Source organism: Eumetopias jubatus, unplaced genomic scaffold (assembly GCF_037043125.1).
Source record: "Eumetopias jubatus isolate StellerSeaLion01/CBP00866 unplaced genomic scaffold, mEumJub1_p1.0 scaffold_12, whole genome shotgun sequence".
In the NCBI taxonomy this organism is placed as follows: Eukaryota; Metazoa; Chordata; class Mammalia; order Carnivora; family Otariidae; genus Eumetopias; species Eumetopias jubatus.
In genome coordinates, this window is record NW_028274818.1 from 5068346 (window position 1) to 5129293 (window position 60948).

At 42.9% G+C, this 60948-nt stretch overlaps 1 protein-coding gene and 1 non-coding gene across 5 annotated transcripts; both read right to left on the bottom strand.

Moving 5' to 3' along the window:
- Positions 1-22874: 22874 nt before the first annotated feature.
- SLAMF6 (SLAM family member 6) lies at positions 22875-60716 on the bottom strand. 4 transcript variants are annotated; one of them, XM_028090876.2, is made up of 8 exons: positions 60578-60702; positions 32726-33058; positions 28318-28602; positions 27721-27849; positions 27441-27479; positions 26238-26275; positions 24573-24647; positions 22875-24197 (listed from the first exon to the last, which is right to left on the bottom strand). In XM_028090876.2, exons 1-8 carry the CDS (start codon positions 60672-60674, stop codon positions 24150-24152), a joined length of 1044 nt encoding a protein of 347 aa, XP_027946677.1. In that variant the 5' UTR covers positions 60675-60702; the 3' UTR covers positions 22875-24149. The 4 variants fall into 4 exon arrangements, with proteins under 4 accessions (XP_027946677.1, XP_027946676.1, XP_027946675.1 ...); XM_028090875.2 differs by having other exon boundaries at positions 26238-26317; positions 28318-28578; positions 60578-60686; XM_028090874.2 differs by having other exon boundaries at positions 26238-26317; positions 60578-60686.
- Positions 54855-54961, bottom strand: LOC114199217 (U6 spliceosomal RNA). The gene has a single exon (XR_003607241.1). It is a non-coding gene; the product is annotated as a U6 spliceosomal RNA (small nuclear RNA).
- Positions 60717-60948: the final 232 nt, after the last annotated feature.

Here is a 60948-nt window from a genome sequence, read left to right on the forward strand (position 1 = left end):
ATTTATTGAACATCCACTACTATGTTCCAGTCACTCTGTGATAGGGTCTTCATGCACACTGTTCATTTAGGATTGACTAAAAACATTCATCAACGGGTAAGCACAGTCAGCCACCAACCAGGACACTGGTGGTTAACAGTCAGTAGGCTGAGCCCATGAAGCCAGCCCAAGTGTGGGCCTTGAGGACACAGGCTTAGCAGCCCACACAGGCCACACAGCAAGCGAGGGGGCCGGGCCTGCTCCCAGAGCAGACCACAACAAAGTCCATGCTCTTTCCAGCTACTGCAGTGAATACTTCACAAGAAAGTAGCTACACAGTGTAGAACTATTATTATTTTCAGATGTAAGTACTCGATGTTATTTAGAAAAAGGTAAACAAGGCCCATAAGTTTCATTTTTACAGTTCCTCTTTCAAACGAACACTGTTTGGCTCCTTTGCCTTATCTATCTCTTTCTCGTGCCTCTTGTCGACCAAAAGTTGTTCAGTTATAAGCCTCAAAATCATATGCTCAGCCTCCTATTTCCTCTCCTCATGAGAGCACCCCCCCAATCAAGATGCATTTGAAGTACTGAGAGTAACACTCAAGAAAAAAGAAAGGAGGTGGGGCGGGGAGCAGGGATGGGGGCAGGGGATAGATCAGAAAGAGAGAGGGAGAGAGAAGGAAAGAAAGAGAGGAAGACAGAGAGAAGGCAGGATGAAAGAAAGAAAGATAAGAAAAGAAGAAAGGAAGAAAGGAAAGAAAAAAAGAAAGAAAAAGAAAGAAAGAGGAGACAAGGAGACAGGGAGAGATAGACAGAAGGCAAGGGCTCCCTCAGAGCTCATATCTACATATTCAATCAGATAGGCTCACAGCCACCGGAAAGTTTGCAAATTTAGATGTCATTTCTGGCCCCTAACCGCTTTGGACATCAAAGTGCCCCAGAATCCCCGTTCACCCAACACCAGGACTATGGTAATCATGACACCGAGGGGTGGTGAGAGTGGAAGGTTGAGCCTCACCGGTTACTTGTGGAAAAACCAAGGGCAAACAGGAAGAATTAAAACAGGAAATGACTCATAAACCATAGAAGGGGGCGCTCCCCTCCCTTTTATTATCCCTCTCACAGAAAGACGTGTTTCCATTTGCTTTGTTTTTAGGATTTTTCTCTCAACAACAACGCAGTCTCTCCTGACTCCCTCCTGGGAGGGAGATTCAGTTTTTCCAAAGTCACTTCCCTGCTGTATTCTTTCACTAATTTCTCGTAAGCCATCTTAATACTGAATACTTGTGTTCTGTACCTGCTACTGAAGAAACAGGATTAGTCAAAGATTTGTAAATGCACTGTTTAGAAAAACCCAGCAGCAGGTGCAAATTTTATGGATGGTAAAACTCATCTGAGGAAATGGAAATCTCTCCAGCTCTCCGGCTTCAAAGAGCTCCTCAGTAGGTCTGTTTTGTTCAGCTCTTGGCCCCAGAGCCTGCTCAGAAAAGGGAACTTGGGGGACACGGAGTTTAAATTGATCTGCAGGTAGAATAACAGGTGGGTTTCAGTTTCCTCATGGGGGGAGGGGAGGGGAGTGCCAGTAGGTTTAACAACTACCTCTCCAATAACAACAACAACAAATGAACACCCCCCCCCCCAAAACCCTGATTTGCAGCACTTGCCCGCATCTGTGGTGGCGTTTGCATAGAGATGTGCACTATTATAAAGTATTTCCACAATATGAGAGCAATAGATGTAAATCATCTCAGGGGCATAGAATGTAACGTGTAGTAAAATAATTAGGAAGTGATGTGTTTTAAGTACTTATTACCTTTTTAAAAATTAATGTATTTAAATGTAAACATATAATTCAGTTTTTAAATAATGGCTGTGCTTAACAACAGGTTTGCAAAATTTCTGAAATTTTAACAGTTGAATTATGTGAACCTGTATGAGCAGCTTCTGGCTTGTGGGCCCTGGGACTTTGAGAGGAGAGGAGAGAGGATGAGCGAGCTCCCAGGAGAGGCACATGCTGGAACCTAAGGAGGATGTCACCAGTGAGAACGTCTCTGTGTGTGGTTGGCTCAGGGACTCCAAAGACAGTGATTTGAAGGACTCCAGTTTAATTTGTTTCTTATTGTGTGCCATGCACTCTGGCCCTTTCCTTCAAATCTTTTTTTTTTTTTTAAGATTTTACTTATTTATTTATTCATTCATTCATTTAACAGAGAGAGAGAGAGAGAGGGAGGGAGAGGGAGAGCATGAGCACACAGGCAGAGGGAGAAGCAGGCTCCCCACCGAGCAGGGAGCCCAATGCTGGACTCAATCCCAGGACCCTGAGATCGTGACCTAAGCTGAAGGCAGTTGCTTAACCAACTGAGCCACCCAGGCGTCCCTCTTTAAGTGTTTTTAAAAATGATTAAAGAAGGGCGCCTGGGTGGCTCAGATGGTTAAGCGACCGCCTTCGGCTCAGGTCATGATCTCAGGGTCCTGGGAGCCTGCTTCTCCCTTTCCCATTCCCCCTGCTTGTGTTCCCTCTTTTGCTGTCTCTCTCTGTCAAATAAATAAAATCTTTTTTTTTTTTTTAAAGAAGATCCTGTAGGTGATACAAACTTTATCTAACACTTCATGAAGCAGACAGTCTCCATTCAGAGCACTGCAAAATGGGGCGGGAGGTAGGACACTTTTATAGGATGAAGAATGAAGAACAAGAAAGCAGACACAGAGCCCAGAGTTGGCTTGGGTGATGCGGCTTGGCTGACTGGATATACTGTGTTTCTGGTCAAGCAGAGCATTTACAGGGACGTGAATGTTGTCTGTTTCAGCTTGCTGCCATGGCACTATGGGCAGGGTGGCCCATCTTGAGCCTAGAAAGTTATTTCAACAAGTGAAGGTGTGATAGACGCACAGACTTGTGTTTGGTGGTACTTTGAGGGTCAGGGGTCACACTGGTGATGAAGTAGCCTGGAGCCTCAATTTCTTCATCTGTAAAGTGGAAATAATAATAGTTCCTAAACCATGGAGGAATTGTGAGGATTAAATGAGATAATTTGTGTACAATATGAGCTTGACCCCTGGTGCATAAGTGGTTTCCCCCTCCCCGTCTCTGACCACTCCTTGTCAGACTCCTTTATTATGTCTTCCTCTTCCAGAGGCAACAGTCTGCTTTACCTTTCCTCTGTTCAATCTAGATTAACTCTCCATGGCACCACATTTGGTCTCATGCCTTTAAATATTACCCACATGTTGGTGATTTCCAGGTATAAGTTGTCTACACCCACTGGCATTTTTAGACTGCTGACTTCTTCAGCTCCAAGTTTGGGATAAATGAAGCAAAAACAGAACCCAGAAAACTCAGCACTGAGTATTTCTTTGGGTCTTGACTTCTCTAGCCTCTCTGCCTTCTTCTGTCCACCTTCAGCATCTTCTTATATTTGTTTTATATATAAAGTCTAGGGTTTTACATTGTCCTCAGTGGGAAGAATAGAAAAGTATATCAACTTTATCTTGGTGGATGTGTTTATTGAGTTTTTTTAAATTTAAAAATTTTAAATTGTGGTAAAAACACCATATAAAATGTACCTTCTTCACCATTTTTAAGTATACAGTTCAGTGGTGTTAACTGTATCCACGTTGTGGTATACAGATCTCTAGACCTTTCTCATCTTGCAAAATTGGAACAACTTCCCATTTTTCCCTTGATGGGAAATTGAAAGCACACAAGGGGACAACTCATTAGGATTTAAAAAGTCAGCATATTTAAAAAAGGAAAATTTGAGCCCTCAAGCACTGAAAATAATAGGTTGGCATCATGTTCTAGAAAGTAAAATATTTATGCTTAAAATTATTGAAAACATAACAAAAAACAAGATTTTATAAAATTTAATTTCCAGAAATGAGGCATATAATTGCTGAAATTAAAAACGCAATAGATATTCAGCCTTAAAAAGGAAGGAAATTCTGTCACATGCTACAACATGGATGAGCTTTGAGGATATTTTGCTGAGTAAAGTAAGCCAGTCACAAAAGAATAAATATTGTATGATTCCACTTACAAGAAGTATCTGAAATCATTGAAATCAAGGAAACAGAAAGTAGAATGGTGGTTTCCAGGGGTAACTTATTATATAGCCATAGATAATTACACAGGTATCATAAGTATCTTACTAGTTTAAGGCCTTTAAGGTATAAATCTATCCTTGATAATCTTGATCTAGTACCTTAATCTTCTTGACTCAGATCTTTATTTTCACCACCTTCTTCTATACGCATAAACTAGACCTTGCCAATTATCTAGAACTGTTCCACCTGTCTGAAATACCGAACTTCTCTATCCTACTGTTTGACCACAAATTTTTATCCTTCCATATCTTGCATCATTTCTCAATACAAATTATAAGCCTCATCAATATCTCTAGTCCAATAACCCACTTATTTCCGCCCAGCTTATTTGTCCCCTTCCTGGCCTCACTTTGTTTTCCCACTATCATTGAACAATTGCTTCTCTGTATGCTGAACATCGGTTTTGTTTGGGAACTCTTCTTGCATTCCATGTGGTATTGGTGGGGCTGTTGGTCTTGTGGTCTAACCACCTCCACCATAGATGTGGGCCCCTGACTCAGGCCATCCAAGCAATCCTTGTTGGGGGTTGATATGTACACTGTAAGAGAAAGGGTCAGGGTCAGCCTATGGGGTCATGAGCTCTAAAGAATATGTAAAAATGGAGCTGCTGGATACTTGGAGAGATTTGGGAATGAATAAAGCCAAGCAAAGGCAAGCAGAGCTGAGAGATAAAGAGGGATAATTTTTCTCATGATATTATTTGAACTATGGATCCTGCTGGACCTGAAGCCAATTTTATCTCTTGGCTGTTCTAGCCATATGAGTCAATAAATCCTTTCCCACTTATTTTCCCTTAAATTACTTTATAACGCCCCCCCCCCGCCCCAAGTTTGGCTTTATTTTGCAGTACAGAAATGATTTGGAGACATTCTGAGACAGACGTCATTGAAGCAGAGGCTCTGTCAAATCAAAACTGCAATGTAGCTGGGTCTGTTTTGTATCCCACCCCTGGGATACAAAAGAAGCTTCTACATTTACCTAATTATTTTTGTTTTTCACAACCAAAAACATCGTGACTAACATATTTACATAACCTGGACCTCTGTTTCAGATATGAACACATTTGGTTGCAAACCACCAGAAAACACAAAAACCATGTCCTGCATAAATAAGGGCTTATTTATTTCACATAATAAGAAGCCTGAGGCAAGGCAGTCCAGAGCTGATAACAACAGCACTGAACACAGTCAGGAATGCATGTTCTTTCTCCCTTTCTGCTCTGACGTCCTTACTGTGCTGACTTTATCCACCTACTTGTGGCCTCAAGGTCACCAAGTGGCTGCTGCTTCACCAGGCCTCACGACTGTGCTGTAGACACTAGAAAGGAGAAACAGAAGGGCATCATTGTAGACTTATGCTTATGTCTCATGGATGCATGGCTTCCCCTAGCTACAGGGGAGCTGGGGAATTAAGTGTTTAGCTTCTACTGTCTCTCTATTAGAGGCAGATAAAGGAAAGACAGGTTGGAAATAGACAAACCCAAGCTAATTCCAGGATCCTACCACTACACGTGACCTCTTTCCCTGCTCTGTAAGCCACCAACCATCTGCGAGTTCTACAAGCCATTCTGTACTTGAGTGTTGAAGGTTAGTGGATAAAAATCACATAATTGCAGAGAATGGAGCCTCTACAAATTAATGGCATTTAATATCCTGTAGGCATTCAGAGCTGTTTGTTTTTTTTTTAAAAGATTTTATTTATTTATTTTGAGAGAGAGTACACAAGCAGGGGGAGGGGCAGAGGCAGAGGGAGAAGCAGGTTCCCCTTTGAGCAGGGAGACCAATGCGGGGCTCAATCCTGGGATCATGACCTGAACCGAAGGCAGGCGCCCAACTGACTGAGCCACCCAGGTATCCCAGAGCCATTTGATAGTTCTTTCTCATTTTAGTTTTATGAGCTTTCTCTCCTATTCCCTTTAATTATTATTGCAAATCTTTAACCTGAAATACCTTCTCTATGCCCCATTCTCATTTTCCCTTCGCTGTCAACAAACTGCAGTCTCTTGCTTGCTGAGAAAATAGAGGCCATAAAATATGAAGTCCCTCAATTTCCTGTAACCAATCCTTTCCTCCTTCTTTTGTTCCTTTTGGCTTTAAAATCGGAATCTGTGGTTGTGGTTTTAACCTTGCCCACATCCATTATGCTACAATATGTTGATTGATGTGATGTTCATTGTATCTCAACACTTGGCATCATTTGGTAGTGGGTCCACCATAAATATTTGTTGGATGCTATTGAATCCTCTTTGCAGGACTTTGCTATATCAGTGACCCTCTACTGGATCTTTCACTTCTCCCTTTTACCTCCTTTTAGTCTATAAACAAACTCAAGCTTTTTTCCCCCAAAGGAACAAAACCTTCCTTCTCATGTACCTGCATTTACCCCCTAGCTACCATCTAATTGCTTTCTCTACTAAACCAAGCTTCTCAAAATAATAATCTCTCTAATTTCAGTCTCTGAAATATTTTCCAGATACTTCTCAACCCCTTGCTCAGTAGCTTCAACCCATCATGTCAAGGAAAATGTCCTTGCTGAGGTTTCTGATGACTTCCTGCTCACCACACTTACATATTAAGTTTTCTGCAGAATTTATTTATGTGCTTCCTATTTCCTGTGTCACTCCCTTTCTTTGAATTTTGTGACACTAGGATTTTCTGTTTTTTCCTAACTCTCTGTTGATTCTTTTTTTGTTCTTCTACTGGGATTCTCTTCCACCATGGTATTATTCAGGACTCTGTAGATGACCATCTTCTCTTTTTACTATAGACACACTCCTTGGGGTGACCTTATCAATACCCTGGCTTCAACTCTCACCCAGATGCAAATGGTTCCCAAATCTTTTTCTCCGGAAAATGACATCTGAGCAAAACCAGAAGGAGGTGAGAAAGTGAGCCATGTAAGTATCTGGAAGAAAATAATTCCAGAGAGTGAAAATAGCCAAGTGTCAAGGCCTGGGGCAGGAATGTTTGGCATGTTTCAAGAACGGTCAGAAAGCCAATGTGGCTGGAGCTGAGAGTGAGGGGAAAATTTAGTAGGAATTGAGGTCAGAGAAGTAATGGAAGAGAGGAGGATCAAGTCATGTCAGGCCTTTTGGGCTATTTTAATGACCCTAACTTGTACTGTGAGTGAACTGAAAAGCTGTTGGAGAGGTTTGAGCAGAGGAGTGATGCATTCTGACTGAAGTTTTAAAAGGGTCACTCGGTGTTGAGAGTAGATTGAAGAGAGCAAGACAGGAAGCAGGCCTGTCTGGTTGGGGGAGGCTATGGCAGTAATTTAGATGATAGATGATGGTGATCTGGATCAGGGAAGTCGCAGTGAAGTAGCTGTTATGGATCTCTTTTAAAGAGAGAACTGATAACATATGATGACAGATGGGATGTGGGGTCTGAGAAACAAGGACTCGGAGATTTTTGTCCTGAGAAACCGGAAGTATGCAGTTGCAGTTTACTGAGCTGGGGAGGACTGTGGGAAAAGCAGGCTGGGGGAAAGATTAGGAGATCGGGTTTGTACCAATTAAACATGAGATTGTGACTAAAAGACATTCAAATGTAGAAGTCTTGAGGCATCTGGATAAAGGATGGAGTTTAGTTGTCAAAGGGACTGGAGATAAGCCTTTGGCAGTCATTATCCTGTGGGTAGAATTTAAACTTATGAGGATAGATGCAGTCATCAACAGAATGAGAGTACCCAGAAAAGAGAAGAGTTCTAAGAGCTGAGCCTTGGGGTAATCTAATGTTAATAGGCAGAAAAGATGAGCATGAACCAGTGAGGGAGACAGAGGAGTGTCCAGGAGATAGGAAGAAAATCAGGAGAGTGTGGTGTCCTGGTAGATGACTGAAGAAATGTTTCAAGAAGGAAGAAAGGATTGACCAAATCAAATAATATTGATAGCTCATGTAATTTGAGGGCTGAGTATTTCAATGGGTCAAGAGGGTGGGAAGAGAAAAGTAGGAATTTTTCTGTGAACAGAAGGAGAAATAGAGCAGTAGCCAGGGAAAGAAGTAGGATCAAGAGAGTTTTGTTTTGTTTATTAGATGGGAGAAATATTATGTCTGCAACCTGACTGTAATCTGATGGGAAAGATCTAGTAGAGAGGGAATTTGTTAAAGCAGATTTAAAAGGGAAGAAGTGCTGGAGCAATGTGCTTGAGCAGGCGAGAGGAGATAGGTTCCAGTGCTTAAGTAGAGGAACTGTCCCTTGCTTGACACAGTTAATTAAATTCATCCATAGTAACAGGAAGATGAAGAAAGATACAGAGAGGAAGAGAAGACAGAGTACGATACAAACGAAGGTGGGTAGCTAGATGTTATAATGGAAGCATGTGGAAACACTCTTCAGATAACTTCTGTTTTTTCAGTAAGGAAGCTGAGAATGAAGACAGTTGAAGAAGTATTGGAAGGTGGTGCGCCCTATGATTTCTCTGCCCTCACCTCCTAGTTGTTTAAGAGAGTGAGAGAATGAACAAGAGAAATAAAGTACAATTGCTTGGTAGCATTGAAGTTAGGGATCATCAATTTAAGTGAGACTAATCTTGGCATAGTTCTATCCTTTTTTTCCAGCCAGTTGTACAAATTCAGGCATGAGCGAGCCCAGGTTGGAATTAGCAGTATTCACTTTTTTGTTGTTGTTGTTTTTGGCCAGGTAATATGACTCAAAATGGAACAAGGGAGTTGAGGGTATTTGGGAGGGAGTGGTGAAAATGACTTACTACGGACATTAAATTGAGTAAGGAGGAAAGTGATGCCACAAGGGGCAGGAGGGACAGTGAAAGGTAGTTGGATCAACGGACTCTTGGTTGGGGCATGGAGGAGAAGGGATTGTCGGAGGTGGGTAAAAAGAAGGAGTAAAATGGAAAGATAGAAGGTGAGATTAAAGAGGACGCTTGAAACTAAGATTACAGAAAGACTGTGGGTTTTGGTACTAGGGTATGACTACAGGAGATGTCTAATCAGCAGAACCGAGAGAAACGAATCAGGTTATGGGACAGGAATCACAAGAGGAGCCAAGCCAAGGAGCAGTAATGAGGAGCCAGAAAGACAGAGGAGAAAACCAGGATGGAGCAACTGAAAGGCTAATCGAGTGAAAGGAGTGGAAGACAAGGTCATTGGAGGAGAGGAGGTCAGGGATCTGAAAGGCAAGGTTAATGGAAAGACCATGTGCATGGGTAGAAGTTCAAAAGGAGTAGTGTTGAAGAGTACAAGTCAACCAGGAGCTAACTCAAGGAGTTGGGGGACAGTGACCCGAGGATAGCATGTGACTCTAATAGGAAGAGTGGTGGTGTTACAGTCTTATGAGATTCAAAGTTAAATTTCTCAGTGTGTGGTCATGCATGATCTCCTGCTTAGCAAACTTTTTACCTAAGTTTTCTGCCGAATTTGTCATCACTTCCACTTTCTTGAACCTCTTTTGTGTGAAACTTTTTTATCTTGAACTGCTGTGATTCTGAGATATGCTCTGTCAATTCCTTTTGTTGTTATCTCTTGGATTTTTCCTTCTCAGGGATGACTTCTCAGTTACCCAGGGCCCCCTACATGTCCTTTTCTCTTCTTACTGCGCAGGTACTCCCTGGATGATCCCACCAATCTCATGGCTTCAGCTGCCGCCCAAATGCTTGTGCTTTCCAGATCTGTAGCTCCAGCCCCAAATGGGCTCTCCTGCTCTAGTCTTCTATTTCTGACTGTTCAATGAATAGAATTTGGATGTCCTTCAGGCAGCTTAAATTCATTCAAGGCTGCATTAATTATCTTCTCCAAACTTCTTTCTCTTCATTTTTGAATTTCAGTCAATCACTGATATATTTGACTCATCATAGTCATATGTCTCTTCCTCATCTCCCATATATAGTCAAGTCACTGATTCCTGTGAATTCTATTTCTGAGCTCTGAGTTCTAGCTATATCTGAACTGTCAACACTGATTAAGTCTGACAATTTGCCTCCTTCAAACCTATATCTGTGCAACAAAAAGTTGGTGAAGAAAAACAGAAAGGCACTGCCCAACTTCATAGAAGTCTAGGACATATAGTTTATTAGATGCTCTGTTTCTATAGCACAGAAAGGCACATAGAAGGAAGATGGGATGGATGTTGAATGCCAACCCACTACTCTGACAAGTCATCCTGAGATTCAGGACAGGGCATGTTCTAGGTGGAGAACTGATCTGTGTGTGTGTGTGTGTGTGTGTGTCCATACCAGCTAAGAAGTTTCGGTTGCAGGTTATTATTTGTAAATTTAAAAAAAATCACTACCTCATAGGAGCCTTCCTTAATCACCCTATCTGGGTAAGCTTCTCCTTGTTATTCTATAATTTTTCCTTCATCAGTTTACTAAAAATTCAGAGTATCTATTTCATCTCACACACTATTCTGAGTGCCAAGAATACAGTGAAGAAAAAGGACAAAATCCATACCATCACTGAACTTAGACTCTAGTGGGGGAGCCAGGCAAGAATCCTGTATAGAAATAAATAATGTATTTTCTAATAGTGATCTGTGCTATGTGAAAACAAAGGGTAACAGGACAAAATGAGTGGGGGTGGGGAGGCTGAGAGCAATTTTAGGCAGGAAAATCAGAGAAATCCTCTTTGATATGAATGGTGAGAAGAAGCTGGCCACACAAGGAGCTGGGGATAGAGATGTGCACAGACAGTAGCAAGTATAAAGGCCCTGAGGTCCTACAGCCTGGTGGGTTCTATGACATTGCCAGTACCTCCGAAAGACTCATTTATAGCACTTACCACAGAGGTAATCATGTATTTATTTGTGTTTACCCATCTAGATCTATTGTATATTTATTTAGTGTCTGTTATCCCCATGATTCCCGAGGACCGAGGCGCTGTCTATCTTGTTAAAGGTTAACACCTAGTACCTAGCACTCAGGGAGGAGTTAAATGTTTACCGAATTAATGACTAACTAAGTAACAACTGCTTAATAAATGCAATTATTTGTAGGATTAACTGTTGAAGAGGTGCATTTTGTTTTCTAAATACAAACCTGTAACTCTGACTATGTCTTTTCAAATTGCACGTTCTGCCCTCTGTCATAAGCAGGCTCCTGTCCGGCACGCTTCCTCTCTTGAAAATCTCTATTGTAAGAAGTTAAAAACTTAAGTTACTTTCCCCTTTGTCTTAAATTGCTGTGAACGCACCCTATGATTTGGATTGTTATCAGATCTCAAGAGGGGCTTTGGTAGGGAGTTTCTCCTTTCTTTGAGTCGCTAGGAGTATTAATGATTTGTAGTCTATGGAAATGAATAAAGGGAGAGAGAAAAGCAGAAGTTAAGGTGACTATGGGACATCCAGGAAGTGTCCAGTTAGCAAAATCATGGAAAACAAATCTATTTATGAGACAAGCATCCTAAGAGAAGCCAAGCCAAGGAGAGGTAAGAAGGAGCCAGAAAGACAAGGGAGAGGGCTAGGATGGCACAATGTACTGAGACCTAAAAAGGGAAACTTTCGGGATGGAGAAGACTCTGTAACGTCAAGTGCCCCAGAAGGCACCAGCATATTGATGTTTTTAAGAGGGAAACTCCAGAAGAGTGGTGCGGCTAGGTATGAAGAGGTGAAAGCTGGGGACATAAGCCATTCATTTTAGTGGTCTGGCAGTCAGAGGTCAATGACAATGCCCCCTTCCTTTGTTTCCACAGAACGTGTCTTTAGGTAACCTCTGGGAAGAGGAAAATCAGGAGTTCAGATTTCCTCTGTCTCTAGTTGAGAAGTCACTTCTCAGCTCATTCTCATCACTGTGAAATTTAGCATGAAATGTACGCCTTGAGACTCTGGAGCAGGGTTACCTTCTCTCTGTTCGGCATCCATCTGTGGCGATCTTTCTCCTCTCAACATATACATTGGAACCTGACGGAGGCTCAGTGGTTCTTAACTAAAATCTTTAGAGAAACATTCTAAAGCCACACAGGGTCCAACTATTGGTTTGGGGGTGGATGGGAGTAGGGGAGAGAGGTCAGGCATTGTTACTTTGCCTGACTTGCTAATTTGCTTCTTGGACCAGTATGGAGTGGGGCAAAGCTTCATGGCTTAAACTAGAGGTTGGAAGTTTAAACATTTATAGATATCAGGCAGATCAAATAAGCTGGTGAGGTGGGCAGGCCAGGCCAGGGATGAAGTGTAGAGTGTGAGCCCCATTTAGAATAGGACAATGTCCCTCAGCACCAGATATTGTTGCCCTGTAGAAATGTGCTCCCAGTATGGTCAGGGATCTGGAAAACATTTTTTTTTAAAGATTTTATTTATCTATTTGACAGAGAGAGACACAGCGAGAGAGGGAACACAAGCAGGGGGAGTGGGAGAGGGAGAAGCAGGCTCCCCGCCGAGCAGGGAGCCCGATATGGGGCTCGATCCCAGGACCCCGGGATCATGACCTGAGCTGAAGGCAGACGCTTAACGACTGAGCCACCCAGGAGCCCCTGGAAAACATTTTTTAAAAAAATTTTTTATTGTTATGTTAATCACCATATATTACATAATTTGTTTTGGTGTAGTGTTCCATGATTCATTGTTTGTTCATAACACCCAGTGCTCTATGCAGAATGTGCCCTCTTTAATACCCATCGCCAGGCTAACCCATCCCCCTACCCTCCTCCCCTCGAGAAACCTCAGTTTGTTTTTCAGAGTCCATCATCTCTCCTGGTTCGTCTCCCCCTCTGACTTATTCCCCTTCATTCTTCCTCTCCTGCTATCTTCTTCTTTTTCTTTTTTCTTAAAATATGTTGCGTTATTTGTTTCAGATCTGTGATTCAACAGTCTTACACAATTCACAGCGCTCACCGTAGCACATACCCTCCCCAATGTCTATCACCCAGCCACCCCATCCCTCCCACCCCCGACCACTCCAGCAACCCTCAGTTTGTTCCTGAGATTAAGAATTCCTCATATCAGTGAGGTCATATGATACATGTCTTGCTCTGATTGACTTATTTCACTCAGCATAACACCCTCCAGTTCTATCCATGTCGTTGCAAATGGCAAGATCTCATTCCTTTTGATGGCTGCATACTATTCCATTGTGTATATATACCACCTCTTCTTTATCCATTCATCTGTCGATGGACATCTTGGCTCTTTCCACAGTTTGGCTATTGTGGACATTGCTGCTATAAACATTGGGGTGCACGTACCCCTTCGGGTCCCTACATTTGTATCTATGGGGTAACTACCCAGTAGTGCAATTGCTGGATTGAATGGTAGCTCTAATTTCAACTGTTTGAGGAACCTCCATACTGTTTTCCAGAGGGGTTGCACCAGCTTGCATTCCCACCAACAGTGTAGGAGGGTTCCCCTTTCTCCACATGCCCGCCAACATCTGTCGTTTCCTGACTTGCTAATTCTAGCCATTCTGACGGGTGTGAGGTGGTATCTCATTGAGGTTTTGATTTGGATTTCCCTGATGCCGAGCGATGTTGAACACTTTTTCATGTGCCTGTTGGCCTTTTGGATGTCTTCTTTGGAAAAATGTCTGTTCATGTCTTCTGCCCATTTCTTGATTGGATTATTTGTTCTTTGGGTGTTGAGTTTGATAAGTTCTTTATAGATTTTGGATACTAGCCCTTTATCTGATATGTCATTTGCAAATATTTTCTCCCATTCTGTCGGTTGTCTTTTGGTTTTGTGGACTGTTTCTTTTGCTGTGCAAAAGCTTTTTATCTTGATGAAATCCCAATAGTTCATTTTTGCCCCGGCTTCCCTTGACTTTGGCGATGTTTCTAGGAAGAAGTTGCTGTGGCTGAGGTCGAAGAGGTTGCTGCCTGTGTTCTCCTTTAGTATATTGATGGACTCCTGTCTCACGTTTAGGTCTTTCAACCATTTGGAGTCTATTTTTGTGTGTGGTGTAAGGAAATGGTCCAGTTTCATTCTTCTGCATGTGGCTGTCCAATTTTCCCAACACCATTTGTTGAAGAGACTGTCTTTTTTCCACTGGACATTCTTTCCTGCTTTGTCAAAGATGAGTTGACCATAGAGTTGAGGGTCCATTTCTGGGCTCTCGATTCTGTTCCATTGATCTATGTGTCTGTTTTTGTGCCAGTACCATACTGTCTTGATGATGACAGCTTTGTAATAGAGCTGGAAGTCCGGAATTGTGATGCCGCCAGCTTTGCTTTTCTTTTTCAAGATTCCTCTGGCTATTCGGGGTCTCTTCTGGTTCCATACAAATTTTGGGATTATTTGTTCCATTTCTTTGAAAAAAGTGAATGGTATTTTGATGGGGATTGCATTGAATGTGTAGATTGCTCTAGGTAGCATTGACATCTTCACAATGTTGGTTCTCCCAATCCATGAGCATGGAACGTTTTTCCATTTCTTTGTGTCTTCTTCAATTTCTTTCCTGAGTATTTTATAGTTTTCTGAGTACAGATCCTTTGCCTCTTTGGTTAAATTTATTTCTAGGTATCTTATGGTTTGGGGAACAATTGTGAATGGGATCGACTCCTTGATTTGTCTCTCTTCTGTCTTGTTGTTGGTGTATAGGAATGCCACTGATTTCTGTGCATTGATTTTATATCCTGACAGTTTCCTGAATTCCTGTATGAGTTCTAGCAGTTTTGGGTGGAGTCTTTTGGGTTTTCCACATAAAGTATCATATCATCTGCAAAGAGTGAGAGTTTGACTTCCTCTTTTCCGATTTGGATGCCTTTGATTTCTTTTTGTTGTCTGATTGCTGTGGCTAGGACTTCTAATACTATGTTGAATAGCAGTGGTGAGAGTGGACATCCCTGCCGCGTTCCTGACCTTAGGGGAAAAGCTCTCAGCTTTTCCCCATTGAGAATGATATTCGCTGTAGGTTTTTCATAGATGGCTTTTATGATAATGAGGTATGTACCCTCTATCCCGATACTCTGAAGAGTTTTGATCAAGAAAAGATGCTGTAGTTTGTCAAATGCTTTTTCTGCATCTATTGAGAGGATCATATGATTCTTGTTCTTTCTTTTGTTAATGTATTGTATCACGTTGATTGATTTGTGGTTGTTGAACCAGCCTTGCAGCCCAGGGATAAATCCCACTTGGTTGTGGTGAAAAATCCTTTTAATGTACTGTTGGATCTTATTGGCTAGTATTTTGGTGAGAATTTTTGCATCCGTGTTCATCAAGGATATTGGTCTGTAATTCTCCTTTTTGATGGGATCTTTGTCTGGTTTTGGGATCAAGGTAATGGTGGCCTCATAAAATGAATTTGGAAGTTTTCCTTCCATTTCTATTTTTTGGAACAGTTTCAGGAGAATAGGTATTAATTCTTCTTTAAATGTCTGATAGAATTCCCCTGGGAAGCCATCTGGCCCTGGGCTTTTGTTTGTTGGGAGATTTTTGATGACTGCTTCAATTTCCTTAGTGGTTATAGGTCTGTTCAGGTTTTCTATTTCTTCCTGGTTCAGTTTTGGTAGTTGATACATCTCTAGGAATGCACCCATTTCTTCCAGGTGATCTAATTTGCTGGCATAGAGTTGCTCATAATATGTTCTTATAATTGTTTGTATTTCTTTGGTCTTGGTTGTGATCTCTCCTCTTTCATTCATGATTTTGTTGATTTGGGTCATTTCTCTTTTCTTTTGGATAAGTCTGGCCAGGGGTTTATCAATCTTGTTAATTCTTTCAAAGAACCAGCTCCTAGTTTCGTGGATCTGTTCTACTGTTCTTTTGGTTTCTATTTCATTGATTTCTGCTCTGATCTTTATTATTTCTCTTCTCCTGCTGGGTTTAGGCTTTATTTGCTGTTCTTTCTCCAGCTCCTTTAGGTGTAGGGTTAAATTGTGTATTTGAGACCTTTCTTGTTTCTTGAGAAAGGCTTGTATTGCTATATACTTTCCTCTCAGGACTGCCTTTGCTGTATCCCAAAGATTTTGGACAGTTGTGTTTTCATTTTCATTGGTTTCCATGAATTTTTTTAATTCTTCTTTAATTTCCTTGACCCATTCATTCTTTAGTAGGATGCTCTTTAGCCTCCATGTATTTGAGTTCCTTCCGACTTTCCTCTTGTGATTGAGTTCTAGTTTCAAGGCATTGTGGTCTGAAAATATGCAGGGAATGATCCCAAACTTTTGGTACCGGTTGAGACCTGATTTGTGACCTAGGATGTGATCAATTCTGGAGAATGTTCCATGGGCACTAGAGAAGAATGTGTATTCCGTTGCTTTGGGATGGAATGTTCTGAATATGTCTGTGAAGTCCATTTGGCCCTGGAAAACATTTTTAAAGAAAAGCGAGAAGTGAGGATCTCGAGGTAAATTGTCTCAATTTTTCATGCTACTATATAAAAAATTGAGGTGAAGGGGAGTGGGAGATATAGGCCTCCAGTTACGGAATGAATAAGTCACGGGGATGAAAGGCACAGCATAAGAATATAGTTCATGGGCGCCTGGGTGGCTCAGTTGGTTAAGCGACTGCCTTCGCCTCAGGTCATGATCCTGGAGTCCCGGGATCGAGTCCTGCATCGGGCTCCCTGCTCAGCGGGGAGTCCGCTTCTCCCTCTGACCCTCCCCCCTCTCATGTACTCTCTCTCTCTCTCTTTCACTCTCTCTCTCAAATAAATAAAATAAAATAAAAAAAAGAATATAGTTCATGGTATTGTAGTAGCATTGTCTAGGATAGCTACACTTGTGGTGAGCATAGGGTAATGATAACAACAAAATTAAAGCACTGGGGGAACCAAGTATCTGTAGATAGGATCCTGGTCTCCAGCTGCCCGTTTGTGATTTCTGGTTTAGGACATGAGAAAGTATGCCAACGGAATACTTGCTTCATTCCTCACTTCATTACTGACTCCTCACCCCCACAACACGTCCATCATGATTCCCAAACCCCTTTGCTCAGCCATTGACTGACTGTGATTGTGCTGGCTCTGAGGGAGGCAACAGGTGGGCAGAGGCCTATGGATGGGAATGGGGAAGAGTGGGGAAGCTTCACCTTCAGTTCAGTCTCTCAAGTCTACAAGCATGCCATCAGTGTTCTCTTGAAGTCCCTGAAGATCAACACATTACCTCACCAAGAAGATCAGTCTCCTCTCAAAGACTACCCCATGTAGTCTACATGTGCAAAAGAATGTTCCCGCCATTAAGTAGACTGGAGTCACCCAGGGAGTTTAGAAAGATTGCTGCCTGAGTCCCAGCCTAGAATAATTAGATCAGTATCTCTGGACGTTGGGTCCTACATTGGTGGGTTTACGTGCTCCTCATGTGGTTCAAATGAGCAGTTAGGGGTTGAGAACCACTGGATAGGTAATTACTGAAAATATGTGAAGGGTGAGAGACTTTGGATTAGCTGGGGGTGTAAAAGCATCAGTGAAGGGAGCAAAGGTCCAAAGAGAAATTGCGTGGGTTTGTGGTGTGCTGCATGGTTCACTGGCTTTTTCCCATGGATGTTGCTGGTTGGGGCATAGGCAATCCTTTGGATTGGATGCTGGCTCAGCAATATAGAAAGCTAAGGAAAAGAGCACAGAGAGTGTTAATAGTGACTTTATTGATCTGTGGACAGGGAATGAAAGCTATTCAGATCGGGACTAAGGGTCTGGGTGACTTAAAATGAGTGAAGGAGGGAGGAAACCCCAGTGAGCATAGGGGGAACATAAGGAAGAGAGGTAATTTCGAATTTCAGATTTCAGAGGCCATTGTAATGAAACAGTTTGGGGTTTGCCATCCTGGTGTGATTCCACTGTAGAGCTGTCCCTCCTTATACAAGGAACCGCCTCTGGTGTTCCCAGCATTCACCTACACTGGTTGTATTCTAACAATCTTAATGTCATTCATTCTGTACCCCGGTCCTTCCTCTAGTCTTTAAATTCCCTCCTCCAGCCCCATCTACCAAATTACTTCCGAACTATTGTTTGCTCATTTATTCAACAAGTATTTATTGAATGTCTACTTCGATAGACTAGGTACTGTGTGAGGTTCTGGGGAACAGTCACTATTCTCTTGGAACTCAGAATGCAATGAGATATATTAGATATATCAAACATAAAATTACATAAATGCTTATTAAATTACAATTTGTATAAGTGGTTGGCGAACTAGAGGGAATAGTGAGGGTGAATTGATGTCAGAGAAGGCTTCTCTGGAGAAATGATATAGAAGCTGAGTCCCGAAGGATGACTAGGAACTGGCTAGCTTGTGTGGGTGTGTTTGTGCGTGCACACGCATGTGTAGAACATATCACAGAGGGAATTGAATATACAAAGGCATAGAGGCAGAGTTTGCATTCTTCTAGGAGGGAAATGAAAACGAGGCTGGGATGCTGTGGAAGGAGTGGAGATAAAAGTAGGTGTCTTGCAGGTCATGCCAAAGGTTTGGGACTGCCAATGGGTGTGACTGGGGGGCTGCTTAAAAGGGGAGAGGACTTCTCTTTCATGATATTCCCAGGACAGCCAATCACAGTCTTCTTCCCTCAATCAAAGTGGTTTAATAGTGATGCAGTTTCCTCCATTCTACAATGAAAACATTGAAGAACAAGCTTACTTTCTGGACAAAGAAAGGTCTTTGTTTTCGCTTTGTAAGAATTTTGTAGGCATTGAATGTTTTTTTCCCTGGTTGCAAAATGCATTTTCTCTCTTGGGAATGGGGCATCCAGGTCTTAATGTGTTTACCTTCATAACAATAGATTACTTACAGTTGGCTAATTCCTTTTGTTTCCCACCAGAAAGGAAAGAAAAAATGATTAATTATTTGGTGAGCGTTGGGTGGTCTTCAGGCCTGTAAAGGAGGTTTCCCATTAACAATGCGGCCATTTACTGATATGGAAAAGAGTAGTAGAAGAAGAGCCTTGGAGAAAGAAATCCAAAGGTTTGGTTTTTTTTTTTCTTTTTGACATCCTAAATTTGATATGTGTGTTAGATATCTAAGTGGAGATGCCAAGTAGGCAGTTAGTGATGTAAGCCAGCAGGCCAGAGCTAAAGATATAAATTTGGGAACCATTAGCATATAAATCATATTAAGACAATGGAAATGGTTGACATCATGTAAGAACATGTAGATGGAGAAGTGAAAGGGGCCCAGGTTTGAAGCTTAGCTCCAGTCTTTACTGGTCCTGCAGAGGAGAAAGAGGCTCAGAAGGAAACTGAGAAGCAACTGGTAAAGAAGGAGGAAAATGCGGGAGTATGTGGTATCACAGAAGCCAACAGAAGAGAGTGTGACACTGAGAATAAATATGGAGGACGTTTAAAAGGTTTAAGGAAATATAAAAATCAAGAACTCTATATTTTATTACCTGATCTATAGTGAAGTGTCAGCTTAGTTTTTCTTATAAGCTTTTTTTCTCACTCACTTCTTAGATATTCATGGACACATTTCTCATTCCCATTTTAGTAGTGATCTACTCCAGGGCTGTCCAGTCTCAGGGTGGATTCTTGTAGATTTCCTGCTCTAGATAGATTATCATCCCTTCCATGACATGATCTTTAATTCTCTGGCTGGTTTTTGGCATCCTAGATGTTGAAAACATTTCTCTACATGCCCTGATTTCACAGATTTTTCCTTCTCACAGATTTTTCCTTCTCCTTTTTTGAAGGAAGTCTTCTTTTTGTTAATTGATCCCCTTGGTTTGGAAGGCATTCTTTTACCTACCCAAAGAGATTTCTTTGGGTAGGTAAAAGCTTGACGCCATCTTGCATGGCATGGCAGTAACCTTCTTCTCTTTTCTTGATGCCTCCACGACTTTGTTCCTAGAAGTCTTTCCTTCTTCCTGATCAAATTTTCTCAGTCCTGTCTTATTCCACTGACTGATAATGTGATTGATAGCCAGTATGTGAGGTTAATTTAACTTTGATGAATTTTGTTTGGCTCATCTATTGTTTGCAGCCACTATTTCGTCTATTTCCCATTCAAGCTCGCCCACCCCTTCACACTGAAACTTGAGTCTTAAGAGCTGGTCTCTATCACATAGTTTCCAGCACATAGGCTCCCCCCAACAGTCCTGGCCTGTTTGAAATTTTGCATTTTACTTTAAAAATAGATTTAAGATTTAAGAAGAATTTTATTGGTTTAAAATCACAAAACAATACACTATTACTGTAGCTATTTAAATAATTCAGAAATATATAAAGGAAATCGTGGGATACAAAAGTTGGAGTATCTCACAAAGGAGACAGGTAAAAAAGTTTGTCAAAGATGATAGCAAAAGGGCTCCCAAGACAATGGCTGTGCATCGGGCAAAGAAAATAACCAGCTCAGGATGGAGTAGGAGGTCAGATCCTCCAGTAAGGATGTCTCTAGAAGAACATAAAGCTGATAAATTATTTAACAGATTTAACTAGGTGGAAAATTATATTGAAAATCGCTTTTTTTATTTGAGAGAGAGAGCGTGCACGAGCAGGGGGGCAAAGAAGGAGGGGCAGAGGGGAGGGGTGGAGGAGGAGGGGCAGAGGGGGAGAGAGAAGCAGACTCCCCACTGAGCAGGGAGCCTGATGCGGGGCTCATCCCAGGACCCTGGGATCATGACCCAAGCTGAAGGCAGACGCTTAACTGACTGAGTCACCCAGGAGCCTCCTTGTTATATGCATTTTAAAGCACTATTTGACTCTGAACTATTTGTAGATAAAGCTGATAAAAATCAATCAAAAGTGGGGCGCCTGGGTGGCTCAGTTGGTTAAGCGACTGCCTTCGGCTCAGGTCATGATCTTGGAGTCCCGAGATCGAGCCCCACATCAGGCTCCCTGCTCGGCGGGGAGTCTGCTTCTCCCTCTGACCCCCCCCTTCTCGTGCTCTCTCTCTCTCTCTCAAATAAATAAATAAAATCTTAAAAAAAAAAGAATGTTAAACTCAAGAAAAATGTTTAAAAAAATTAATCAAAAGCAAAAAAAATATAGCACAACTACATGTTCTAACATTGGAAAGTTGTTTAAGAGATATTCTTTTTTTAAAGATTTTTAAAAATTTTAGGGTGCCTGGGTTGCTCAGTCAGTTAAGTGACTGACTCAAGTCATGATTTCTTGGAGTCTAGGAACTGAGCCTTTCGTCAGGCTCTGTGCTTAGCGGGGAATCTGCTGGAAATTATCTCCCTGTCTCTCTCCCTCTGCTCTTCCCCTACTCACACACACTTTCTCTCTCTAAAATAAATGAATAAAATCTTAAAAAAAAAGATTTAAGAAAAATTTTAAGTAATCTCCACACTCGGTGTGGGGTTGGAACCCACAACTCTGAGATCAAGAGTTGCAGGCTTCACTGACTGAGCCAGCCACAAGCCCCTTAAGAGATATTCTTCAGCAAAAAAAAAAAAAAAAAAAATTCTAAACAATATTTCATTCTGGTAAAAAAGTTGTTCTTTAATAGGGAACCATTTGTGGTAGTTATCTTGGGGATTGTAGGGGATTTTTGTTTGTGGAATGTTTGAATTATTTATAATGAGCATGTATTTATTTTTGTGATCAGAAAAGACACATTGAAAAAAGATGTATTAGAGTCACATCAGCTAGATGGTGGAATAAGAGAGCCAAGCCCTTGTCCTCCCGCACGAATACCAACTTAACAGCTATTCGTGGACAAATATACTTTTATGAGAGTTCCGGGGTCTCTTTGAGAGGTCTTAGCACCCCAGAGGAGCGCAAAATCAGAGAATAGCCACATTGCTAAGGGTGAGAACAATTTGACTTGACTTACATCACCTACTACTCCCCAGGCTGGCACAGCTCAGGGCTTAGCAGGACCCCCTCAGTCTGTCGCTCCTCCCACAGGAGACACAGAAAGTGAAATGAGTGTCCTGCTTTCCCAGTCCCCCCGAGAGACTTGCTTCTGTTCCCCAGAATGCTTAGGGAACTTGCCTTTCTGCCTCACCGAGGGGCAGCTAAGGACAAAGAAAAGGGGCTGGGGCTCACAGCAACTGACACGTGGATCTCCAAAACCGGCCCATGGACCCTGCCAATCAGCTGGCCCACTGGTGGACCCCAGCAGCTGGCCTGTGTCCGCCCCTGCAGATGGTGCTCCATTGCCCCGCACTCACGCATGGCCCTACAAACAGCACAGGAACCCAGAAGCTGGCTTGGCTCTGCAGGATTGGGAGAAAGCATACAACTCCTGGACTGCTCCTTCAGCAGGAAAGGAGAATAATGAAGCTTACACCCATTATCCTGGCATGTCTGCGTACTGCTCTGGGGAAGTTGGACTGGTGACTCAGCACTTAGGCTGGCTCTGCAGAGTAGGGAGAAAGGGCGTACCATTTCAGTCATGCATGAGGAGTAAGTCCCAGAGATGCACTGTGCATCATAGTGCCTATAAGTAACAATATTGTATTGTATACCTAAAAATTTGCTGATAGGATAGGTCTTAAGTGCTCTTATCACACAAAAACCTAAAAATTAAAAAAAAAAAAGAGAGAGGTTAGAGGAAACTTCTTGTGGTGCCAGATATGTTTATAGTACTGGTTGTGGTCATGGTTTCACAAATGTATACTTATCTCCAAACTCATTAGGTTGTGTGCATTAAGTACAGACAGTTTTTTGTATGTCGATCATACCTCAATAAAGTGTTGAAAAACAATTTGTTTAAAGATCTCAAACTCACACAAAAAAATCAGAGAATTCTTCCCTGGGGATAAAAGAATGAAATTTTAAAATCTGAGCAGAGATAAAAGGTAGGAAGTGATGTGGAACCAGGTGACAGAGGAGGCATCCTTCCTCCTTTCTTGTGCTGAGCGTTTGTGAGAAGATTCTGTCGGTTCAGGAGGAATGCAATTTCATCACAGCAACATTTCATAACAGCAACAGCGCCACGGCAATGCTCACACTTATCGAGCTCTCTCATGTGTTACGCCCCACACAAAGGGCTGCAGGCACATTGTCTTTAATTCTCACAAAACTCCACTACATATTCATTTATTTATTAAAAAGTATTTGTTGAACATTTTCTATGTGCTAGATGCTCCGGATACAGAGATAAAATCGTCGTGGTCCCTGTTCCTGGAGAGTGTACAGTAGAATAGGAGAAACAGACATTAAATACAAATAAATATTTAATGGCACAATGTAAATGACATGGAAGGTGTGACAGAATAACAGGGGGATCCACTTCAGTTACAGTGGTCTGAAGGTCTTTCTTGGAGAATGACATATATGCACTGGGACCTGTAGAGTAGGGAGGAACCAGGCAAGCAGAGAAGGGTCTTGAGGCAGATGTGAGTAAACTCTCTCCTCTGATGGAGGGGCCGAAAGAGAATCAGAGAAGCCAAATCAGAGAGGGGGTGGGAGGGAGACATGGTGGCTGAGGCTGCAGATGGGCCAGGCCATCCAGAACCACAGAGACTCAGTTTCTTTCTGGAGTGCCTGGGATGTCTTGCAGGGTCAGTTTTAAGCAGACAAATGAAGGGTCTGGTTTATATTAAAAATATTACTCTGGCTGTCTTGTAGAGAATGGATTGGAGGGAGATAAGAACAAAAATTGGAGAAATCTGTTTGGAGCTTACTGTCATATTCCAGGTTGGACAAGATGATGGGTTAATATAAGGTGGAGGTTAAAGTTTTGGAGAGAAGTGGGTCAGTCTAAGATATGTATTTGGAGGTAGAGTCCAAAGGGCCTGGTGATGGAACAGCTGAAGTCAAGGCTAACTCTGGTTCCTGGTTTGAGTAACAGGCTGATCCCCATTTTTCAGTCTAGGAGACCAGACCTCAAGAGGTTCCAGAACATGTCCCAGGAGGTATGTCTAGGAAGTGATGTGTGAGGATTTGGGACAAGGCCCAGTCAATTCCAGAGACAACATACATAATAAATACACTGTACTCTCTCCCAGTGAATCACAATCCTGCTCCTTTCTAAAAGGAGAGGAGTGGCTGTCTTCTGAATTATAACTCTCTGTCAAGCACAACTCCATCAGCTGCCAAAGAGAAAGTCAATGTCCAGGCTTGTTCATGGAAGCATGTTTTGGCCTGGAGCAGATTAGAAAATGTTATTTGGATCACACGCTGGAAATTATGTTGTCCTTAGATGTCTGACGTACTTGAGCAGGTTCTAGTCCAAAGAACTAGAAGTGATAATCCTAAATATTCAAATTCTGTTGCCAGGCAGAAAACAAGCTGTGTTCTGTCCCATGAGATCAGGAGAAGCTGTGTCATTCCTGAGTTCCTTTTGAGACCTCTCAGCAATTTAGATGACGTTGTCAAGGGCAGTTGTCCTGGAAGAAACAGGTTTACTCTAATGCAAAAAAGAGGAAAATGAAGTAGGTTAGTCAGGACCAGAGCCTCAGGCTACCTCTCATGGCTATAGAGAAGGTCTGGAGAGCACTAACTGGCAGATAAGGATATTGATAGCTAAGGCAAAGTTAAATTTTAAAAATTGAATTTAAAAAAATCTCATTAAATTCAAGTACGTTGAAAACTTAGTTATGGGTGGTGATCCTAAAATACAAGATAACTTCTTGGATATGTTTTGGTGATGTCCTGAGGCTTTCTATATCCTGCTGGTATTTGTGCATCTATAGAATGGCCCCTTTACTTGTACTTTATTTGTAAGTTTACAAGTCTGGGGAGAGAGGTAAGATGTGAGAACAGGGGACGGTCATGGGCTTACCTCTTTGTACTGATGAACTGTGGAATAAATGGTGGAGAAATCACTGCTTTTCACAGGTGTTGGGATATTTGTTTGCTGTAAAAAAAAATCATATACATTTGGCTCACGCAGACGAAGAGATATTCATGCGTTAGATATATTCTGGGGGAAGACAATGCCATATAGAAAGATGATGTCAAAGTTCTTCAGGAGGAAAAGGCTAGAGACTGTGTAGCAAGAGGAGCTGGAGACCAAACACCACGAGCTCTCCAACCTGAGAAGTTTAGTGACAATTCCTGAGGCCCACACAGAAGCACAACACCCCCACAAACCAGTAGCTCAAGACCCAGAAAGGGACAGAGGGGCAACCTTGTTGGCAGGTGGTGTGAAGTAAAGGAAGCATTGTTTCCTGCATCTGACTCTACTCTCCTTCCTCCATGTTAAGAACTGACTTCTATACTAGAAGTGTACAGAAGTACTGGATCTTTTGTCTTAGATCTTTACTAGCTACGACTGGACCTATTGCCTGCTTCAAGTTTGTCCCTTGACTCGAATTGCCTCGTTCTCATGCCATTGGATTCTCCTCATGCCTGGGGAACTGCTAAGTAGGAGGAACACCCAGTCTCAAGAATGGTTCTGCTTGGAATACAAAGTACAGCAATAACAGCAGAAGTCCCCTGTGCTCATAAGTTTTGACATTTAAAACTAATTAAGGAATATTTAGGGTATTTATCAAAACCTCTGGAACTCTCCAAAGTATAATTTTTGCTAAAGAAGAAGTTAGCAAATTTGCTGGAGATTAATTTATTTGTTTGTTGAGGGTGATTCATCTTGTCTTCAAGAGGGAACTGGAAAGGCAATAGAAACATTTGAACAAGTAAGAATACCCTTTCCTGTTACCTCTCTTCATGGAGCCTATCTTGTAAGTAACTGTGAGGGGCTGTGTGAAGGGACATTCACTTGGGGAATCTAAGATTTCTAGCTGCATCATTGCTTCCATGAGTTGGTAAATACTGAGTTATCTTGGCTTACTTTTCAGAAGATGTATGGTATTATTTAGAAATGTTCACTTGCAGGTGCTTTACTTTGGGGGTGGTGGGAAATTGCTGATGTGTGGCAGAGGAGTTCCTGGTGGCTGACCAAGGCCATCTGTTATGTTGCAGGGGGGAGGGGAGGGTTGAAGCCTGTTCATGCCTTTACTGTCTTCTACTGTTGCAAATCCTTGCCCCACTTCCCCTCTTGAGAGACTGCTTCTGAGTTCCCCTATTTCCACTACATCCAGGGTGAGAAATCCCCTGCTACAGAATTGTCTGCTCTGGAAACTCTCAGACTTACATGAGAGTCTGTTCCATTCAGCAAGTATTTACTGCGCATTGTGCTCAGGGAAGAGGGAAGAAGACGTAATTTTCACTTCAGGTAGCTTGTAATTAAGCTGGAAAGGGACAAGACTTACTGATGCATCACGCAGTTAGAGGACCATGTAAAGCAGGGTATGCGCAAACACACCATGGGGCTTGAGCCCTGGGGCTAGTTATGTCCCACATACCACATCCTAGCTCCTGCCACTGCCTCTCCTCTCCTCAAAGGTGTGTGTCATTGGATTAGTCAGATGATTGTGGTGACAAGTTTGTGAATAAAGACTATAAAAATCATGCCAATGATGGAGTAAAAGCTGAAAGGACTCACCCTGTTTGGATGAGTGACACAAGCATACACGGTGTTCCCTGGAGAGATGGAGACATAATCTAAGTTCCTTATGGTCTCTGCTGTTAACACAGGAAGGCACAGTCAGTGTCCTGCTCTCCTGGGACCTTGGCCTACACCAGGGCACTTTTTGGCTCCAAAGAGGCAGTTGTTCAAGGCAATGCCATTCGCTAGTGTTCATTCATTTTTGACAGTCTTTGAAGTTCTGGGTTGAACGAGAACCTTCTCAGCCATGTGCTCTATCTCTGACCTCATCACTGGGGGGATGTGGTCTAGAGGTATCCTAAAGCTTCAGAGTCTCCCTCTGGATTTACATTGGGCCAGGGAGCTCCCGAGACCAAATAGCACTGCCTGCACAAGGGCTAGAGAACCTTGTTGGCAAGCGTAATGGAGCCAAATTATGTCACATATATAATACTATTAAACTTCTCAGATTATATTATAAATGATTATACTATGGATGATTATACTCTAGATTATTATACTCTAGATTATTATATTATATTATATTATATTATATTATATTATATTATATTATATTATATTATAGATGAGGAACTGGAGGCTCAGAAATTTCAATTAACTTGGCACAAAGTCAAACAGGAAGTGATGGAACAGGGACTTGGATGCCTGCCTTCTGACTCTGAACCTCAGGTTCATCTTCTACACACGATGTCGTTTATTTCTCACCCATGAAATGAGACTCACAGCCAATCTGAAGCCAGAGCCTGTGTTCCTGTCTCTAGATCATACTTTCTTTTTGGACTGGGTCTACTCAATATTCAAATCTTGGCTGAAAGAGTGATGGGGTCAGGCAGTTTGTCTTTGGACCTTTGATGCTCTAACCCTGTCCCTGCCCTGGAGTTGCTGGTTGATAATAGACAGGCCATGAACCTTTTGCTGGTACTTGGTTTCTCATCAGCAGGGTGGGGAATGACCCTAATCCCACTCCAAGAAACTGGGTGAGTGACTGGTTTGCATGCTTGTAAGGGACCCGTTAGGTCCCAGAGGGGACAGACATGAATAGTTACAGGTCATCTCCTTTTGCACCATCTGGTCCATCTGAGTAATGACATTCTGACTCCCTCCTCTCTCATCATCCAGCCCTCTGACCAGCCCTTTTCCTCCTCCATTAGGTTCTCCCCATCTGTTTTATGATTGGGAGCTAAGAGTCTGCAAGCTCACCAGGACTCTGGGTTTGTGGAGTAGAGAAATGAAAGATGCCTGAAAAATAAAATCAGGGAAATTGAAATTTGTGAGTGTAGTGAGAGAGGCTTCCACACCCTACCCCACACCCACAGGTGTCTCTCTAGAGGGTACGGGGGGCGGTGCTGAAGGGGAAGGGCAGTCAGGCCTGGAGGCTTGGTCATGCATTTTCCAGTAGGACCCACCCTCCTTGGGAAGTTAGCAGGTGTGTGGTCACACCCCAAGGGTTGTCCCCGTGGACCATCCTCCTTCCCTTTACCTGTCCTCCACAAACAATCTTTTTTCCTCCAAACAAGTAACCCCACAGTGATGACTATACATATCAAAGTAACCACAACCACAATTATAATCCATTTGGTATCAGGGTGATTTTTCATATTCAAAACACCTGAAAAAAGAAAAAAAGAAGTTGCACTTGAAGCAGGGAGTGTTTTCCTCAGAGCCTCCACTGAGCCTCTTCTAGGCCACCTTTGGGGCCTGGCTGGACCCTGGCTCTGGGTAGATTTTCTGAGAGTGGGAGTCCATGTGGCAGACAGGACAGGAGCATGGTAGAGCCAGAATGGGGAGCAGTTCTGACTCCCCAAGGACTTTGCTCCTGGGCTCTGAGTGGGCTGGAGGAAGGGTTGGGGGAGGGAGGGAGGGAGAGAAGGAGAGAGGGAGGGAGGGAAGGAGGGAGGGAGGAGAGGCCTCTGGAGGTCATGAGAGGCACAGAGCTGCAGGAGTGCCTGTCCTCTCCTAGAAGGGTTTGGCTGCCTCCCACTGGGCCACTGTTCTGGGGAATCACTTTGGGCAGGAGGGACACCCCACACCCCACAGCTGCTCAAGGCTCTCAGAGGGACCTGAGACAGACTGTTACCTTCGCAGAGACTCTGGGTAGAGACAGAGAAGGATATATTGCTGACAGTATTCTCAGCTATGCAGGTGAACTTCTGTTCACTGGAATTCCTGGGGTCCCAGGAAATAGTGAGGTTTGCTTCATTTATAGACGTGTTTCCTACAACCTGCCACCTTAAGAAGGTGTCATTTGAATTCTCTACAGAGCAGGTCAGGTGGATCTCACAGGTCCCAATCTCAGACAGCCACGTGTGATTGGCAATTTGTAAGTTCCTCAGTCGTCCTGCATGCACAGAAAAGACCTGAACTAAGAACAAACGCCTTGGTTCAGCACTCTGTGAAAAATACCATTCCCGCCACAAAGTGTTTCTGTATTCCACCCAACACTCTACTGTGTGTTATGGTATGTGTCGTCTGTAACTAGGTCGGCTCCTATTGCCTAACTGATGGCACCAAGGTCTGGGATGACCAAATGATGAAGGGCATCAGCATAGGACAGAGTAGCCAGAGGGAGAAGTGGTAGGGACACACCAGGGTAGCCACCACCTAGTTAGATGATTCTGGGCTGCTCGATTTACTTTCTGGACCCCAGTTTGTTCCTGGTGTCCTTTCTAGCCTTGTACACTGGCCTCGTGTAAAGACGTTTGGGAATTCAGCTGAGGGTCAACTCTACCTTAGCCAGGGCAGAAACCAGTAGACCAGACTCAAGAACCTTGTTTTCTCAACCATCAGAATCCCCTAGCTGGAATAGAAGATAAAAGCTTAACATCCTTGTGGAACTGTATTTCTCACAAATCTGCAGGAATCCTGGGCCTCATTGTATCAGATGCTGGTTCCCATGATGACAAAGAGACTCTGATATGGAATGCCAGCAAGTCAGAAAGGGAAATGTTGAGAACCGAAAAACCAAGGAAAGGAGTGAAACTGAACAAGCAAGCCAAGAAGTACAATACATTCAGGCATGTAAGAGAACATCTGCTGTAGAAATTTCTGAGAGCAGAGACCGGAAAATATTGGCTATTAAGATGTCAGTAGCTGTGAATCAACAGGGACATGGGAGTTGTACAGAAAAGGCCACTGACCTGGACTTGACCTGAGGGTAACGGTGACCCAATGGAGAACAGAATGACTCCCACTGTCTGGTGGAAAGAGATTGAAGAATGCTCTAAGCTTCGTTAATGGACTAGCAGGTGGGACATATGTTGACAGAAAGGCGATTTCGTGTAATGGCGAGTGTTGGATTTGGAGTTAGGAAGACCTGGGTTAGACTCATGGCTTTGTCACTTACTGGTTACATGACCACGGATACGTTTTTAATCTCTCCAAGGCTCAGTTTCATTATGTGTAAACCTGGGCAATAATACCAACTTCTTAGGGAATTATGAGGATTAACTGAGACAGTGCCTAGCGCAGCAATGGCAAATATTTGGCATGAATGCCACATTCCGTCAACCTGTGTCCATGGCTGACCTCAAAAATCTATCTTGTTACCCTTTTCCACTTAATGAGTATAAAACTGCCTACGTGACATTTCCACTTGGAAATAATGTGTATCTCAAACTCAGCATGTTCAAAAGGATCCCTGTTTTTCTCTTTCAAACCTGCTCAGTCCATAGCCTTCAGCACCCTCGTTGATAATCGCCTTTCCAGACACTCAGGGCAAAAGCCCTGGAGATGACTTACCTCTTCATCTTATACCATATCAGGATATCCTGGTGACTTTACCTCCAAAATATATTCAGGGTCCAACCCCTTCTCCTTACCTCTACTGCTACCACCCTGGGGCAAAGCAGCAGCATCTCTTGCTTGGATTGTCACAGTGGCCTAATTGGTAACTGGCTTCTACTGCTGTCCCCTAGAGCCTATTCTTAACAGAGCAGTCAAAGGGATATATTAAGCAAGTAAGTCAAATCATATTACTGCTCTACAAAACCCTCTGATGGTTCTCAGTCTCACAGAGTAGAAGCCGAAGTCCTCATGATGGCTCTCAGAGCCTTACCAGACGTGGCCCCTATTTCTTTACTAACCTTGTTTCCTATTACTCTCCCCTCACTCTGCTCCTTGGTGTTGGACCTCCTTGGTGCTCTTTGAGCATGCTGGGCACAGGGAATGCCTATGCTGGATGGCTCTTCTTTCAAATATCTGCATGGCTCACTCCCTCACCTCCAAGAGGTCTTGGCTCAAATGTTATTTACTCAATGAGGCCTATTATGACCACCCCATTTAGAACTCACCCCTGTTCCCTGGCACTCTTCATGCCAAAAGGCCCTGAGAAGGGATTGGCATTGAACCTGGGGAGTATGATTATTGCAGAAGAAGTCATGCTTGGTCTTCTGAAGAATGGCAGAAGAACATTGTCTCAACAAGTATGATGGAGCCTGATATGGGGTCTATTCTCAGACTTTTGACTGGATGTCTCTCTTCTCTCCAGCGTCCTGGCTCTGCCTTGATGATCCTGGTCACACTGAGTGATCCTGCCTGTAGTGGGTTGAATGATGACACCCCCCCACCCCGCGGCCAAAAGATATCCCCAGGTCCTAATTCCCAGAATCTTATTTGGAAAAGGGTCTTTGCCCATGTAATTAAGTGAGATGAGGAGATGATTCTGGATTATCTGGGTGGGCCCTAAATCCAATGACAAGGGTCCTTATAAGAGGAAAGCAGATCTTTGAGACAGAAGAGGAGATCACACAGGGAAAGAAGAAGGCAGAGACTGGCGTGATGCTGTCATAGACCAACAAACACCAAGGAATGCCAACAGCACCCAGAAGCTGGAAGAGGCAAAAAACAGATTGCCCTCTAGGGCCTCCAGAGGGAATGCAGCCCTGCCCACACCTTGCTTTTGGACATTTGGCCTCTGGAATTGTGAGAGAATAAAATTTCTGTTGTTTTAAGCCACCAAATTTGTGGTGTTTTGTTTTGGAGGCCTCAAGACACTAATGAACTGCCCCAGGGCGATTTTGCCCCTTTGGTTGGAATTCCTGTTGCAGACTTTTCTAGACAATCTTTCTTTCCCTTCATATTTACCTGTTCTGTGTCCTATTCTTTTAGGGACATGACTTTGACTAATCTAACATGGTAAATCTGCCAAATATTCAGGGGATTCTAAAGGTTCACTGTAACCTATTTGTGGTGACATTTTATTTTAACTAAAGTGCTTTTTTTGGATTCCAAGTCTTAACTCAAAGGACTCTGGGTTAATTTTAGATACCATGGATTCTGGAGTAGATAAGAATTATAGAATCTTGGTGGCCTTTAAAGTTGCCAATTTAATGCTTGAATCTCCTGTACAACATTCCCATGAAAGAATTATCTTAAAGCCATTCATGGCATCTCTGAACATCACTGATTGCTAGAAGGATTTTTTTTTCTAATAAAAAGCTGTCTCATGGTTTCCATAATTTTATGTTGAGGACATGAGCCATCTGGGAAAAGTATTGTTAGAAATTAAATAACCTTGGGCGCCTGGGTGGCTCAGATGGTTAAACGTCTGCCTTCGGCTCAGGTCATGATCCCAGGGTCCTGGGGTCGAGTCCCGCATCGGGGTCCCTGCTCCTTGGGAGCCTGCTTCTCCCTCTGCCTCTCTCTCTCTCTCTCTCTGTCTGTCTCTCATGAATAAATAAATAAAATCTTTAAAAAAAGATGTTAAAAAAAAGAAATTAAATAACCTTGAGTGGCTCAGTTGGTTAAGCATCTGCCTTCAGCTCAGGTCATGATCCCAGGGTCCTGGGATCAAGCCCCACGTCAGGCTCCTTGCTCAGTGGGGAGCCTGCTTCTCCCTCTCCCTTTGCCTCTCACCCGTGCTTGTGCTCTCTCTCTCTCTGACAAATAAATAAAATCTTTATGAAAAAGAAGTTAAATAACCTTGATAGAAAAGATCTTTCTTATTATCAGCTCATCCTTACAGAGCACCTTCTAGGTAGAGTTCTGTCCTGTACACTGATCACTCCATGGGGTCAGACTGGCCTTTGTGTAAAGGGAGGTCTCATGTCAGGTACATGTCACTCTCCCACTTACTGTCTCCATGACCGTAGGCAGGTTGCTGGGACTGACTCGAGGCCTTGGGGGTAAGGGTGGTACCTGCCTCATGGAGTTGTTGTGAAGAATATACTACAGATAGAGGTAATGCACAAGGAAATAGAGTCATAGCGACTTCACTTCTGTTCCCTCCAGTACATTTCAGGTCGAGAGGGAATATTTTAGTGTGTGAGTGAGAGTGATGTGACTTGAGGCCAGGAGTCACAAGACTTACATTCTATTCTCCACTCTGCCACTAACTGGCCGAGCCATTGACTTGCTTTTCTGCCAGACCTCAGTCTGACTGCAAATGCCATGTTCTTAACCACTAGGCTACACTTGCTGTCACATAGGATTTGACATCTGTAACACCTTTCAGTCCATACACAATTAAACACCACGCTTTGACTCACTGAAGACCTGCAGAGTGTAATAGGAAAACTCTGTAGAGGTTTGTGTGGTTATCTGGGCACAGTAAAGTCCTGCGTCTGCCGTTGCCAGGTTGCTGAGTTGTAAGGAGTAGTTCTCCATCAGTTGCAGTCGATCTTTCCGTTTTGGATCAGTCACCGAGATCCGCAAATCTGGAGCAGCTTTTGGCAATATGAAGTTGATAGATTTTCCATTGTGAAGCCAGGTGATGGACTGAACGTCCTGATGTACAGGAAGCTTCAGGGAAAGAGTTACCGACTCCCCCAGAACCCCATTCACCGTCAGTGGGTTTGAGCTGTCTTGTGACGCTGTGTTCCCTGTAAGCACAGAAGGGAAACGGCTATAACCATCCCCCTCTGCCCACTCCCTGCTTCCCACGCCCATTCCCCTAATTCTGCCCGTCTATTAGAGCCTTCTGATACCGAAGCCCAGAGACAGGAGGAAGAGAGACAGGGGTTAGGAGATGTGTTGAAATGGACAATCACAGAGGTTCCACACCAAACAAAATGTCTGGTGTTCTTGGGTAATGGGTCATTGGCCCAGATGGTTCTGGGCCAGTCCACCCTCCTACACTGGCCGGTCACTCCTGGGTCAGGGCCACAATATCTGACTCCAGCTTCTGAGTTCTCTGGGCATAAGGTAGAGGGGAACAGGGAACTGCATCCACTCCCTGGCATAGGACCCCAAAATGACCAAGTCTTTGCTGATGAAGTGTAGTGAAAGCTCAACATTTACTGATTTACCTACTACACCCAACATAGTAGTTTTGTGTGGCTTAGAGAACTGATAATAAGAATTTACAGCTCTTCTTATCCATTATTTCCTTTGATGCTGTTACAATTCTAGGAGGCAGCTAGGATGAATATTACTATCTCCATTTATAGATAAAGGAACTGAAGCATAGAAGTTTAATTCATTTTCCCAGGGTTGTCCAGCTAAAGAATACAAGTCAGGAATCAAACCCAGCTCTTCTGACTTCAGCTACTTTGTGCTCTTTTTATGATAGCAGAAGGTATCTTTTCTATTCTCAAAAAGATTATAGTCTATTTGAGGAGATAAAACTGATAAATATAAAGGTAATAAATATAAAGAGCACCTGGGTGGTTCAGTTGGTTAAGCATCTGACTGTTGATTTTGGCTCAGGTCATGATCTCAGGGTCATGGGATCGAATCCCACATCAGGCTCTGCGCTCAGCAGGCAGTCTGCCTGAGGATTTTCTCCCTCTGCCTCTGCCTCTGCTCCTCCCCCTGCTCACACACACTCTCTCTATATATCTAAAATAAATAAATAAGCCTTTTTAAAAAAAGTATAAATATAATTTCAAAGGGACGGATAATGGCCATATTCTCATGAGCCTATCTCAGAGCCATTAATGTTTGAGCAAAAAAGGTGAAATTGTCACAATGATTCTTAAAAAAGATGCTTCCTTATCATCCATAGCAAATACTTAGCACTTACCATACCATTTTGTAGTCCTATTAACTCATTTGTCTAACTGACCATGGCTTAATTACCTTTTTATCTCAACATTGTGCCCGACATGAAGTAGGATCTGGAAATGTTTGAGTGAATCAGTGAAGAAGTAATTGCAGCCATGATCCCAACCCTCTCCAGATCTCTTACTTCTCAGGAGAGGATCTGAGCAGGGAGAAAATATCTCTTGAGATCCTGACACTCAGCTAGCTCCTGGGTGAGCTCATGTTTGCTCTCTCCTTCCTGGACTGTGGAAGCTGGGCACAGACACACTGCAAGCAATAACCCTCTGTACCACATCTTTCCCATCAGTAGTTTAATGTGCCCTTATTTGTCATCTTAATCCTTCTACCCTCTAGGAACCACATGGGTGAATATCACAAGCAAAATCTTGAGCAAAGATTTATTTTGCTTTTATTTTTATAACTGATTCCATTTATTGAAAGTTTAAAAATAGGCAAAACAAATCTGCTGCTAGAAGTCACCACAGTGGTCACCTTTGAGAAGGAGGGAGAGAGCAGGTAGGAGGGAGCATAAATGGGGAATTCTGGGGTGCTGCTAATGTCTTGACCTGTGTCTGGATACACAGATTTAGGCATTTTATGATAATTCATTGAGTTCACACTTAGGATTTGTACAGTTTTCTTGCTGTGTGTTATATTTCCTTTCTTTTTTAAAATTTAAATTCAATTAATTAACGTATAGTGTATTATTAGTTTCAGAGGTAGAGTTTAGTGATTCATCAGTTGCGTATAACACCCAATGCTCATTACATCAAGTGCCCTCCTTAATGCCCATCATCCAGTTAGCCCATTCCCCACCCACCTCCCCTCCAGAAACCCTCAGTTTGTTTCCTAGAGTTAAGAGTCTTACGGTTTGTCTCCTTCTCTGATTTTGTCTTATTTTACTTTTCCCTCCCTTCCCTTATGATGATCTGTTTTGTTTCTTAAATTCCACATATGAATGAAATCATTTGATAATTGTTTTTCTCTGAGTACTTATTTCCCTTAGCACAAAACCCTCTAGCTCCATCCACGTCGTTGCAAATGGTAAGATTTCATTTTTTGATGGCTGAGTAATATTCCATCGTGTATATATACCATATCTTCTTTATCCATTCGTCTGTCAATGGACATCTTGCAGAAGAATGAAACTGGGCCATTTTCTTACACCATACACAAAAATAAACTCAAAATGGATAAAAGACCTAAATGTGAGACAAGAATCCATCAAAATCCTAGAGGAGAATACAGGCAGCAACCTCTTCAACCTCAGCTACAGCAATTTCTTGCTAGACATGTCTTCAAAGGCAAGGGTAACAAAAGCAAAAATGACATATTAGGACTTCATCAAGATAAAAAGCTTTTGCACACCAAAGGAAACAGTTGACAAAACCAAAAGACAACCCAAAGAATGGGAGAAGATATTTGCAAGAGTCTTATCAGATAAAGGGCTAGTATCCAAAATCTGTAAAGAACTTATCAAACTCAACAGCCAAAAAACAAATAATCTAGTCAAGAAATGGGCAGAAGACATGAACAGACATTTCCCCAAAGAAGACATCCAAATGGCCAACAGACCCATGAAAAGATGCTCAACATCATTTGCCATCAGGGATATACAAATCAAAATCACAATGAGATACCACCTCACACCAGTCAGAATGGCTAAAATTAACAAGTCAGGACAGAACGGATGTGGGCGGGGATGCGGAGAAAGGGGAACCCTCCTACACTGTTGGTGGGAATGCAAGCTGGTGCAGCCACTCTGGAAAACAATATGGAGGTTCCTCAAAAAGTTAAAAATAAAACTACCCTATGACCCAGCAATCGTACTCGTAGGTATTTATCCAAAGGATACAAACATAGTGATTCGAAGAGGCACCTGCATCCTAATGTTTACAGCAACAATGTCCACAATACCCAAAATTTGGAAAGAGTCACTGTGTGTTATATTTCAGTTAAAAATGTTAGAGCAACAACAAAAACCAAGCCAAACCAAAACAGTTACAATGGCCTATAGGGACCAAAATGATTTGCTCATTTTTATCTCTCTGACCTAATTTCCTATTACTCTCTCCAGACTGGTTTGCTTTGCTCAAACCATGCTGGCCTGGGCTATTTCTTGAATAGACTAGGGCTTGTATACTTGCAGTTCCCTCTGTCTGGAAGCATTTCTCCCAGGTGTGCACGTGGCTCACTTTTTCATCTCCAAAAAGTATTTAATGCACACATTCCCTCTCAGAGAGGATCACTCTTCCCTCATCACCAACACTCATCCTTCTACGTTCAGCTGCCCTTTTTTGAAATTTAAATTCAATTTAGTTCCCATATACTGTATTATTAGTTTCAGGGGTAGAATTTCGTGATTCATCAGTTGCATATAACACCCAGTGCTCATTACATCGGGTGCCCTCCTTAATGTCCATCACCCAGTTAACCCATCCCCCACCCACCTCCCCTCCAGCAACTTTCAGTTTGTTTCCTAGAGTTATGAGTCTCTTATGGTTTGTCTCCCTCTCTGATTTTGTCTTCTTTTATTTTACCCTCCCTTCCCCTATGATCATCTGTTTCCATATTTTGGCTATTGTGGAGAGATGGAGCCGAGGTGCGGGCTCTCAGCTTGGGGTGGCCATAAACTGTGATCCGCGGCCCAGTCGAGCCACTGCGCCTCCAGCAGGGACCCAACAAGCGGCAGAGCCGGGGAGACTCCCCTTCCTCTCCCGGGAGGAGCGGCGCGGGAGCGCACCGCAGGGATCTGCTGGGTTTGGAGACTCCACACGGGGTCGGGTGCCAGAGATAGAAAAGCTCGGTCATAGGCCGGGTGAGCACGGAGTGCGGCCGGAGACCGGGGAGATGGGAGTGATTGACTGCTTTTCTCTGGGGGTGCACCGAGGAGCGGGGCCCCGAGTTCTCGGCTCCTCCAGGTGGAGATTGGGAGGCCACCATTTTCACCCTGGTCCTCCAAGGCTGTACCAGAGCTTGCAAGGAACAAAAGCTCCTGAGAGCAAACCCGAGCAGCTTGCTTAGCCCAGAAGGACAAGGGTGGGGCAATTCCGCCTCCGGCAAAGACATGTGGGAACCACGGCAACAGGCCCCTCCCCCAGAAGATCAGCACGAACAACCAGCCAAGACCAAGTTTACCGATCAAGGAGAACAGGAGAACTCCAGCGCTAGGGGAATACTGCACATAGAATTCATGGCTTTTTTACCATGATTCATTAGTTTTTCAAAGTTAATTTTTTTAACTGTTTTTTTTTTGAATTTTTCTTTTTCCCTTTTTCAACCAACATCTTATCAATCCCTTTATTAAAAAAACATTTTTTATTTTTCATCTTTAGGGTCATATTCTATCCCTTCATAGTAGTTACCCTTATTTTTGGCATATATATATAAGTTCTTCTCTCTTTAAAATTTTGATATACAGTTTCTTCTAACAGATCAAAATATACCCGAAATCACTAGTGTATGGCTTTGTTCTAGTCTCCTGCCTGATCACAGTCTCTCCCATTTTTTTCTTTCTTCTCCCATTTTTTTAAATCTTCTTCTTTCTTCTTTCAAACAACTTCTTATCTTATCAATTCCGTTTATAAAACCTTTTATAATTTTCATCTTTACAGTCATCTTCCATCCCTTCATTGTATCAACCCTTATTTTGTACATATATAAGTCTTTCTTCCTTTAAAATTTTAGGAGGCACTTTCTTCTAACAGACCAAAATACACCCAAAATCTAGTGTGTGGCACTGATCTATGCACTAGCCTGATCATATTTGATCATATTCTGTTTTTTTCCTTTGGTTTGTTCTGTTTTTGTTTGTTTTTATCTTTTTCTTTTTCTTTTTTTTCTCTTTCTTTTTTCTTTCTTTCCCTTTCTTTTCCCCTGGCTTCAGGTCTTTTCTGATTTGTATAGAGTGTATTTGCTGGGGACATTGTTCACCTGTTAGCATTTTGTTCTCTCATTCATCTATTCTCCCCTGGACAAAATGACAAGACGAAAAAAATCACCTCAGCAAAAAGAACAAGAGATAGTACCGTCAGCCAGGGACCTACTCAATACGGACATTAGTACGATGTCGGACCTAGAGTTCAGAATCATGACCTTAAAGATACTAGCTGGGCTTGAAAAAAGCATGGAAGTTATTAGAGAAACGCTTTCTGGAGAAATAAAAGAACTAAAATCTAACCAAGTCGAAATCAAAAAGGCTATTAATGAGGTGCAATCAAAAATGGGGGCACTAACTGCTAGGATAAATGAGGCAGAAGAGAGAATCAGCGATACAGAAGACCAAATGATGGAAAATAAAGAGGCTGAGAAAAAGAGAGAGAAACAACTACAGGATCACGAGGGCAGAACTCGAGAGATAAGCGATATTATAAGACGAAACAACATTAGAATAATTGGGATCCCAGAAGAAGAAGAAAGAGAGAGAGGGGCAGAAGGTATATTGGAGCAAATAATAGCAGAGAACTTCCCTAATGTGAGGAAGGAAACAGGCATCAAAATCCAGGAGGCACAGAGAACGCCTCTCAAAATCAATAAAAATAGGTCAACACCCCGACATCTAATAGTACAACTTATGAGTCTCAGAGACAAAGAGAAAATCCTGAAAGCAGCTCGGGAGAAGAGATATGTAACCTACAATGGTAGAAATATTAGATTGGCAACAGACCTATCCACAGAGACCTGGCAGGCCAGAAAGGACTGGCATGATATCTTCAGAGCACTAAATGAGAAAAATATGCAGCCAAGAATATTATATCCAGCTAAGCTCTCATTGAAAATTGAAGGAGATAAAAAGCTTCCAGGACAAACAAAAACTAAAGGAATTTGCAAACACAAAACCAGCCCTCCAAGAAATATTGAAAGGGGTCCTCTAAGCAAAGAGAGAGCCTAAAAGCAGCATAGACCAGAAAGGAACAGAGACAATATACAGTCACAGTCACCTTACAGGCAATACAGTGGCACTAAATTCATACCTTTCAATAGTTACCCTGAATGTAAATGGGCTAAATGCCCCAATCAAAAGACAAAGGCTATCAGATTGGATTAAAAAACAAGACCCATCAATATGCTGTCTGCTAGAGACTCATTTTAGACCCAAAGACACCCCCACGTTGAAAGTGAGGGTGTGGAAAACAATTTACCATGCTAATGGACACCAAAAGAAAGCTGGGGTGGCAATCCTTATATCAGACAAATTAGATTTTAAAACAAAGACTGTAATAAGAGATGAGGAAGGACACTATATCCTACTTAAAGGGTCTATCCAACAAGAAGATCTAACGATTGTAAATATCTATGCCCCAAACATGGGAGCAGCCAATTATATAAGGCAATTAATAACAAAAGCGAAGAAACACATTGACAACAATACAATAATAGTGGGGGACTTTAACACCCCCCTGACTGAAATGGACAGATCATCTAAGCAAAAGATCAACAAGGAAATAAAGACTTTAAATGACACACTGGACCAAATGGACTTCACAGACATATTCAGAACATTCCATCCCAAAGCAACGGAATACACATTCTTCTCTAGTGCCCATGGAACATTCTCCAGAACTGATCACATCCTAGGTCACAAATTAGGTCTCAACTGATACCAAAAGATTGGGATTATTCCCTGCATGTTTTCAGACCACAATGCTTTGAAACTAGAACTCAATCACAAGAGGAAAGTCGGAAAGAACTCAAATACATGGAGGTTAAAGAGCATCCTACTAAAGAATGAATGGGTCAACCAGGAAATTAAAGAAGAATTTAAAAAATTCATGGAAACCAATGAAAATGAAAACACAACTGTTCAAAATCTTTGGGATACAGCAAAGGCAGTCCTGAGAGGAAAGTATATAGCAATACAAGCCTTTCTCAAGAAACAAGAAAGGTCTCAAATACACAACCTAACCCTACACCTAAAGGAGCTGGAGAAAGAACAGCAAATAAAGCCTAAACCCAGCAGGAGAAGAGAAATAATAAAGATCAGAGCAGAAATCAATGAAATAGAAACCAGAGGAACAGTAGAACAGATCCACGAAACTAGGAGCTGGTTCTCAGAAAGAATTAACAAGATTGATAAACCCCTGGCCAGACTTATCCAGAAGAAAAGAGAAATGACCCAAATCAACAAAATCATGAATGAAAGAGGAGAGATCACAACCAACACCAAATAAATACAAACAATTATAAGAACATATTATGAGCAACTCTATGCCAGCAAATTAGATAACCTGGAAGAAATGGATGCATTCCTAGAGATGTATCAACTACCAAAACTGAACCAGGAAGAAATAGAAAACCTGAATAGGCCTATAACCACTAAGGAAATTGAAGCAGTCATTAAAAATCTCCCAAAAAACAAAAGCCCAGGGCCAGATGGCTTCCCAGGGAAATTCTACCAAACATTTAAAGAAGAATTAATACCTATTCTCCTGAAACTGTTCCAAAAAATAGAAATGGAAGGAAAACTTCCAAACTCATTTTATGAGGCCACAATTACCTTGATCCCAAAACCAGACAAAGACCCCATCAAAAAGAAGAATTACAGACCAATATCCTTGATGAACATGGATGCAAAAATTCTCACCAAAATACTAGCCAATAGGATCCAACAGTACATTAAAGGGATTATTCACCATGACCAAGTGGAATTTATCCCTGGGCTGAAGGCTGGTTGAACATCCGCAAATCAATCAACGTGATACAATACATTAACAAAAGAAAGAACAAGAATCATATGATCCTCTCAATAGATGCAGAAAAAGCATTTGACGAAGTACAGCATCCTTTCTTGATCAAAACTCTTCAGAGTATAGGGATAGAGGGTACATACCTCAATATCATAAAAGCCATCTATGAAAAACCTACAGCGAATATCATTCTCAATGGGGAAAAGCTGAGAGCTTTCCCCCTAAGGTCAGGAACGCGGCAGGGATGTCCACTATCACCACTGCTATTCGACATAGTATTAGAGGTCCTAGCCACAGCAATCAGACAACAAAAAGAAATCAAAAGCATCCAAATTGCAAAGTGGAAATCAAACTCTCACTCTTTGCAGATGATATGATACTGTATGTGGAAAACCCAAAAGACTCCACCCAAAACTGCTAGAACTCATACAGGAATTCAGGAAACTGTCAGGATATAAAATCAATGCACAGAAATCAGTGGCATTCCTATACACCAACAACAAGACAGAAGAGAGACAAATCAAAGAGTCGATCCCATTCACAATTGCACCCAAAACCATAAGATACCTAGGAATAAATTTAACCAAAGAGGCAAGGGATCTGTACTCAGAAAACTATAAAATACTCATGAAAGAAATTGAGGAAGACACAAAGAAATGGAAAAACGTTCTATGCTCATGGATTGGGAGAACCAACATTGTGAAGATGTCAATATTACCTAGAGCAATCTACACATTCAATGCAATCCCCATCAAAATAACATCCACTTTTTTTCAAAGAAATGGAACAAATAATCCCAAAATTTGTATGGAACCAGAAGAGACCCCGAATAGCCAGAAGAATCTTGAAAAAGAAAAGCAAAGCTGGCGGCATCACAATTCCGGACTTCCAGCTCTATTACAAAGCTGTCATCATCAAGACAGTACGGTACTGGCACAAAAACAGACACATAGATCAATGGAACAGAATCGAGAGCCCAGAAATGGACCCTCAACTCTATGGTCAACTCATCTTTGACAAAGCAGGAAAGAATGTCCAATGGAAAAAAGACAGTCTCTTCAACAAATGGTGTTGGGAAAATTGGACAGCCACATGCAGAAGAATGAAACCGGACCATTTCCTTACACCACACACAAAAATAGACTCCAAATGGTTGAAAGACCTAAACGTGAGACAGGACTCCATCAAAATCCTAAAGGTGAACACAGGCAGCAACTTCTTCAACCTCAGCCGCAGCAACTTCTTCCTAGAAACATCGCCAAAGGCAAGGGAAGCAAGGGCAAAAAGGAACTATTGGGATTTCATCAAGATAAAAAGCTTTTGCACAGCAAAAGAAACAGTCCACAAAACCAAAAGACAACCGACAGACTGGGAGAAGATATTTGCAAATGACATATCAGATAAAGGGCTAGTATCCAAAATCTATAAAGAACTTATCAAACTCAACACCCAAAGAACAAATAATCCAATCAAGAAATGGGCAGAAGACATGAACAGACGTTTTTCGAAAGAAGACATCCAAATGGCCAACAGACACATGAAAAAGTGCTCAACATCGCTCAGCATCAGGGAAATCCAAATCAAAACCTCCATGAGATACCAGCTCACACCAGTCAGAATGGCTAGAATTAACAAGTCAGGAAATGACAGATGTTGGCGGGCATGTGGAGAAAGGGCAACCCTCCTACACTGTTGGTGGGAATGCAAGCTGGTGCAACCACTCTGGAAAACAGTATGGAGGTTCCTCAAACAGTTGAAAATAGAGCTGCCATACGATCCAGCAATTGCACTACTGGGTATTTACCCTAAAGATACAAATGTAGGCATCCGAAGGGGTACATGCACCCCGATGTTTATAGCAGCAATGTCCACAATAGCCAAACTGTGGAAAGAGCCAAGATGTCCATCGACAGATGAATGGATAAAGAAGAGGTGGTATATATACACAATGGAATAGTATGCAGCCATCAAAAGGAATGAGATCTTGCCATTTGCAACGACATGGCTGGAACTGGAGGGTGTTATGCTGAGTGAAATAAGTCAATCAGGGAAAGACATGTATCATATGACCTCGCTGATATGAGGAATTTTTAACCTCAGGAAACAAACTGAGGGTTGCTGGAGTGGTGGGGGGTGGGAGGGATGGGGTGGCTGGGTGATAGACATTGGGGAGGGTATGTGCTATGGTGAGCGCTGTGAATTGTGCAAGACTGTTGAATCACAGATCTGTAATTCTGAAACAAATAATGCAATATATGTTAAGAAAAAAAAAAGAAGAAGATAGCAGGAGGGGAAGAATGAAGGGAGTAAGTCGGAGGGGGAGACGAACCATGAGAGATGATGGACTCTGAAAAACAAACTGAGGTTTCTAGAGGGGAGGGGGGTGGGGGGATGGGTTAGCCTGGTGATGGGTATTAAAGAGGGCACGTTCTGCGTGGAGCACTCGGGGTTATGCACAAACAATGAATCATGGAACACTACATCAAAAACAAATGATGTAATGTATGGTGATTAACATAGCAATAAAAAAATTAGTCCTTCTTTCTTTTTGTTGTAATTATGAGATTGTTTTCCTCTCTTTTCCAGACTCTATAGCATAGGGATTGTGCTTATTACCTCTGTATCCCTAAGACTTAGCACACTTTCTAGCTCAATAAATGTTGAATCAATAGAGGTGTGTGCTCTGTGGACAAAGAAGTGAGCATCAGGGGCCAGGAGAGGTGGGGGTTGTCAGGGAACACTTCACAGGGTAGATAACATTGTAGCAGAGTTTTGAATAAAAACAAGAGGTTCCCAGAGCTCAATTATTTGTATTCTTCCAAAAATGCCCTGTTTTTTCTCTGCTTTGTTGTTCCTTTTGCCTGAAATGCCCTTCCTCGCCTTTTCCACCCGGTGAGCTCCTAGTTATCCTTCAAGGATGAGCTCAAATACCTGTTTGCCTCTGCTTTTATTTGTGGGGAGTTTGCTTGGGTACAGGGGGACGAGAAAGGAGTCTGTGACAGAAGAAGAGACAAAGTGGAAGAAGGTGGAGAAGTGGAAGGTAGAGGCCCCTGAATGTCTAGGAAAAAAGAAAAAGGCTGGACGCAGTTTGCTTGGGAAGGTGAAGGACAGAGGTTACAGAAAATGTTCCAAAGCCTTTCTGTGAGACATTGGACACAAGGAGAGCTGCTTCAGGGCCCAGGTGATGTGATTTTGTCACCAGTGAGAAGAACCCCACAACTCAAGAAATTCCTCAAAACTTTTGCCTAGCTATCAATGTTATCTTTTAGAAACAAGCTAAAGAATTGCTGGAAGAGGAAAAGAAATATTTTGAATAGGATCCCCCCACCCCCCCTCCGTCCCCTGCCCCCAGGACATGCCTGGGGAGATGACTCATAAAGTGCCCAATGGTTACCTCAGCTTCATCATAATGTTAAAATCCCTGCCCTGGGAGAGCATAAGCCTCATTAGCATAACATACAATGTATGTATAGGCATGTTTTCTGAGTGAGCATGAGCAACTCTATGCCTGCCCATTACATGCAATGAGGAGGAACTCCCTCTCTGCATATTCATCCCAGAATTCAATGAGAGGAGCCTGCTTATCTTCAAATTTAATGCAATCTCTATGCAAAAATACTAATAGCATTTTTCATAGAACTAGAACAAAAAAAATCCTAGAATTTGTATGGAACCACAAAAAACCCGGAATACCAAAGCAATCCTGAAAAAGAAGAACAAAGTTGGAGGAATCACAATTTCAGATCTCAAGATATACTACAAAGCTGTAGCAATCCAAACAGTATGACACTAGCATAAAAAAGACACATAGATCAATGGAACAGAATAGAGAGCCCAGAAATAAAAGCAGTTATATAGTCAATTAATCTTCAACAAAGGAAGCAAGAATATATGATGGGGAAAAGACAGTCTCTTCAACAAATGGTGATGGGAAAACTGGACAGCTACATGCAAAATAATGACACTGGACCACTTTTTTACAGCATACACAAAAATAAACTCAAAATGAATTAAAGACCTAAATATGAGACATGAAACCATAAAATTCCTGGAAGAAAACACAAGCAGTAACCTCTTTGACATCAGCCATAGAAATATTTTTTTAAATATGTATCCTTTGGCAAGGCAAACAAAAGTAAAATTAAATGATTGGGACTATACCAAAATAAAAAGCTTTTGCACAGTGAAGGAAACCATCAACAAAACAAAAAGACAACCTACCAAATGGGAGAAGATATTTGCAAATGATATATCTGATAAAGGGTTAGCATCCAAAATATACAAAGAACTTATATAACCCAACAGCCTCAAAACAAATAATCCAATTAAAAAAATGGACAGAAGACATGAACAGATGTTTCTCCAAAGAAGACATCCAAATGGCCAACAGGAACATGGAAAAAGGGCTCAATATCACTTGCCATCAGGGAAATGCAAATCAAAACCACAATGAGATATCACCTCACATCTGTCAGAAGGGTTAAAATCAAAAGCACGAGAAATAACAAGTGTTGGTAAGGTTGTGGAGAAAAAGGAGCCCTCCTGCACTATTGGTGGGAATGCAAATCGGTGCAGCTGCTGTGGAAAACAGTATGGAGGTTCCTCAAAAAATTAAAAATAAAATGATATGATCCAGTAATTTCACTACTGGGTATTTACCTAAAGAAAATAAAAACACTAATTCTAAAAGATATAGGTACCCTTATATCTTTTATTGCAGCATTATTTACCATAGCCATGATACAGAAGCAAACTAAGTGTCCATCCATAGATGAATGGATTAAGATGTGGTATGCACACAATGGAATATTATTCAGCCATAAAAAAAGAATGAAATCTTGCCATTTGCAACAACATGGATGATCCAGAGGGTGTAATGCTAAGTGAAATAAGTCAGGCAGAGAAAGACAAATGCCATATGGTCTCACTCATATGTGCAATTTAAGGAACAAAGCAAAGAAAAAAGAGAGAAACCAAAAAGCAGACTTTTAACTATAAAGAACAAACGGCTGGTTGCCAGGAGGGAGGTGGGTGGGGGTGGGGGTGGGGTAAAATAAGTGAAGGGGATTAAGAATACACTCATCATGACGAACACTGAGTAATGTATATAATTGTTGAATCACTAGACTATACACCTAAAATTAATGTAACACTGTATGTTAATTATACTTGAATTTTAAAAAATTGACTTAAAAAAGAGAGAGAAAAAAAGGAGACTGCTTACTCCTGTTTGGGGAGTCACAGCTTTGGAAATTATTCTCCATGTTCTCTTTATTTGCTGCAAATAAAGAAGACTTCATAAGGCAACTTCAGCTGGCGTAGTCTCTCTCTATAACTCACCCCAGACCCGACCCACATTGGTCCAGGAACAAATTCTGGTGACCCAGATGGGACTCTTGTCCTTCTGAGGTTCTGCCCTCCAGTTCCCTGGTTTCCAACAGGCAGAGCAGAGGGCAGTGACAGCTGGTCCTGGGCTAACCCATTCAAGCTCCTGGGGATGCTCCGGGCGCGGATTCCTCGTGGGGCTCTCCCTCCTTGTGTCTATAACTGCCACCAGCGTTGAGATCTCCCCTGAAATCCAGCGGCCACACTGAGTATGTTTACTCAAAATGATCTCTGCTGGCATAAGCTGGGTCGACAGCACAGCTTTTAGAGGTAAATTAGAGTTGTCTCCCAAAGTCTGAGTAAATCAGGAAAAACAGGAAGATGGCATAACCTGGCTCTTCAGGAGGCTTGGATGCTCCTGGTAAAATGAGAACATTCCTTTAAAGACTAGTCAGAGGGTAAATTTGGGTGGTCCCTCTGTCAGGGACTCTGGACACTGTTGTTCTGGTATCCAGTGCTTAGAGTCTGGGAGATTGCCAGACATCTCCGTCCTGGCTGATCTAATATCTGGGTCATATGTTTATACTCAATACACCGTTGCTGATTGTTTGGATCACCACCCTGGCTACTTGGCCTTTATGTACCTTGCCCTTCCTTTCTTTTCTTTCCTGGCAATCTGTAAGTAGGGATCCCTGGTTCTCGGGTTTACCTTCCCTTTTACTAACTGATAAGAGAGACACCCCAGAGTCCTTGGCAGTCTCCAAACGTCTTTTAAGAAGACACTGGGGCATCTTTCTTTCTCTAGTTTTTTTTCTTAAGGACAAGCCACTGGAGTCTTAAATATTCTGTGAGCAAGATGGTGTGACATTTGTGTCACTGCTACTCACTGTAAGCTACCTTTGTAGCTTAGGAGACTCTAAGGAAAATTCCCAGAACATGGGACCAGTTCTACTCCGAGGGAAAGCCCTTGGGCTGTAGCTTCCAGAACTGGAAGCTCCTCCTGGATACTCGCCCTGGACGCAAAAGCAAGTGATCTCCTTTTGCAACATAGCCTGGCCACAATATACTGTAGAGGATGGAGAAAAGTGGCCAGGAAATGGAACTTTAAAATTCAATGCCACGTTGCAATTAAAATTATTTTGTAGAAAAGTAAGAAAATGGGAAGAGATCCCATATGTTCAATGCTTTATGCAACTATACCGAAATGAAGATTTATAAAGGAAATGTAAAATTTGTGGGATAAAGGTGGAACCTAAAACTTCAAAAATACTTCCCATATTAAATCTGATGAAGAACTATTCCTTTAAGTCAGAAGACATACAGCTAGAAGCCATTTGCCTCAAATCCCTTCTACAGTTCCAAGTCAGCCATTAAGTCGTAATAAACCTCTGCCTTATTTCCTTGGTATCCAGATCCTTAGTGACACCCAGACCCCAATTCCTCCAGCCCCATCAGTGCTAACCCCTGATTTCCCAATAACACCTCCCCAAGCAGTCCCCGATGTCTCCTCCCTTACCAGATAGCACTACTAGATTAGGGACCCGCTTCCAGCCTGGGGCTGGAATATTCCCATTTAGACAGGTCCCTCACGGTCACAGACGTCTCATTAATGTGCGTGTCCTCTTTTCAACATCAGACCTGTGTGACTGGAAGGCACACCGGGGGACTATGAGCTGATCTAGTTGAATTTATAAATTTACTGTACATTTTCTATGCACAGTCCAGTCTGGGTGGACATCCAAGCTTTACTAACCATCCTCCCAAAGGCAGAAGAAAAGTCTGTGGTGGTGGCAAAAGCCAGAGAAGGGGCTGAAAGACTATCAGTCCGGAGGTAACCCAGGGTCAGGAAGGAAGACATCGTGGCTGAGAGTCCCCGCCCTGCCCTCCCCCGCTCCCCCACCCGTGGGATCAAGAGGCCTCTGAGAGAGTTGGGTTACAGTCAGGGTGCTTACTGTAAACAGAAAGGGCAATGGAAACAGAATTGCTCACACGGCCCCCAAAAGGAGGATGGGCAAAACTGAGTCATCCCAGCTGCCCCTCAGCAAGGATGGGATGTGACGGGACCGTGGGGCTCCCAGGTCAGCTTCAGCTGACCAGATCCTCATTTCCTGTGAGGAGCCCTGGTGACCCTCGCAGTGGGGAGGAGAGTCGGTTGAATTTTCGCTCAGTACTGGAGCCGCTTCCTCTGTGTTGAGCACCCAAAAGGGTAGCCTTTCTAACACAAAATGTAGTATAAAAGGAGTCTCGGGAAGAGGAGAAACCAAAAGATTTCTGGAGACTCTGACCTGTGGCATCGGGTCAACATGACGAAAGCACTCTTTTCTTTATGCACCAGAATGTCCTCTCTTCCTCTTTCAGGAGGAGACATTTCATCCAAACTGGGAGCCTTAATTGGTTGGGAGCAGGAAAGGATAGAGATCCAAGCGTCCAGGTCCTAGGGAGCTAAACTCACGCAGGTTAACCTGGACGTCTGAGCACCAGGACAACTGGGATGTGCCCACAGTGCCACACTAGTGACGGTGGAATTAAAACAGATCGATCAGACGCCCGGGTGGTTCAGTCAGTTGAGTGTCTGCCTTCGGCTCAGGTCATGGCCCCAGGGTCCTGGGATGGAGCCCCGCATCAGGCTCCCTGCTCAGTGGGGAGTCTGCTTCTCCCTCTGCCTGCTTCTCCCCCTGCTCATGCTCTCTCTCTCTCTGACAAATAAATAAAATCTTAAAAAAAAATAATAAAACAGATTGATCATTGGCTTGGGGTAAGGCAACACCCCTTAAAACCAGAAGATATAAAAGGGATCTTCTGGGTAATAAATAGACTCTTGGAACAAGGGTTGATCAGGCTGTGCAGATCCCCATGCAATACCCCAGCTTACCCATTAAAAAGCCAGGGAGCAAGGAACAAATTTGTTCAAGGCCTCCAAGCTGTTAATGAGGCTACTTGAGACATACATCCTGTAGTATTCAATCTGTATACCCTGTTAGACAATTTGCCAAGTGATAGTAAATATTACACTGTGTTAGATTTAAAGAAGACCTTTTTCTGCTCCCCACTAGATTCTGAATCCCAAGAATTATTTGCCTTTGAGTGGGAAGGCGTCAGCCCCCCAAGAAAACAATACTGCTGGACTGGTTTACCTCAGGGATTTAAAAAATTCCCCCACTCTCTCTGGAGAAATCCCAGAACAAGCTTTAAGAGTTAACTCTAGAAAAGAGTACTCTCATGCAACATGTGGATGGTATTCCAATAGCCAGCCTCACTGAAGATATTCTGACAAAAATACTATATTCATGTTAAATGTTCTAGTTAGCAAGGGATATAAGGTATCAAAAGAAAAGGCTCAAATTTCTAAGGAAAGTGTAAAATGCTTGGGGCTTATTATTTCTAAGGGGGCAACAAGGTCTTCCTCAAGAAAGAAAAAGCAGTATGTCAGCCAGACCCACCAAGGACCCACAAGCAATTGTGGGGGATTTGGGGAATGTCTGGGTTTTGCCGCCTCTGTGTTCCTGACTTTGGGCTAATCATGAAACCCCTTTATGATAAGCTCCGGGGACCTGAGACCCACCTGTTTGAGTGGGATAAAACACGTGATCAAGATTTCAATAGACTTAAAGCCCTCCTTTCAGAAGCCCCCAGCCTTGGCATTACCAGGCTTTGAAAAGCTATCTGATTTATATGTACATGAAAGACAAGAAGTGGCTATGGGGGTGTTAACCCAAATGCTGGGGCTCTTGAAGAGAACGGTAGCTTATTTCTCTAAATGGTTGGATGTGGTGGCCAGCGGTTGGACTCCCTGCCTGAGCCACATGCCTTTCGATCAAAAAGGCAGAGAAAAACTGCAGGTCAGCCCACAACAGTCTGGACCCCATACCTGGTCTCTGGTCTATCGGAAACCAAAGGACCTCTGTGGTTATCCTGGCACAGACTACTGCGATGTCAGGCCATGCAGCTAGACCCCATGCCACACTTTCAACCCAGCCACCTCACTTCCTGATCTTGATCCACCTACTACCCACAGTTGCCCAGAAGTAACGGATCAATGTACTCTTTGGAGCCCTGTCCAATGCAGAGGAAGGCTGGTTTGTAGACGGCAGCGGTTTCATAGGAAATGGGCAAGACAGGCAGGTTGTGTGGTTGTGTCCCTAAACACTCTTGTGGAGGCTAAGAAGCTGGCCCCAGGCTCCTCAGCCCAAAACGCAGACACAATTGTGCTAAGCAGAGCTTTAGAGTCGGGTCAAGATCAACTGGTACCTATTCACCCTGATTCTAAATACACCTCTGTAATCCACTCTCATGGAGCCATATGGAAAGAAAGAGGGTTCTCAAATGCTGGAAATAAAGAAATCAGATATGGCAAAGAAATCCACGGGCTGCTGGAAGCAGGGCAGAAGCCACTACAGGTGGCAGGGGGCATTCACTGTAAATGCCACCAGAAAGGAAATTCCAGAAGTACTACCGGGAGGTCGTATGGCTGACGCAGGCACGGAAAGTTCTGCTAGATCAGGGGAGAGTTTGCAGAGGCCAGTAATCCCTTCTTTGCCGCTTTATCAGTCTACCCCCACCTACTCCTGAGATGAAACAGAAGAGGCAGCAAAGATGGGCTCCCCGTGGTCCCTGATAATCGGAGACTGGATGACAAAGAGCAGTGGGAAAGTCCAGGCACCCAGCAAACTGCCTGGGGGGTTTCTAAGAGTGCACATGATTCAACGCATTATGGCCAAGAAGCTTTATGCCCAAGAAGCTTTATGCCCGTGGTTAACAAAGATTATAGACATTCCAAGGATGAGAGAGGTTATTAAAAGAATAGCAAACCGGTGTGTCTACTGTCAGACAAATAATATACAAGCCAGGCCTCTGGTACCCCCTTTAGCCGTGGTGCCTCAGACTGGGAGGCACCACCCGGGGAAGACTGGCAAATGGATTTTACTGTTATGCCAGTAGCACCTGGAGTTTCAAATACCTCTTGGTATTTGTAGACACATTCACTGGGTGGATGGAGGCCTCTCCCTGTAGGACAGAAAGGGCAAATTAAGTACCAAAGGCCTTATCAAAAGAGATATTTCCTGGGACGCCTGGGTGGCTCTGTTGGTTAAGCATCCGACTCTTGATTTCGGCTCAGGTCATGATCTCGGGGTCGTGAGATCGAGCCCCACATCGGGCTCCACACAGAGCGTGGAGCCTGCTTGGGATTCTCTCTCTCCTTCTCCCACGGTCCCTGCCCACCCCCCTCACCCCCCTCACCCCTCTCACCCCCCTGCTTGCATTTGTCTCTTTCTCAAAAAAATTAAAAAGAAAGAAAAAGAGGGATTTCCCTGATTTGGGTTACCGAGGTCACTACAAAGCGATAATGGGTCGGCTTCCATATCAAAGGTCATTTCTGGGGTAGCCAGAGCTTTGGACATCAAATGGAGGCTACACTCTGTGCCTGGAGACCTCAGTCCTCTAGAAAGACAGGAGGAGGAGCTAAAAGAACCTTCTGGAAAAGACCCTGGTGAAGTTGTGTCCAGAAACACAGCAAAACTGTTTAAAATTATTACCAATAGCTCCCACCAGGGTAAGAGCCGACCCAAACCAAAATCTAGCCCATTCAGAACGACTCATGGGAGGCTCTTTCCTGAAGGCTCTCATTCCTCCTCACCACCAGACCCGGAGTTTTCTCTGGCCATTGAGCATGTAATTAATCTCCAGCATGCTCAGCAAGTATCCTTGGCATTTTTGCCTCCCCCTACCTACCGAAATCAGGCTTCACCCAACAAACCTGGCCTTTGGGTGCACCTCCAATGGAAAAGTGGGTCACCCCGGGATCAGCCACACCCAGTATGCACAGGGCCCCACCTAGTACTGTTGGCCACGCATTCTTCTTTAAAACTAGAAGGGGTGGTGCCTTGAATCCCCAACTCTGGAGTGGAAAAGTCACCTGCACCAGAAGCTCGGGAGATGAGGTGCTAGAAGCAACAGACAACAACAAACACATCCGTGAGCCACTCTGACCTGAAACCTGTGTTCCAGGGACACGCAGTTAAGTAAAACCCCAGTGGACAGGACACTCAGATCTGAACTGCTGTGATTTCAGTCCACACAGTGCTAGCCTGCTGTTCTGCCTTGCTGCCTTGGCGAGATTAAGCCATTTTCCCTGTGACTGTTCAGTGAGATATGCCACCGCTCATTGCTAATACATGGTAAAAATGGATAGTTTTCAAGTCCTGTTTGCCTTGCTCATGAGCTTCCAGAGGATGGGTACCGTGTTTTAGCCCTTAAGATCTTAGTGTGAACACTTTCCTGATATTCATTATTGTCATAGTGGTTCTAGGAATATCTCAAGGTACAGACACACCAGAGCACCCTTGGGAACTGAACTCCCTAGGGAAGCTAAGTAAACTCATAGCAGAGGGAAATAAACTAAAAGGCTGTTGGACATGTCACCGACACCCGCAGACTGAAACTGGATGGCTTATACAGCACCCAATCCAGAGTGACCCTAATGTAAGTTTTTTTTTCACATCAAGAAATAACTTTATCCAACGGGAATTCAAATGGGAGAGATATATATTTTTAAAGATTTTATTTACTTATTTGACAAGAAAGAGAGAGCACAAGCAGGGGGAGCGGCAGAAGGAGAGGGAGAAGCAGGCTCCCCGCTGAGCAGGGAGCCTGACATGGGGCTCCATCCCAGGACCCTGAGAACATGACCTGAGCTGAAGGCAGATGTTTAACAGACTGAGCCATCTAGGTGTCCCTAAGTGGGAGATGTATTTAACATCAATTCATATATTGGTAACTTATACACTTATTATCAAGTATGACATCATTAAAGCACAATATAGTCTCTTGCACTCTCAACCCAACTTCTGGCCTCCCTTATGTGTCACTCCCATGACTACCAACCACACACCTAAAGAGACTAGGAAAAATTTACTGAAGATGGTTTTGTAGGAAACTGATAAAGTGAAAAAGGCAAAAAATATCCAATAAAACATAAACAGCAACGGGGCCCAGAATTTACTCTGGAAAGTCTGCCTAAGGCATTACCAAAAAAATACTTATAAATCCCTTATCTGACTTTGTAATTTCATGATCCTAAAAATTTCAATTTGAAGCACAAGGTGACATGACCATGCTAATTGGTATATTATTTCCTCAGTAAAGTCGTATGTGAGAAATATTATGTCTTTCCAGGACACTGTCACCCCAATATGTGTTTGTAATACAGCTGATCATACAAGGTGTGAAAGTCAGCTTGGTTGTTTTTTAATGCATTTTAAGAACTAATGACACAATGGGAAAAGGACTATTTTTACATAAAAAATATTAAATCAGCATGTGAGGGGGTGAAATGGTGAGGCTGTAAGAATTTTACAAAATAATAATTTAACAGTTGTAAATGCTTTTGTTCAAAACTGCAAAAAAGGCATCAGTTATCCTCATTTCCTGGAATCACAGTTCTTACGAATAACAGCGTCTACTGATGAACCTGATTAAGAATGAATAAAAAATTTAATTTAAAAATTGGAATGAAAAAATACAAATTGGAATGATTCTGGTTGAAACCAGAATACAAAATTATGAAGACCAAATCAATTTGACAGTGGTGTTGGAAGTACTGTTATTTGGCTTAATGAGAACAAGGAATGCTCCCGACCAGTGGTTTCCAAGAGCCCTGTGCGGATGATTCAGGTGCCATCAGGAGCTGGTTAAGGAGAGTTAGCCCAGTGAGTAGGACTCTGGACCCTGCTCTGGACCAAGAGAAGCTACTTCTATCTGTTTTACCATACCCTGAGAATGTGTGAACATCTTTTTTTTTTTTTTTAGATGTCAATGTGTTAAGAAAAAATCCTGAAAACCACAGTAATATATATATATATATATACTTTACAAGCACACAAAGAGAATTGAAGCAGGACATCTGAGACCACAAAGGCTCCAAACTACTGAAAGAATGATCAATTTTCTTTTCACTTAACTAGTGTTAAAATGACTTGTCAATGGAGATATGCCATAGAGTAACAGACTGCTAGTTAGGTACCTTCAGGTCAATAGCACATATGCAGAGGCGAGCTAGCTAAGTGGGAAAGTGGAGACCGCTCACATGAGCTGGGCAACCACAAGGGTAAGCAGGTCTCCTCTTAGCCTGACCTTGGCAACAAGCTGTTTCTGAGAAGCCAAAGTTCTTCATGGCTGAGAGCTCACCTCCTTTAGACATTTCAGAGAACAAGCGATATGAGCTGTGGTATAAGTTTTCAATGAGACTGAAAAGCATATCAGTGAGGCATGGCTACCTCCACTTAAGGCTGTATGATAAACACATAATTTTTAACATTAAATTGTTAGAGATGATCGGCCAACATACAAGTATGCATAGTACTTGGCACACAGATCCTTTAATAAAATGTTACTGAATCTATTCTGAAAATGTCCTGTTTGCTAAGTAATATGTTCTAAAGGGTAAAAATCAGAAAAAAAATTCTCTACTCTTAAAAAAATGTTAGATGTAAAGTCCACTCTATTCTAATGCAGCAGTGGCAAATCTTTTTCTAAGTTATAACAGGTTTTATGCTTAATACATACATTTGGGGCTTAGGAAATAATACACAATTACAACGCAAAATTTGATTTCGATTAATACATAAAAAATAGGGAATGCTTCACGAATTTGTGTGTCATCCTTGCTCAGGGGCCATGATCATCTTCCCTGTATCATTCCGATTTTAGTATATGTGCTGCCGAAGCAAGCACTAATGTAAGTTTTTTTATGGGCTCCCTGAATTCCTTTAAAAATTCTCATTCCGGGGTGCCTGGGTGGCTCAGTCGGTTAAGCATCCGACTCTTGGTTTCAGCTCAGGTCGTGATCTCAGGGTTGTAGGATTAAGCCCAGAGTCAGGCTCTGTGCTCAGTGGGGAGTCTGCTTGAGATTTTCTCTTCCTCTCCCTCTGCCCCTTCCATTCACGCTCTCTCTCTCTCTCTCTCTCTCTCTCTCTCAAATAAATAAATAAATAAATAAATTTTAAGAATAAAATAAAAGTTCTCCTTCCATAGCTGTATGGCTGGGTCATTCCCATAGAGAAATTCTGTGTGTAAACCTTACCCCCATTGTTAATGGTACTGGGAGGAGAGGGGTGCTATACCTAAATTGCATATCAGCGTCAGGCCCTGCTGTGGGTGTACCCCTGAAACATCCACAGCCCCTCTTACTGTCAGTGTCACTGAGGGTTGCTTTCCAAGTGAAGCTCACTGGTGTCCAGTGAGGGGATGCGACAACACTACAGGGACGTGGGAAAGTCAATGTAAGGCAAGGACAAGACTGACCAAACCTAAGGGGTGCTGGAGATGTACTTATTTATATAATCAGATGTACCTATTTATATAATCAGGCCCCTGGAAAGGCAGCCACGGGTCCAATCAATTACACAGTCTTGTGGAGCAGACCATTGTCTCCTGAATGCAATGGCATCCCCGAGCTGGGGTCCCAAATTGCTTAACTGGTTTAACTCAGTGCAGGCTCACTAAGCCTGCATACCCCAGGATATGCTTTTATTTGTGGATCATCCCACCATAGGCTCCCAAGGGACTCATCTCCAGCTGGGATTTTTATCTCCCTGCTTCTTGCTGTTGCTCACGTGTCCATTGACGATGTCCAGCTCACTGGGCAATGTATTGTATGCTTCATGAGTCCTGTGAGGATGACCTTACATAATCCTACTCAATCTTCCCATCGGGGAAAGAGAGCCCTGGGACTGATTCTGGCCAGCTTTGGATTGGCCATCACATTAACCGCCCCTTGGGGAGGTTTTATATCATGAAGCCACCCGTCAGGAATTGGCACAATAGAAACATTCGCTAGAAATACAGGCAGTGCCCTCAAGAAATTAAAAATTGTCCTTGACTCCTTAGCTAATGTAGTGTGAGATAATAGACCAGCTCTGGACTACTTGTTAGCAGAAGGAGGGGGGAATCTGTGTAGTAACTAATACGTCATGTTGTACCTGGGGTAATAATACCTCAGATGAAGTGGAAGTGGATATTAAAAAACTCTTTGATCAGGAGGCTTGACTGCATACCTTCAACCAGAGGAGGATCTCCTGATTAAGTCTGGCCGACTGTCAAATGGCACGACCCAGTATCACAAATTTCCTCTCTTTCTTGCGGCCACTAATAATCCCGCGACTCATTACTTTTTGGACCTGCATACTTACCTGTTTGGTACAGTTTGTGACCAAGCATACAGAGGCCATACAATTACAGATGGTGGTAACACAAGGGTATGAACAGCTCAGAGCTGAGCCCGGTGACCCACATATCTCAGACTAGTTAGAAAGAGGTTCTGCACCTCTGCTGATCCCCACGACAATGCCAACATCCAGCAGGAAGTAGCTACAGAATATGATCCATTGTCCCATGCCCCCTCAAGAATGAGAAGCAGAATAAAACTAGAGAAGGGATTTTGTCACCAGTGAGACGTCCTAGACTCAGGAAATTCCTAGAAGCTTCTGCCTATGAATTTTATCTTTTAGAAACTAACTAATGAATTGCTGGAACAGGAAAAGAAACCTTTGAATACCAACTCCAGGAGAGTGATCATCAACATCATCATCATCATCATCATCATCATCATCATCAGAAAGTGCTGGTAAGAATTAATAAGATAAATAATTATTAAGAAAATAAGTGCTGGAGAAATTAAGACCTTCATACATTGCTGGTCGGAGTGTAAACTCCGATTAATAAATAGATTAATCTGAGAATTATCGTATGATCCAGAATTGGATCAGAATTGAAAACAGGTACTCAAGCAAATACTTGCACACAAATCTTCATCACAGCACCATTTACAAGAGCCAAAAGGTAGAAACAAGCCAAGTGTTCATCTATATAGATGAGTGGATAAATAAAATGTGGTACATACATACAATGGAGTATTATTGAACAATAAGAAGAAATGAAGTGCTGATACATGATACAATTTGAAGGAACCTCAAAACCATTATGCTAAGTGAAAGAAGTCAGACACAAAGGTCACACATCATACCATTTCATTGATATGAAATGTCCAGAATAGGTGAACCCACAGAAACAAAAAGCTAGTTGGTATTTGCTGGGGGGTGAGCAGGGTTTGGGGGGAGGGGCAAATGGGAAATTACTGCTTAATGGACATAGAGTCTTCTTTTGGGGTGATAAAATGTTTTGGAATGATAAAAGTGGTGGTTGCACAACATTGTGAATGTACTAAATGCTACTGAATTACATACTTTAAATTATTATTTTATGTTTTGTGAATTTTACCTTAATGGAAGAAAGAAAGAAAATCTGCCTGTAGATGGAGACCCAGCTGAGGCTAGATGGGGATTGGGAGGCTGGAAGCTGAGAGGCATGGGAGGCTGGAGGTCACCTGGGGCAGACCACGGACTCCGAGAGGTGGTAAAGTACAGTTGTCTTTGATGTCCATAATGTCAAATGCAAAACAAGTCCTTGCCCGTGGTGAGCAACAATAAAGAGCAACAATAAACATTGGAAGGTGTGGATGGTTGGTAAGAGAAGTAGCTAACACTGCTCAGAGGAAGGGAGCCATTGGATACAATCTCTTAGCAGAAAAGTTTTGACTCAGAACCTCACAATCATATGACTAACTCACATGTATTGGCTTGGCCTATGCTTGCAACCACTTCTCTCCTGAACATTAGAATACCCGTATCTGCTTCTGGCAAACATACGCAAAGAATTAGTCCCTATTTCTCCCTCCCTTCAACCCCAATATGACTAAAATCCCGTGAAATCTAGATCCTTGCTACTCAAGGTGTGGTCCATGGAGCAACATTGGGGTTACCAGGGAGCTTATTATGAATGCAGAATGTTTGCCTGCATTCAGAATCAGTATTATAAGATTCCCTAGTAATTTGTATGCATGTCAATGTTTGATGTTTCCATCTAGAAAGAATAAAACAGAGAAACTAATGAAATTCATTTTCTCCAGAGCATGATGATGCCCGATTCCAGTTATACCTAGGGGAATTATTTCTCAATATGGTTTATCTTTTCAGCTTTTTAAAAAAATACCAAGTCACAGTGTCTGACCAACTGGAAAGAAGTTTGGATAACATGAGTCATCTTCCTTCATGCTTGTTTTCAAAATTGACTTGATTTGTGCCAGATCCTTGCTGCAGCAGATTTCTTTCCCTTCCTCGAACTTCTGACCCCAAGCAAAGCAGATCCTTTGGTTTTTCTGTTTCATGGTACCTTGCTGATTTTCTTCCTGGTGTCACATTTTGTAATTATATATACATTCATGTGAATACATAGCTATGTGTAAACTAAGTAGCATAGCGAGGTGATTATGAGCACAGACTCTGGAGCCAGGCTCCCTGATGTCCATCCTTGGCAATCATTGCTCCTCTCCTGGGCTTCAGAACACCTGCAAATGCATTCCCCTGTGTTTCTTTTTATGGTGCCACCCCAACCCATAATTGTGTGACACAAACACGTTACTTAAGTGTCGTGTGCCTGCTTTCCTCTTCCCTAAAGTAGGAATAAGGACAGTGTCTATTTCATAGGGTCTTTACAAGAGGTATCGATGGAAGTGGGGAGGAGCAGGGGAATTTTAACCTGAGCACACTCAGAATATTTCTGAGCACACTCAGAATTTTAACCTGAGCACACTCAGAATATTTCATTTTAGGGTGGGTTCAGTTTTGCAAGGAGGTAAAAGTGAGGCAAAGATGCAGGGCTTTGCCACCAGGCCAGGGAGTGGCTCTCGAATATATGAACAAATTCTTTCTGCATCTTACCCACACTGCCCAGGGTTCTGTCCTCCTTGCACTTTCTCCTTAGCTTTGTTTATTAGTTCCGTGCCATGACTCCCAAGCCTCCAGCCGCTAGTTCTCAATTCCCAGCTGCTCTCCGGAAATCTTCTCATGGATATCACACTGCTGTCTTAAAGTCAGTAGGTCCCAGGCTGAACTCACCTTCTCCATGGCTGCTCCCTCCTCCCCTCCCCTTTGTCACCCAACTTCACCACCTTTGGCTACTCTGTCTGAAATTTCCCTGCCCCTTCTGCCGTACTTCATACCCTCCCTCCCTGCTTGACTTAGTTATCATCGATCTCTGTGCAATATGCCATTTCACTTATTCATCTTGTTTCCCCTGCTCAAATGAACTCGGTAAGGACGGGGGTTTTTGCCTGCTTTGATCACAATACGTCCCCAGAAAGTAGAAAACCAGCCTTTCCCCTTACTCCTGCTGCCGGTCAATCTAGTTAATTCTGCATCTGTGGTGACTCTCTCACTTCTGTCTTTTCTCTTGTGCTCGGGCTGTGCTTGGTCAGTTGTCACTGTTTCTCAGAACTGTTAGAACTGTTACAAGAGCTTGCCACCTGCTGGCTAATGAAATTTGGGCAAGTTCTTTCTTTTTTTTTTAAGATTTTATTTATTTATTCGACAGAGAGAGACACAGCGAGAGAAGGAACACAAGCAGGGGGAGTGGGAGAGGGAGAAGCAGGCTCCCCGCGGAGCAGGGAGCCGGATGCAGGGCTCGATCCCAGGACCCTGGGACCATGACCTGAGCGGAAGGCAGACGCTTAACAACTGAGCCACCCAGGCGCCCCTGGGCAAGTTCTTTAAATCATCTTGGCTCCTCATTTTAAAATGGGGTCAATATAGTACAAACTCACAGTCCAGTCCTGAGGCTTATGTATATAACGCGTGTGCAGCACTTAGCCCAGGGCCCGGAACAGAATACCTTCATGTTTTCCACGTATAACAGACAGGGGGAACCGTTCCTTTCTCTGTGGCACCTAAAGTCCTGCTGGACTGCCTAGACCCTGATTTGCATGAGAGGATGGGAGATGTCTTTTTTTACAGTAAGCAAAAACTAATAGGACTATTCTAGTGTTCACTGTGCCCAGAAATTGTGGCTACACTGAGCCATAGATCTTCAATCTTTTCGATGAGGATAGTGAGGTTCAGGCAGAATCAGTAACCTACCTGAGGATCCAGAGCAAGACAGGAGCTACTTTGGGAAGAGAACCCACTCTCCCAATCTCAGTACTCTTCATACCACAGCACGCTAGTTGTAAAAAGCCCAAGTAATCTGGTCTTAGAAGAAGCTCACTTCCCGTGCCCCGCAGAGACTACCCTCAAAGGCAGACACAGGTGAAACCGTGACCTCTGAAGGAGCGAGTGCACCTCATGTGCTAAATTGAGAGGAGGGGGCAGTTTCTCAGGCACAACTGAGAGCCCCATCCCCCACCCTGTCCCATGGCAGAGAGACAGACAGACGATACGCGCAAGTGACTCAGATCGAGCAAGCGGCACAAACCCAGGGCGTCAGTGAGCGGCTACCTGAGTCTGCAGCAGCGTTTACCTGGGCTGAAGGAGAAGACAAGCGTGAGGGGCAGAAGCAACCAGGGCATGCTGTCAGCGGCAGAGGCTGGTGCTGGTGGCCTCCCGGTGCCTGGCATCTGCTCTTCTCTGCTCTGTCATAGATGGAGATTGGTTCTCACGGAGACTTCCCCTTCCTCTCAGAGGTGTGGTAAGCCCTCTTCCCACATGCTGCAGTCCTGATTTTATTACTACTCCCTTTACTTTTTTTTCTGAGCAAAGCGCAAAGATCTTAAGTGTGCAATGTGAATTGGCATTTTTGTTTTCCATCTAGATCCTTTTTTCATTTTTTGGTGGGTTTTTTTTTTTTTTTATTGTGGTGAAATGGCCTAAATGACATGTTGTGGTGTTGTA

Coding starts and splice junctions, on each gene's coding strand:
- SLAMF6 (XM_028090874.2), bottom strand. CDS start 60,674: ATGCCAGGCACCGGGAGGCCACCAGCACCAGCCTCTGCCGCTGACAGC. Junction 26,318..27,440: donor TCCACAAACCCAGAGTCCTG/GTGAGCTTGCAG, acceptor CTGTGTTAACAG/CAGAGACCATAAGGAACTTA. Junction 24,648..26,237: donor GTGTCACTCATCCAAACAGG/GTGAGTCCTTTC, acceptor TTTTTTTTACAG/CAAACAAATATCCCAACACC.